The sequence below is a fragment of the Diaphorina citri genome, unplaced genomic scaffold (genome assembly GCF_000475195.1).
Source record: "Diaphorina citri unplaced genomic scaffold, Diaci psyllid genome assembly version 1.1 scaffold363, whole genome shotgun sequence".
NCBI lineage: Eukaryota > Metazoa > Arthropoda > Insecta > Hemiptera > Psyllidae > Diaphorina > Diaphorina citri.
In genome coordinates this window covers 53,198-114,223 of record NW_007377798.1, presented here as the reverse complement: position 1 = coordinate 114,223, position 61,026 = coordinate 53,198, and the positions used below count along the sequence as shown (strand labels likewise).

Here is a 61,026-nt window from a genome sequence, read left to right as displayed (position 1 = left end):
GTTTTGTTTTCTTCTGAATGAACCGGAAATTCATTCAAAATGCTCAAAGGTTTCTCAGGTACGTTACTGTGTGTGTTATTGGTAAAAAATAGACAAATATAACTCTCCTCATTCATGAAGCACTTGTATTCTGAAAGAAATGTAGTTTATTAAAATGCGTTTCCAGGGGCGAAGTCATAGGAGGTGGAGAAGTTATCAAGAGTGAAAAGTTTGAAAGGAAAGTGTTCATATTTTATAGGTCAGCCTAGTTAGCGTGGGAGGGCGTCTGCCTTGTAAGCGGGTTCGATTCGCGTCCGGGGCGAACTTTGTTCGTTTTCGGAAAGGCTGGCTTTCTTCTATTTTGTCCGCCTTTTTTCTTAGGATTTTGAACAATCTCAGTTTTCTTCAATCAGTAAATTCGTAAAAATAAAATGAAAATAAAAATATAAATCTAATAATGATAAACTGGTGGTAAAGTGTAAAAGGTAAAAGACCGGAATTCTATTAAGGGTCAGGACCTTGTTTTTCACGAGACGTATTCCCCGTCCCTAAAAACGTTCCTCATTATTTGTAAAATGGGCGGGACAACTATCTGTACTATTCAATCGACTCATTCATTCATAAAATCGAAATCCAATCGTTCGATCATGAGTATTTGAAATGGTCTTTTTACAAACAAATCTTGCATTGTATCCGAAAGATTCATAGAATTTTCATAATGTGAAAATTTCTACTATAGACTTCTTCGTCTTTTGTTTGACCATTGACTTTTTTCTATGGGTTGGGGTCTTCTATACAAGTACCTAGGACCAGAGTCAATGAAATACTCTTTTGACCAAATAATATTGGAATATGGAAAGGATGAAAAGGACTCTATTGAAAATCTTGAATGAACTTCTTTACTCTTCTGGTTTCTGGTCCATCACACTTGCAATAAAATTAAAGTACCTACTGGAATAATAATTTTCCTCAAGGTGTGTATTGTATTGATTGTCAATATTGAAAGCAGCAGAGAAATACATAGGTATACACATCTCGAGATTCTCGAGAAAATACCTAGGTACCTACTTGAACTTAGCCTGGCACACTGCCGTGCGCTCAGATTTAGATTGAAAATGAAAACAGATTTACATATGTCAACTTTGAAAATCAAACCAGTACCTACCTATGGTCCTGAAATCCAGAATAACAGGTAGATATAGACGAGCTTTTGAAATCAATCAAGGTAAGACTATGTCCAATTTAGTTGATATCTTTCTTCAACCGACCAAACCAATTCAATGGCCAAGTACGACTTTCATTGAAGGAAATGCCTTTCGTGCTCTTGAAGTACTGAACCAGTCACCAAAACTAAAGTAGACAGTATGTCTCTTCTTGACCGAGAAAAGAGCGGGAGAGAAGGTAGGTACCTATAATAAAGGCAAGAAAGTAACCTTTAGTTAGATAAATGAGAAATGCGTGAAGACTCATTGAAAAGCACAGTATGGGACACGATAGTCACTCAAAATGTCTTGGGAATATCCTTGAAACTAAGATGACCACCCATCGATACAGTTTGAATGAACAAAGGCAGACAGTGTGGAGCCCAAGCAAATGAAAAAGGCAGGTGTTAAGTAAGCTCCAAATTCGTCAAGCTATACAAGGCAAGAAAGTAACCTTTAGTTAGATAAATGAGAAATGCGTGAAGACTCATTGAAAAGCACAGTATGGGACACGATAGTCACTCAAACTTCTTGACCGAGAAAAGAGCGGGAGAGAAGGTACCTATAATAAAGGCAAGAAAGTAACCTTTAGTTAGATAAATGAGAAATGCGTGAAAACTCATTGAAAAGCACAGTATGGGACACGATAGTCACTCAAACATGTCTTGGGAATATCCTTGAAACTAAGATGACCACCCATCGATACAGTTTGAATGAACAAAGGCAGACAGTGTGGAGCCCAAGCAAATGAAAAAGGCAGGTGTTAAGTAAGCTCCAAATTCGTCAAGCTATACCTTTGACCAAAAAATAATATTGGAATATGGAAAGGATGAAAAGGACTCTATTGAAAATCTTGAATGAACTTCTTTTCTCTTCTGGTCCATCACACTTGCAATAAAATTAAAGTACCTATTGGAATAATAATTTTCCTCAAGGTGTGTATTGTATTGATTTTCAATATTGAAAGCAGCAGAGAAATACATAGGTATACACATCTCGAGAAAATACCTACTGGAACTTAGCCTGGCACACTGCCGTGCGCTCAGATTTAGATTGAAAATGAAAACAGATTTATGTCAACTTTGAAAATCGAACCAGTACCTATGTACCTATGGTCCTGAAACCCATAATAACAGGTCGGTAGATATAGACGAGCTTTTGAAATCAATCAAGATAAGAGTATGTCCAATTTAGTTGATATCTTTCTTCAACCGATCAAACCATTTCAATGGCCAAGTACGACTTTCATTGAAGGAAATGCCTTCCGTGCTCTTACAGTACTGAACCAGTCACCATAACTAAAGTAGACAGTATGTCTCTTCTTGACCGCGTTTTTTGTCCAATCCTTTCTCGGATTAAAAACACTCGAGAGCTGAAGAAAATCCTTTGCTCTGTCAGTTTTGGTAAACGAAAGAATGTAGGTACTTGTACTTAATAATGATTATTAGACTACCAAAAACTACTTATAACAGAGATAACGTACCTACCTATTAGTAGGTATGAATATCCGGGTCCCCCCCCCCAAGTTCTAAGGCAAGAAAGTAACCTTTAGTTAGATAAATGAGAAATGCGTGAAGACTCATTGAAAAGCACAGTATGGGACACGATAGTCACTCAAAAATGTCTTGGGAATATCCTTGAAACTAAAATGACCACCCATCGATACAGTTTGAATGAACAAAGGCAGACAGTGTGGAGCCCAAGCAAATGAAAAAGATGGAGCCTCAAGACAAGACAAAAATGAAATATGGACACAGTAGTCATTTTTAGAGATTTCTTTAAAATCAGTAGGTACCTACAATCACCAGCCAAGTCATCACTGAGAGGTTTGAGGAAGAAGTTGAGATTGATTGAGTGTGAAGACGGAGCAGGAATGGTTCATTTTGAATCACCTTTAAATAATTTCTCTAAAATTACAATTACCTTTGTTAAAAGCTATACCTACGTTTACCTGACGTGCAAAAAAGGATTTACTCTGAAAATTTCAAGCGATCATATTTTCCAACAGCAAGTGTGTCCTAGAGCGTCAGCAAGTCATAAAGAAATAGCAAAGGTTGAGTGCCAAGGGTTAAAATTTAAGCAATCACCCTAGATAGGGCTGCTTGAGAGGCTGACGAAAAACGCCGACCCTGCCTGAACAGGGGAAAAGGCGAAGAAGAAGAAAATAGGTAAATACCTATCCTATTAGTGGATGTGTCAAGAATACCGAACTTAATGTTCTACGTCTAGGCGTTAAGTATACGTAATATATACTTGCTAAAACTCGATAGGGCAGACCCCGCGGCGCGGGAACTTAGTGGCCCCACAAAACCATTTAAGGGGCCGTCAGTAGTGAAAAACAGGGGTCCCGCAGGCGAAATATTAAGAGGGCCTTCGAAAAAGTACAATATACGCTGCATCAAGCGTTTATTATACTGCTGGGAAACAATTTTCCACAAGCAAGAGAACAGGTGTAATATTAAGATTTCCTCGGTGGTTTGGAGGATTATGACCGGATCTACAAAGTCAGTTTAAACTCCGTTTAAATTCAATTTTTGGATTAAGGAATCTGATTTTAAAAATTTCAGATTGCTTAAAGGAGTTTCACCTAAACGGGGTTTAGAGTTTAAACTCACTTTGTGTATTAGACTCTCATCCGGTACTTTGAAGGACGCCAGTCTTCGCCCAAGTTTAATGACAAAAAAGCTCTTTGCTAGCCTAGTTAGCTTGGTTGGTAGCGCGTCTGCCTTGTAAGCGCTAGGTCGCGGGTTCGATTCCCGCCCGGGGCGGATTTTATCCAGAATGGATAATGTTCGTTCTCGGAACGGCTAGCTTTCTCCTATCCTGTCTTCCTTCTCTCTTCGATTTTGGGACGATAAAGTGTTCCCTTTATCAAACCTCTTGAAAAAAAGAGCTCTCTACCAATCTTTTACTTTGAATATGTAGTTGACCAAAGTTAAGAAGGGGAAGACCTCTAAATCTTCGGACCTTTCCCCTATTACAAAATAAATTGGGGAAGAGATGACATAAAACTTGGCACACGTCCTACCCGATGTTCAACGTACTTAGGATGTCTTTTGTATGTTCCTTTTGTATTCTTTTTTACCTGAAGAGGCTTTTAATAGGAGGATGAAGCTCTTACCTATTTTCTCTTGAAGAGATTCACTAGTTAGGTAGTTAATAATAAAAAAAAATAAAAGATAAAAATAAAAAAAATAACGCTCATAGATGAGTCATAATCATAAGTCATCTGTAACTCCCTGGAACATAGGTACTTCGAGAGAAGGCTATAAAAGGCCGTTCCGGATAATTTTTGGCTAATTTCAGTACCCAAAAAAAAAACAATTCGGAACAGAGTATAATTTTCTCTATTTCAGGTAACCCTGTTTGCAAATCGACTCCACAGCCGGAAAGTTCAGTTTACAGCTTGCGGATTTTTCCCGCTGGATTTTACGTTACTCTACAATGTGAGTTCTTCTTATCTATGTACCTTTAAATCTTTAATTATTATTAGTGTTATAATGTTATTGAAATTATTTAAAGTTATAATTTGGCACAAAGGTATCTATCATTGGAAATCATGCACATCCACTAAAGCTATTCTTTTCCACTCAACCTCCTCTAATCCTACTTCTACAATCAGAAAAACCATGTAAAAATTGGTGCATTTGGCACATTCACTAATTTTTCCAACTAAGATTTCTTTTTTAAGATAGGTATCTATCATTGGAAATCATGCACATCCACTAAAGCTATTCTTTTCCACTCAACCTCCTCTAATCCTACTTCTACAATCAGAAAATTGGTGCATTTACACATCCACTAATTTTTCCAACTAAGATTTCTTTTTGAAGACAAATTTGGCACATCCACTATTCCTCTTTGGAGTTCAAGAGATCAGTGCATTTGGTACATCCACTAATGATTTCCAACTGCAATTTCTCCTTGGCGCCATGTATAGGTAGGTATATGATTTCAGATCAAGAAGGAGATCAGTGCGTTTGACACATCCACTAATTTTTCCAACTGAGATTTCTTTTTGAAGAAATCAGTGCACTTGCCACATCCACTAATGATTTGTCTTTGCTATCGTTCCAGATAATCGGCGCCACTACTACCTATTGGATAATCCTCATTCAGTTTCAACTACAAACAACTTAATCAGGTGAAAATTCGGAACATATCGAATAAAATCATCTATATTTTAGTAGGCACCTGGGTAAAAGTTATCTTGGTAGCGCGGCTCTGCCTTGGTCGCGGGTTCAATTGCCGTCCGAGGCAAACTTTATTCTTTAACCAACATAATTATACACATAAGGTTCGTTATCCGTTATCCTTTTCTCCTTTACTCTTCAATTTCCAGACGAAAAGTAGGTGCTATACAAGTACGTTTTGCAAGTTTACCACGGAATCCAGGTCTTCTATTCCAATTTTATTAGATAAAAGATCTCTTTCTGCCTGGAGAGGCCTGTAGTAGTAGAAAAGATGATACTTTTACACCTTTACGTGTCTTGCACGAGATTAATGACAGTAATCCCTGGTTACATTTTTGGGAAGATCACTTGATTTCTAGGTATAGTTAAGTATCTTCTCGTTACCAACTCGTTTGCCCATCATCATGATTGAAATCCGTTTCTAGGTCATGTGACCGGGAATTGAATAGGTTATCTTTTGATCTAGCAGGCACCTTGAGGGTTGAGGTTTGAATATCAAATGCCTTGTTAAGGAACACCGAAACCTTTTAGACAATGGTTGACTGAATTATTGAACTATTATGTTGACGCTATCCGCCTGTCACGCGGGAGACCGGGGTTCGATTCCCCGCCGGGGAGATTTTTTTTGTTACTTATACTTACGACAAGAACTGTGTTTTTTTTAAGGAGTCCAAGGTGATGCAAAGGTTCCTGTACAAAAGTTGGTCTCTGGTAGAAATTAACATTCCTAGACCTAGATGTTAGGTACAAATCCGGGTGCAGTGTACAAATGCTCAAGAAAAGGAGAGCCCGAATCAACCAGAGCTTAGAAGAACTCAAACAACTTATCCTGGACGCTAACAAAGAGGTAAGTATCACAGTTGCAATACTGCCCGTTAATAAATATTTCAAAAAATGCTGTTCAACTTCGTAATCAAATTTAATCCTTGTTCCATTCAATAAGAGAGAGAGAAAAAAAAAAAAAAATACTTAATTCTTAAATATTTATTATAGTGTCTGTGGAAGGTTAGTAGTATTTCAATTTCATTACTAGGTAAACAAATCTTATGTAAATCCCTTTTTATCATATTGTACCTATTTTGCTTCCAGGACATAAATTCCATTCGGGCCAGTAAGCTGGAGAAGGCAGACATCCTGGAAATGACAGTCAGTCATCTACACAACCTGCACAATACCCTACGTCAACTGTCCCTCTCCCATGACATTGGTAATCTTCGTGTGCCAGTAAGCTGGAGAAGGCAGACATCCTGGAAATGACAGTCAGTCATCTACACAACCTGCACAATACCCTACGTCAACTGTCCCTCTCTCATGACATTGGTAATCTTCGTGTATTGGCCCAGATTTGAATTTCGCACTCACAAACCAAACACAAATTTGATTATTATAGGGGGAACTGTAACTGCTAAACTCTTATCGTCCAAAAATCGAAGAGAGAAGGAAAACAGGACGGGAGAAAGCCAGCCGTTCAGCGAATGAACCTTATCCGATAAGGATAAAATCCACCCCGGGCGGGAAGCGAACTCGCGGCCTAGCGCTTACAAGGCAGACGCGCTACCAACCAAACTAAAACTAGGCTGGCAATAAGTGAATTTCATCGAGCGCTTGCTCACTTATAACAAGTTATCAATAAATTTTACACTAATAATATTTTATCATCTAGTTTCTCACAATAGACAAAGATGACAGTATGGACAGTTTCCTCTCAGAGTCCGACAGTTCCATGTGCAAGAGTACCAGCATGTCCATACTGAATAGACAATAGACAAAGATGACAGTATGGACAGTTTCCTCTCAGAGTCCGACAGTTCCATGTGCAAGAGTACCAGCATGTCCATACTGAATAACACTTCCATATCTCATCAATCTCGCCAAAGCTCTTCCAGTAATAGTTTACACTTGTTCAAATCTACATTCCACGCCAACGTCCTCACACCAAGCAATCGACTGGAGACATCGGCCAAAGCGAGAACTTTGTTTAGAAATGACCACTTGTCATCAAACCTAAAGTTAAATGACAGTCATGACTATATGAGTGAGGCCAAGAGACAAGCCGTCACTTGTCTGGATTTGAGTGAGGTGAATGAATCCCTCTGTGAGAAACAACTACCGGACATGGACGTTGACTCCTATGCTTCACATAGACCTTGCTTAGACCAGAACAAATACCTGAGGCAAGTCAGAAATGATGCTCAGCTAGTAGAAGACAATGTTTCCAAGTGTAAGTGAGGTGAATGAATCCCTCTGTGAGAAACAACTACCGGACATGGACGTTGACTCCTATGCTTCACATAGACCTTGCTTAGACCAGAATAAATACCTCAGGCAAGTCAGAAATGATGCTCAGCTTGTAGAAGACAATGTATCCAAGTGTAGAGGTTTGAATATCAAATGCCTTGTTAAGGGACACCGAAACCTTTTAGACAATGGTTGACTGAATTATTGAACTATTATGTTGACGCTAATGAAGAGGATCAGAGGAGCATAGCGATTGCTAACAAAGCTTACACCGCACACTATGGTACCTGTGGTGTCTGCACATTTCTTTATCCAAGATACTGGTGTATTCAGTACCTACTGAGGAATTTTACCTACCATGTTTTAGGTGGATGATGGTGCATCTTTTTGGCTGTTCTCCTGAAAATCAAGTAATTTCCGCCTGTGAAATAGTTTTCTTTTCTTTTAAAGAAATTCGAAAGAGGGAGCTGTAACAATGGAGGTCTTATCGTCCCGCAATCAAAGAGAGGAGGACATGGTAGGAGAAAGTCAGCATTTGTTTAGGATAAAGTTTACACCGGGCGGGAATCGAACCCGGGACCTAGCACGTTGATTTTTACCTAACGTACCGGAGAAAGTCAGCATTTGTTTAGGATAAAGTTTACACCGGGCGGGAATCGAACCCGGGACCTAGCACGTTGATTTTTACCTAACGTACACTATTTAGAGAAAATCACGTAATTTGCGGGTGTGAAGGAGTGTTCAGTAGCTGATATTTTCAGCGAAAGGGGAGCTTTAATATCCTGCTGACAGTGAGTACCCAATGAAAGAGAGGAAGCATTTGTTATCCTTATTTTAGAACCAGGTTCAGGGATACCTACCCAATATCTATACCGGTAAACTTACAACACTTACGCCATATATTATCTACAGGGTGGGATCCATACATAACTATTTTCAGCAAATAGAATGCTTAAAATCATAATTCAGCACTCAAATCTTCACTCGAGATTGAGAATCATCTCGGATAACATTAAATTTTCGTTAGGAATTCTGACAGGTTCATAATGATTGCACCTTCATATCCACAGAGCACAATACTTTTGCTCCGGAGAGTTCATTTATTTCTCCAATTTTCTCCAACAAAAGATCCTCCAGGTTTTGTTTTCTTCTGAATGAACCGGAAATTCATTCAAAATGCTCAAAGGTTTCTCAGGTACGTTACTGTGTGTGTTATTGGTAAAAAATAGACAAATATAACTCTCCTCATTCATGAAGCACTTGTATTCTGAAAGAAATGTAGTTTATTAAAATGCGTTTCCAGGGGCGAAGTCATAGGAGGTGGAGAAGTTATCAAGAGTTAAAAGTTTGAAAGGAAAGTGTTTATATTTTATAGGTCAGCCTAGTTAGCGTGGAAGGGCGTCTGCCTTGTAAGCGCTAGGTCGCGGGTTCGATTCGCGTCCGGGGCGAACTTTGTTCGTTTTCGGAAAGGCTGGCTTTCTTCTATTTTATCCGCCTTTTTTCTTAGGATTTTGAACAATATCAGTTTTCTTCAATCAGTAAATTCGTAAAAATAAAATGAAAATTAAACATATAAATCTAATAATGATAAACTGGTGGTAAAGTGTAAAAGGTAAAAGACCGGAATTCTATTAAGGGTCAGGACCTTGTGCTCAAGTTGTTTGTGTTTTAAAAATAATAATAAATAAAAGTTCAAAGTTAATTACCTAAGTAATTGTTTTATTAATTAATAGAATAGAATCCCAACTATAGAAGAGGACACAAATATAACACCTTGTTTTTCACGAGACGTATTGCCCGTCCCTAAAAACGTTCCTCCGGACATGGACGTTGACTCCTATGCTTCACATAGACCTTGCTTAGACCAGAACAAATACCTGAGGCAAGTCAGAAATGATGCTCAGCTTGTAGAAGACAATGTTTCCAAGTGTAGTGATAAAAGTTTGTTTAAATCTCCTACCCCTAGGAAGATTTACACAAGGACGCGGATTCTACCCAATGGAGACCTGGTGTTTATTTTGCCACCAACATTAACCACTTCTGATCTCCATGGAGTATCTTGTGAGGATCTCAGTACGCAACCTAATATGTGGAGACCATGGTAACAGAATAGTTTCAGTCAATTCCCTCATCCTGTAGTCAAGGCAATGTAAATACGCCACCGACCATTATAAAAGATCAACATGTTGATCAACCAGTAGGACCTAACAGGTTTCCAAATAATATTCTAATTCTTGAAAAGGCAGGAGTAAAGTTGGTATTATCTAGGTTTTACAATAACGTACTTCGGGCGCCACCGACCATTATAAAAGATCAACATGTTGATCAACCAGTAGGACCTAACAGGTTTCCAAATAATATTCTAATTCTTGAAAAGGCTGGAGTAAAGTTGGTATTATCTAGGTTTTACAATAACGTACTTCGGTACCTATATTGATCAACGAACTTCAGAATTTATTTCTTTTTCTTTATGTTTTAATTTGTTTTTGTATGTACTTAATTATTTATTGTACATTTTGTATATCATAAACTGACACTGTTGTTGTTTTTTGTCTGGTTTGTCAAATAAAGAGTTTATTAATTTAATTTATTGAATAAAAAATACAAATAGGTAAGTTTTAATATTTTCTTTAGTCTTGTCGCATCGTCGCTTTGCAGAGCAATCGTTTCATGATTTGGAACAATAGAGTTTGAAAAATACATGTAGGTATGTAGGTATATCTTGTGGAGCAATCTTCAAATTAATTTATTGAATAAAAAATACAAATAGGTAAGTTTTAATATTTTCTTTAGTCTTGTCGCATCGTCGCTTTGCAGAGCAATCGTTTCGTGATTTGGAACAATAGAGTTTGAAAAATACATGTAGGTATGTAGGTATATCTTGTGGAGCAATCTTCAAGCCCAATCGCCCTAGATATACTTAACTTCATCAAAGCATTCATAATTAGGTTCACTGAAATAAAGGGCAGCAATCCTCCTGGCTTTCTCTTCTGGAATACTGAGGTCTGTCAGAGATATTATTTTCAAACATATTTCTACAGGAACAAATCTAAATCCACTGGTTAGAGTTCTGTGAGCTTGTGCTAGTATCCGAGCATTTTTTCTCAGTTCAGCATATTTGATTTGAGAGACAAGATCCTGACTTATCTTACATTTGAAGAACTTGGCATGGGTTGTGAACACAATGATTTGTAAGGTGCTAGGAAACATATGACAGAACAATGCGTACCTTTCATCAGCATACAAGCCAACAGCAAACTTACAGGACTTGTTCTTGACTAGACTATGTATCATATAGTTCTCTACATACTGGCCCATTCGGTCATGGCCAGGAGTTAGAGTGATCACTGTTGAGTTAGAGAAGGGAGATACAAAGTCTCCCTCTATCTTGTCAGGGATAGGAGTTTCAGAGACCACTTCAAGATGTCTAATACACAGTAATGTTTCTGCTTGTAGACCTGATTGCTCAGACATGATTATTATTTTAGTGCTATCAATGATTTCCATATCTACTGCTGGGTGAACGGTTTGAAATTCATAATGGTGCACTACAGAGCAGACTTGATCTGTAATACTCCACAAGTCCAGATATTGTTCATACAACAGAATAACCATATTGTCAACTCCTGGTAACTTTTTCATACATAAATATCCCCTGTCCATCATATTCACAGGCATACAATGTCCAGGCTTCTTCATTGAATACACACACAGATCAGATTGTTGAAGATCTAAGAAGTGGTCCAAGGATAATGGTATGACTTCTACAGTGAGATGATTTAAAATCAATTCATATATTGCTGCATGAACATCAATGCTATGTAGAGATATTTTACTCAGAGCACCATCTGCTTGACAAATGAGAAAATGAGTACCATTCTCCAGTGAAATCAGATTAGTGATTAACCAGGAACTTCCTGGCTTTATAACACATCTGACTAGTTGTACTGTATTCTCAGTGATTTCCCATTGCATTGCTGTTTCATGACAACAGGAGACTAGTGTGTTGTTCTTCAAGATGACCATTCTGAATGTTTGTTCTAACATTGAGGTCATGGCATCATTCTCATCACTGCATGGACATCTCAGGGGTTCAAACTTGTTTGCCAAGTTTGGTTCTTCAATAAGATTACCCAGATCATCCTCCATACTGAAAGTCAAAGAAATAGCATCAATAAATTATTAACATGTATTAACATTTTATTAGGATGTATTATTAACATGTATTAACCTTACCTACTATAATTTCAACTGTGACATCTCAGGGGTTCAAACTTGTTTGCCAAGTTTGGTTCTTCAATAAGATTACCCAGATCATCCTCCATACTGAAAGTCAAAGAAATGGCATCAATAAATTATTAACATGTATTAACATTTTATTAGGATGTATTATTAACATGTATTAACCTTACCTACCATAATCAACTGCAAGGTATTGTACTGCCACATAGGGCACCCACCTAATCTTCCTTTATTAGTAAGGTACCTACATAATATTATGTCACAAACTTGCACAAAAATCATACAAGGTATCAATGTACATATTCAATTTTCGTTTCAAGTTACCTTCTATTTTTATTTTTTATCAATCCTTACCTTTTGCTGTTGATGTATAGTTCTGGCAAACAATATGTGAGATCAAGTTACCTTCTATTTTTATTTTTTATCAATCCTTACCTTTTGCTGTTGATGTATAGTTCTGGCAAACAATATGTGAGATTTTTTTTACTAACACAAACTTTTATTCAGTAATTCTCGAAAAAAATCTGTTTAAAATTTCACTTAGAAGAAAACAGAAACCATTTTCACCAAAAATTCTTCCCACAGTCCCCACTAACCTTGGTTTGTTTTCATTTTGAAAATTTAAATTCTTCGCGCGCACTGTGTATCTGATAAGAACATGGGTCCGTTGCAAAGCAAAATTTTTCCTTTCTTAAAAAATGTTTTGTATCATGATTATGACATGGATATGTGTGTTTTGTGTACACTTGATGGTTAGACAAAGGTAACGAATCTCTTTATTAAAAGATTTTCTACAATGAACCAAGAAAATAAAAAATTAAAAAGAGGGTCTTATCACAAAATTTAGAAATATAATATTATTTGTTTATTATTAAATATATTTTATAGAATGAATTATTATTTATGTTACTAAAATGTCCAAAAAATAATTAAATAAAATCTAAAATATATAGACGAATAGATATAATTGAAATTAAATTATTTGAAATATATTATTCACAAAATGTATAATATTGAACTTGAAATAAAACCACAATGTAAGAGACCTACAATACAAAACTTCTTATAGTTAAACCAAAGACAGCTGCACAGAAGCAGTTCAACACACACAAACACAAGGAGAAAGAAGGTGACGAGACAGGATTGACAACTTGCGTCTTTCCACGAGATGTTTGCCACCTCTGAATCTGAATAATCCTAACGAGAAAATACCAATTGAGATATTGTACACAAGACTCTACCCAAGACCTATACACAATATTATAATTAACTTACATCATACAATCCTAACGAGAAAATACCAATTGAGATATTGTACACAAGACTCTACCCAAGACCTATACACAATATTATAATTAACTTACATCATAATCATTTAACACAACAAAATAAAATGAGTAAAAAAAGTTTCAATTATTATTTCATCATTTGCTTGTACGTTGTACAACTTACATATATTTTAGGCGTCCAGAAAAAACGTACCCCAAACTTTAAAACTAGGAAGTAGGTAAAAGTACCTATAAGCAGTCACATCTTTATATCTAACACGAACCACCGATAAGTCTGTGAAATGAATTAATATTTTTCTTATCGTATAATAAAATCTTCTCACTTTATTCCAATAAAATGAGAATCAAAACATTTGAGGCCATCAAATTATTATTTGATCCAGATCTGGGAGTGGCACTTTTTGAGCAAGAAGAGCAGATCATACTTCACAGAGGTAGCAGATAATATTTCAATGAAACTGTAACAAGCTTTATATATTATGGCCAGCAAGATTGATAACTCTACAATAAATTAATATTTAGATACCTACCTAAATCTTACATTTAAAATCGCCCACAGTTCTTTTGGCATATTTTTGCCATCTTTCTTATCTTTTGGCATATTTTTACATTGGGCTTCTGTCAAAAATATGCCAAAAGCCGAAATATTTTATTTAGCAAACATGTTCAACGTCTACTGTAGTTTGAAATTTCATCAATGTGATTAAAAAAATTCTTTCATTAATTTAAAGAAAAGGGACTGAAAAAGAGAATTCCAGAATGGTGGGTAGAGGACAGAATTTTAGAACAAATAGAAATTTATGAATAGAAATTTTCGAAAATTCGAAATCGATCGGAGCTACACGGTAGAATTAATTATAAATGTCTAGTAGCTATTGCCAATATGCCAATATTTAATAATAATATGCTGAGTACGTATACTTTCAATGATAAAAATGTCATATCTTATCCTAAATTTACTCAATAAACTGAATAATAATGTACCCATTCAAATCGATTTCTCTTATCAGAGGGAGAGGTCGATAACTGATCAGACAAGACAGATGGGAAAGAAGAAAGAGAAAGACAGAAAGAAAAGGAGATAAAAATGTTAATAGTCACAGTACTCATGGTGTTTCCGTTTCGGTTGTACAACGGTATTCAGTCAACTTGATGATTGCAAAGGTTACTAGAGGGGGTGAATTTCTTCAAAATCATAATGCTGGAAGCACACAGAAATTGTGATGGTTAGAATTATTTGAACTCATAATACCTATAAGGAGATAAAAATGTTAATAGTCACAGTACTCATGGTGTTTCCGTTTCGGTTGTACAACGGTATTCAGTCAACTTGATGATTGCAAACGTTACTAGAGGGGATGAATTTCTTCAAAATCATAATGCTGGAAGCACACAGAAATTGTGATGGTTAGAATTATTTGTACTCATAATACCTATAGAAAAATCAAACCTATGCCAAACTGTTCAGTACCCTCCCCCTATTATTCCATAAAAAGTCCCAAAAAATCCCGCGTGTGGGCCGCAATTGCGGAAAAACGGCGGAAATTGGTGAAAAAAATCTCGTTTTCCGAACGAATTTCGCATTTATTGGCTAAACGAGTGCCTAAAATGAAAAAAAGTCATAAAAATATGATTTTTAGGAAACACAATTTCCTACAAATTGACACCAATAACCAAATGGCATATTAAGAGAAGGGGGGTATATATAGACCAATTTGGCACAGGTTTGAACTTTTTTTTTGATGCCCACTTTTCCCGTGGGAAAAAGGAGCGCCATCCGAGAACATTAGGTGTATGATAATAGGAGAAATATGGGGTTTCCCCAAAAATCAATTTTTTCAAGCAACAAAAAACAATTATTAGAAAAATGTAATGAACGTTTCTGATGTAAAATTAAATTTCCTTCAATATTTTCCAGGTCAAAAGTTCCTAACTTCAACGGTTTTATGAGAAAAAAGCAGTTGAAATAATTTTTTCTCCAATTTTTTAATTTTGGCGGAAAAATTACCGTTTTACGCGAAAGCGCGTAACTTGGCAACGGTGCATCGTAGCAAAAAGTTATTGGTGTCAAATTGTAGGAAATTATGTTTCCTAAAAATCATATTTTATGACTTTTTTCATTTTAGACACTCGTTTAGCCAATAATGCGAAATTCGTTCGGAAAACGAGATTTTTCCGCCAATTTCCGCAATTACGGCCAAATGTAACGCGGGATTTTTTGGGACTTTTTATGGAATAATACGGGGAGGGTACTGAACAGTTTGGCATAGGTTTAATTATTTTTTTTTTTCTTGATGCCCGGGTAAAATGCTAATTTTACTCTACTACTACCTTAGGGCTCATTTCTGAAGGTAATACTGCTGTCTGTATATGTAAGTGTGTGCAGCACATTTCCATGATTTTCCTATGATATATGATTTTTCCAAAGTTAACTTGTAAAAATTTCAACATCCTTTCGGGAATGGCACTCGGCGCCATTACCTGCACTGATATGATCTTTCAGCATTTCCCACCTCATTAATTTGATACTCTGACCACGCAATAGTTGAGCTCTAAGGATTAGGTGCTAGATAATGTCTTGGACAGATTTTGCCCAATGGTTTAGTGGTTACTACTACCTTCCAAGGCACGGTAGGTGTTCTACTTAACTAAAGGAAGTAATGATGTGCTTTACCAGTGTACATTCAAACAACCAGACATTCAAAGACCTGTTGGAGTTATCGTACTTTTCAGTCCTAAAAACTTGCTCAAGAGACATTGCAGTCTTAAATAGGTATTTGCTGGAGTAAAAAGCCTAAGGTGTGTCCAAACATAGTCGACCGGCCATCGATCCATGTCGACTGAACCGTCCATACTGCTTCGACAACATAGATTCACCTCGTCGATTGACTATTGATTATGTTTGGACACATCTCTGAACAATACTTATAAGAGTAAAACGACTTTTCAGTCCTAGCTGGAGTAAACTTTCCTCAGCAGAGGGACTTGGAATACTCACGCGAAGAGGCAAGGTGAGGTGACTTGTTCGTGTTGAGATGGGGGCCCCAAATTCGTACAGTGCAGTCGTCAGACACGGACGCTATCATCTGATGATAGACAGGGTTCCAGGCGACACAACTGACAGTCCTAGTGTGACCTGACAGGGTGGCTATGGGCAGCTCACGCTTCACGTGCCAAATGTATACCTTGCCGTCTGAACATAGGGGACAGTCGTTTTCATATAGGTAATTAGTATTAACACTATAGTTTGTATTTTGCAACTTGGAATGGAGTAAATTGGAATGGACACGGACGCTATCATCTGATGATAGACAGGGTTCCAGGCGACACAACTGACAGTCCTAGTGTGACCTGACAGGGTGGCTATGGGCAACTCACGCTTCACGTGCCAAATGTACACCTTGCCGTCTGAACACAGGGGACAGTCGTTTTCATATAGGTAATTAGTATTAACTATAGTTTGTATTTTGCAACTTGGAATGGAGTAAATTGGAATGATATTTAAAGGATACTACGAGATTTATTTTGGAGAGGCATACTACGGGATGGGTATGCTACCATACAGACGACAGGAGTCTAATGTGCAAACACATTTTTTTTTTTTTTAAGGAAAAAAGTCAGAGTGGCAGTGAGAAAAATTTGCTATCTGGATAGGTGATTGTCTGAGACAACACATTTTCTGGATTGGGGTGCAATCTTTCGGACCCCCATGAGCTCACGTGACTTGATAGCAGAGTGTTTCTACCTTGAGACTATTGCATACCGTTGATATGACTTTAGCAGTGGCAGTGAGAAAAATTTGCTATCTGGATAGGTGATTGTCTGAGACAACACATTTTCTGGATTGGGGTGCAATCTTTCGGACCCCCCATGAGCTCACGTGACTTGATAGCAGAGTGTTTCTACCTTGAGACTATTGCATACCGTTGCTATGACTTTAAGAACTAAAGGACCGTGTATGATAAATAATAATCTCTTACCTTCACTTCCACTGGCCACAAAGTCTTGATTGGCACCGCCGAAGCAGCTGTGTATGGTAAATTGCCCCTGTGTGACACCTTGGAACTTTCTTAACAGGATTCTGTCCCTCAGGTCCCACAAGTGAACCCCCTGGGTGGACACATTGAGTAGAGCTAGCCTATCTGTAGCGTCGATTGTGAAAGACATCACCGGATGGTCCTCTTGGAGACTGAAAACAATGTGGAATGATTTGGTCCGACAACCCTCACAATTAAGGTGGTTTTCTTCTCCAAAAAAAAAAATGGTTTTTTTTTTTTTAAAAAAAAAAAAAAAAAAAAAAAAAAAAAAAAAAAAAAAAAAAAAAAAAAAAACACGACTAAAAATCAAAAGTGCCAGCCTAGTTAGCTTGGAGTGTAGTGCATCCGCCTTGTAAGCGCTAGGTCGCGGATTCGATTCCCGCCCGGGGAGGATCTTATCCTGAACGGATAAGGTTCGTTCTCGGAACGGCTGGCTTTCTCCTATCTTGTCTTCCTTCTCTCTTCGGTTTCGGAACGATAAGACCTTAGCAGTTACAGTTCCCTCTATCAAACGTAAAAAAAGTGATTCAAACTTAATAATACTTTGAAGTACTTATATGTGCACCTTTATTTAATTTCTATAGGAAATTGAATGAAGGTGAAAAACGGTCTTTCAAAGCCACCTACATCTATACGTTATCGGAAATAAGTGCTCAAAAAATATTCAGCCCCGCCGCTAATCGAACACGGGACTTTTAGGTGGAAAGTCAATGTTTTCACTCGGCTTGAGAAATGTCATAGGCCATGGATAACTATTTATTTATTTAGACTTAGACTCTTTATACAAGAAATTGCAAACAAAGGGCGAAATTATTGCTTGGAGCAATCTCTACCACTCAACCCTGACCATATTACAGCATCTATAGCAAAATTAAATTGTACAATTCAAGATGATCAAGTAGGAATAGTAGGAGAGACTTACAGATTGCTGTCAGTCAGATGTTCAAAGTTGTAAGTCCTAATTCTGTGGTGAGTATCGGCGGCAAGTACTGATTTGCCATCAGAGCGACACCACAGGCAATTCACACGAACCCCTTCCCAGGAGTCCAGAACTTGACCTTCAATATCCTGAAACATAAAACAATTAATTTATTTTACCTTCTTAATTGAGGAGAGTTCAATATAGGTGTACCTACAGAATAAAACCCAATACAGGGTGATATTATTGTCCAGGGAAGAGGGCTGTCTGGGAGAGACTGACAAGAAACGCCAACCCTATTTAAATAGGAAAAGGCGAGGAAGAAGAATTTTACTGTCCAGGAAAATTTCTACTTTTCAAAAACCATTCCAAATTAGGTACATACATATTTAGAAAATCAATTAAGTAAGAACAATAAGTTGTGACCTACCTACTCAAGGTACCGACCCAATGTATTACATACATATTGAGAACTGGACTAGTGTCCCCAACATACAAACTTGATCTCTATCCCATGAACACGAGGTGACAAACCACACTGGACGTTACTTAACATGAGTGTTACTTACACATTGATAGAACTGGCCACGTATGCCTCCACATACAAACTTGGTGCCGTCTCTATTCCATGAACACGAGGTGAGCGAATCTTCAGGCGAGTGGTTCAACTTAACCCGTAGCAGTTCTGTCTCGATATTCCACACCCAGAGTTCATGACAATCCTCAGGTCCGACAACCAGAAGGTGCGAGCTATCTGGAGACCAGGCGAGATAGGCAACCCCTAAGGTGTGACCTGGCATACAAATAAAACAAGTAAAAATCTTTTTTTTTTTTTAGGTTTGATAGAGGGAACTGTAACTGCCAGGATCTTATCGTCCCGAAATCGAAGAGTGTAGGAAGACAGGATAGGAGAAAGCAAGTCGCTCCGAGAACGAACATTATCCGTTCAGGATAAAATCCGCCCCGGGCGGAAATCGAACCCGCGGCCTAGCGCTTACAAGGCAGCCGCGCAACCAACTAAGCTAACTAGGCTGGCAAGATGTATTTTTATACCTATCATTCCTATGCGAACGGCTGGCTTTCTCCTATCTTGTCTTCCTTCTCTCTTCGGTTTCGGAACGATAAGACCTTAGCAGTTACAGTTCCCTCTATCAAAAGTAAAAAAAGTGATTCAAACTAATACTTTGAAGTACTTATATGAGCACCTTTATTCAATTTCTATAGGAAATTGAATTATTTATTTAGACTCTATAAACAAGAAATTGCAAACAAAGGGCGAAATTATTGCTTGGAGCAATCTGTACCACTCAACCCTGACCATATTACAGCATTTATAGCAAAATTAAATTGTACAATTCAAGATGATCAAGTAGGAATAGTAGGAGAGACTTACAGATTGCTGTCAGTCAGATGTTCAAAGTTGTAAGTCCTAATTCTGTGGTGAGTATCGGCGGCAAGTACTGATTTGCCATCAGAGCGACACCACAGGCAATTCACACGAACCCCTTCCCAGGAGTCCAGAACTTGACCTTCAATATCCTGAAACATAAAACAATTAATTTATTTTACCTTCTTAATTGACGAGAGTTCAATAAAGGTGTACCTACAGAATACAACAGATAACCCAATAAAGGGTGATATTATTGTCCAGGGAAGAGGGCTGTCTGGGAGAGACTGACAAGAAACGCCAACCCTATTTAAAAAGGAAAAGGCAAGGAGGAAGAATTTCACTGTCCAGGAAATTTCTACTTTTCAAAAACCATTCCAAATTAGGTACATACATATATCAAGACGCTCACCTGGTAAAAAGGAGGGCGTGGGTTTGATCCCAGCCGAGGCATGGAATTTTATCCTCATTTATTTGAGATTTTGACCACATAATAATGGAGCTCTAAGGGTTAGGTGATAGAAAACGCCTCCGGCGTTAACCTCGCCTAGTGGTTACCTTCCACTCAAGAGTCTATTATTATTATTACACATTTAGAAAATCAATTAAGTAAGAACAATAAGTTGTGACCATTTTTAAAAACCCCCCCCCCCCCCTGTAATAAGGAATCATATGAAGTAAGACAACAAACCGTTCTTGAGATATTTCGTATACAACTTTTTACTTTTTCCCATTTAAGCCTGTAAATAGTACGTACGTACGTACAGACCATGGGCTAAAAACCACTCTTTTGACATCAGGGGATCCCAAAACGTATATTTCCAACCATTTCCCGATTCTGAAAATTTGGACCGATTGCAATCATTACTAGTATAGCTCGCTATATGTACTGTAGTAATAGAAATTAAAAATGGGTTTAGGAGGGGGTACTCACTCTGACAATTTCGTTGTTGATATTTTGTAATATTAACATGACAATCACAAATAATTGGGTCGTACGTACGTACGTTACGTACGTACGTACGTTACGTACAGACCATGGGCTAAAAATCACTTTTTTGACATCAGGGGATCCCAAAACGTATATTTCCAACCATTTCCCGATTTTGAAAATTTGGACCGATTGCAATACTTTCATTACTAGTATAGCTCGCTATATTTATGTACTGTAGTAATAGAAATTAAAAATGGGTTTAGGAGGGGGTACTCACTCTGACAATTTCGTTGTTGATATTTTGTAATATTGACATGACAATCACAAATAATTGGGTACATGCACAATCATATTGAATCCATTTCATTGGACTACTGAAGTTAAGAAACATTGCGTGTGGTTAGTGTATGCATAGGTAACCATCTGAGCAGTTGTATGGGCAGATATGACTTTTCCCAACCCCACAACAGCAGGCTTGGACTACTGAAGTTAAGAAACATTGCGTGTGGTTAGTGTATGCATAGGTAACCATCTGAGCAGTTGTATGGGCAGATATGACTTTTACAACAGCAGGTCTCTGATACTCCTTACCTTCTAGTGTTTTTCTATGCTGGCAGGTAAAAGTGACAGGGTCTACATCCCAAATGATGACCGTGGTGTCTTTAGACCCTGTGGCTAGTTTGAGACCATCGGGAGAGAACTTGCAGAACCAAACTTCATCACAGTGGTCATTCAGGACTTGGGTTGTTTCACAGGGGAATTCCTCTCTGTAAAGTTAGGAGTGGGAGAGTTAAGTTTAGGGGCTCTCTCTCTTTCTCTTTAAATCTTCAATCTAGGTGTGCAGGTTGCAATTGTTTAGGGTGACACCTATGCATAGAACTTGCAGAACCAAACTTCATCACAGTGGTCATTCAGGACTTGGGTTGTTTCACAGGGGAATTCCTCTCTGTAAAGTTAGGAGTGCGAGAGTTAAGTTTAGGGGCTCTCTCTCTCTCTTTAAATCTTCAATCTAGGTGTGCAGGTTGCAATTGTTTGGGGTGACACCTATGCAGGTGTCAGGTGACACCTATGCAGGTGTCAGGTGACACCTATGCAATTGAATATCTATGCATATCTTGTAGGTCCAAGAATAATTTTAAAGATTTTTTACTTTCTTTCAGAAGTACCTACTGATGTATCCAGAAATGTATGAAATAAGAACTTGGTGTTTGGAATGTAAATGATGTTAAAAATATTGAGCATCTACTATTCTTCTTCACATTGCACTCATGAATAAAGTGAGACCAAAGAATACAACAGGGCATACTGCTATATGGGTCAAATACTCATATGATAGAGAGTAAATTCCATGCCTTGGCTGGGATTAGAACAGGTTATAGGTAACTTACTTAGTACAGAGATGATCCACTAGAAGTGACACATTCTCTAGACTTTCATCTACCTTGGTGTTGTGATAAGGACAGTGGTATTTTTGAAGATCAACAGCTTGAGAAAGAAGAGTTTGCAATCTGGAAAACAAGATGATGAATTCTAAGGACAGTGGTATTTTTGAAGATCAACAGCTTGAGAAAGAAGAGTTTGCAATCTGGAAAACAAGATGATGAATTCATATGTATTTATGTATGAACTTGTTCCATTACCTGCACTGATATGATCTTTCAGCATTTCCCACCTCATTAATTTGATACTCTGACCACGCAATAGTTGAGCTCTAAGGATTACGTGCTAGATAATGTCTTGGACAGATTTTGCCCAATGGTTTAGTGGTTACTACTACCTTCCAAGGCACGGTAGGTGTTGTACTTAACTAAAGGAAGTAATGATGTGCTTTACCAGTGTACATTCAAACCACCAGACATTCAAAGACCTGTTGGAGTTATCGGACTTTTCAGTCCTAAAAACTTGCTCAAGGGACATTGCAGTCTTAAATAGGTACTTGCTGGAGTAAAAAGCCTAAGGTGTGTCCAAACATAGTCGACCGGCCATCGATCGATGTCGACTGAACCGTCCATACTGCTTCGACAACATAGATTCACCTCGTCGATTGACTATGTTTGGACACACCTCTGGACAATACTTATAAGAGTAAAACGACTTTTCAGTCCTAGCTGGAGTAAACTTTCCTCAGTACCTCTTTACATTTTTTTTTTTTTTTTTAATATTCTGGGTTTTTTTATTTCATTTTCATTTTACGGACTAGTTTCGCCGGTGAAGGCATCTTCAGTGTTACCCAGAAATAAAAAACCCAGAATATTTTAAAAATAGTGAAGAAGTATACGTTTGTCATTTCAACCTACCTGTATGAACTTGCACTGCATTTTCGGGAGGGGGGGCCTTGCTCCCCTCCACCCCCCTGATGGCTTTGCGTGTTTATTGTGGTTCTAGAGATAGAGCGATCAGTGTGTGAAATGTGAAATGTGAATGAGTGAATGGATCTCGTTCTTATAATATAAGATGTATGAACTTGCACTGCATTTTCGGGAGGGGGGCCTTGCTCTCCTCCGACCCCCTGATGGCTTTGCGTGTTTGCTACATGGGGTTGCTTATATGGTCACACTGCATGCTCCCGGATATCATGCCTGAGTTATGTTTCAAAGAAATGAAAACTCAAAGTGAGAGCAAAATAATAAACGGAGGAAAAGTTTTACTGGCCTACAATTATGTTGACCGTGTATTTCTTATGGGGAACTAAAAAATGGATTCTCAGGAGTTTCCGATTTTACCCAGTATGCAAAAAAAAAGGGAATCCAATGGTGAAAACAGCATCTCCCTAGCTAATCTAGAAGTGGGTTAGAATGTGTATATGTGATTTTAGATACCTGCGAGGTGGAAGCATGACTGTGGGCGGAAGAAATGACTGAAGTTTGTCCATCAATTTGGTTCTGGATTGGGAGCCTTTGCCATCCCATTTTGCTCTCTCTAATAGCTGCTCTACTCCACTACACATCATGAAACTGTCAAATACACAGGCAGGAAAACAAATACATAATTATGTTACTGATCAAATGCTAAGGAGAAGAAATAAGGTTGAGGAGAGATGGAGAAGAGAGGAAGTGAGGTTAGGAGAGACAGGATGAAAGAAGATAAAAAATAAAATTACGGACTTTATAAAAACTATCAAGATGAAAATAAATAGGTATCCCCTACCTATTCTGGATTGGGAGCCTTTGCCATCCCATTTTGCTCTCTCTAATAGCTGCTCTACTCCACTACACATCATGAAACTGTCAAATACACAAGCAGGAAAACAAATACATAATAATTATGTTACTGATCAAATGCTAAGGAGAAGAGATAAGGTTGAGGAGAGATGGAGAAGAGAGGAAGTGAGGTTAGGAGAGACAGGATGAAAGAAGATAACAAATAAAATTACTGACTTTTTAAAAACTTTCAAGATGAAAATAAATAGGTGTCCCCTACCTGCTAAGCTCATGTACTTTGGCTGTGTTATGATTGAGAGGTGTCAGTTCGTTCCGGAGAACATGTAGTGCATCCAAGACTCTGCCATCTTCCAGATATTCGAGATACTTCTGTTCTAATATGAGGAACTTCATCTCAACAAGATCTCCACGAGAGTCTAAGAGGTACTCCAGGTCATTGAGGTCATGGTCAGCTTTGCTCCAATCTCCATCCATAATGTGTTGTCGGAATTTGGCAGCTGATGGGTGATCTAGCTTGCAGCCAGACTCTTGCATAAGAAGGTCTGCAGTGCGGCTGAAAAAGGAATATAGCAATCAAACTTCAGAATGCAGGACTTGGAAAAACTTGTGATAATTATTCAGAAGACATGATCATGAAAAAGAAAAGCTCCTTTCTGCATTTGGCCTAACCCTAAAATAACACTGGTCACTGCTCATTTGAGACAGCTCCATTTTGTAACAATTTTTATTGATTGTGGTTTCTGAACCAGTACCAAATTTGTTTTATGATATTCAACCATTGTTGGCTTATGGAATGGCAGTACTTTTTCAATAGTTAAGTACTTACTGAGATAAATATTGCACCATGTCCTGTAAAAATAATAGGGAGTGTTTCTTCTACTATTCCCTATCTTATGTCTTTATGTAGACTCAAGAGACTTTCTCCAAGGTAGAACAGAGCAAGGAAAGAAGTTTGAGCTACCCAAAGCCAACCTTGTCAGGTACATAATTTTATTTTTGTCTTGAATTTTCAGGATAACATCTATACCTATTGTCCCACCCCTTTTTTCTCTATGCTTTTAAGAAGGGTCTACTTGAAGAAGAGAACAAAGAAAGCACTCACTCAAGTCCAATTGTTCTGAGGTATTGTCCGATGAGGCGTACAATATCTTCATCAGTTCTGGTCATGGTCTTGACGGCAGGGGCAGGCACTTCTCCGTTGATCTCTGGCACCCCATTGTGAGTGTTTCCATTGAGATGGTTGCTAGGGCCACTTCCATTGGCTTGCATGTCTTCCTGACCACTGGCTTGCACAGAAGCGCGAGACTTTTTCAACGGTGGCGGAGCACCGTCGTCCGAATCTCCACTGGAGGCCAGGCTGGCTATAATTGCTCCGTGATCAAACCTTGCCTCTCCACACACAAAGCAAATTCACCCTTTCTTTTCTTTTAGACAAAAAACCAAAAAAATCTCAAGACTTCCCCAAAAGTGACAATCGAGAAACAAAAAACAGCACCGTCGTCCGAATCTCCACTGGAGGCCAGGCTGGCTATAATTGCTCCGTGATCAAACCTTGCCTCTCCACACACAAAGCAAATTGTTCACCCTTTCTTTTCTTTCTTTTGACAAAAAATCACTGCTCATTTGAGACAGCTCCATTTTGTAACAATTTTTATTGATTGTGGTTTCTGAACCAGTACCAAATTTGTTTTATGATATTCATCCATTGTTGGTTTATTGAAAGGCAGTACTTTTTCAATAGTTAAGTACTGAGATAAATATTGCACCATGTCCTGTAAAAATAATAGGGAGTGTTTCTTCTACTATTCCCTATGTCTTTATGTAGACTCAAGAGACTTTCTCCAAGGTAGAACAGAGCAAGGAAAGAAGTTTGAGCTACCCAAAGCCAACCTTGTCAGGTACATAATTTTATTTTTGTCTTGAATTTTCAGGATAACATCTATACCTATTGTCCTACCCCTTTTTTCTCTATGCTCTTAAGAAGGGTCTACTTGAAGAAGAGAACAAAGAAAGCACTCACTCAAGTCCAATTGTTCTGAGGTATTGTCCGATGAGGCGTACAATATCTTCATCAGTTCTGGTCATGGTCTTGACGGCAGGGGCAGGCACTTCTCCGTTGATCTCTGGCACCCCATTGTGAGTGTTTCCATTGAGATGGTTGCTAGGGCCACTTCCATTGGCTTGCATGTCTTCCTGACCACTGGCTTGCACAGAAGCGCGAGACTTTTTCAACGGTGGCGGAGCACCGTCGTCAGAGAGAGAGAGAGAGATAGATAGATAGATAGATAGATAGATAGAGAGAGAGAGAGAGAGAGAGAGAGAGAGAGAAGGTGCTGGAATTCCGAGGCGTTGCATACCAGAGGCGGCGTTTGTTCTCTTACTTCTCTCTCTCTCTCTGTCTGTCTCCTTGGATAATTTTCTTTCCCTCTTTCCTGTATACAGAATTCCTCCTCTGTATATGGAATTCCTCCCTCCTTCCTGTAAGCTAATGGTAACCAACAGAGCTCAGTTCCTAACCAACTTGCAGTTTTTTTGCCAACACAGTCGTCCCAGTCAAAGGCTCAGAAATCCACATGGAAAAGGGTAGGACGAGTTACTGTCAATGTGGGGGATGGGGGCACCTAGCATGCTACGAAGGCTATTCGGCAAATCCCCCAATCCTTTCAACACGATTAGACACGGAAAAGAGGAAGACTAGGAAGAAAAGAAGAAGTTAAAGCCACATTGCTGGAATTCATATCAGCTTGTGATTTGCCTGAGATGACAGTAAGTTTTAAAAGTCCAATACTGACTCTAATCGCAGTGGATAGGGTGCTTGTCAGTCTAAAAGTCGCTAGGTAGGTACTAGTCTTTTATGTTTATTTATGTACCAACCTACCTAGGTAATAGGTACTATCTATTTTCTCTTTTTCTTGTATTTTGTATTATCCTACTTTATTTTATGTTGTATTTTTTTCCTTTGTTTTAAAAAATTTAAGCAAGGTTTTATTGTATATAACATTTTCACCTATGTTGTACCAAATACATAAGACCTTGTTTGGACTGCGGGAGTAAAGGGACTTTTCAGTCTCATTCTGGCAGTGGCAGGACTTTTCAGTCTCATTCAACCCCGTCTGTACACGGGAAAAGGCGAAGAAAAAGAAAAGGAGTGGGTACTTATTCTCAGTATTTTATAGGTAGGTAAGTACCTAGTTTTATAGGTAAGTACGTATAGTAGGTACTCTCCATAGTACCGAACAAGGTACTCCGAGAAACAAAAAACAACTGTTTAGAACTATGGACGATCAGCTGTTCTTGTTTTGTCGTATTGGTGACGTCATAAATAATCGTGACGTCTGCAAGTCAATCCAAAATGGCTGCGATGTTCATTCTTTCAATGCATTTTGCATACTTGCGAGTTATATTTCAGGCGTAATTTGAGAGCTGGGTAGTTTCATTTCTTCTTGTTTCGTCCAAATCCAAAACATTCTGTACTCGTCCATCAGCTGATATTTCAGGCGTAATTTGAGAGCTGGGTAGTTTCATTTCTTCTTGTTTCGTCCAAATCCAAAACATTCTGTACTCGTCCATCAGCTGCTGTCTATCTGCAGCAAAAGATGAACCTCATTTTCTCCATTTTTAGGTAAGCTAAAGGCTCGTTCCCACTTGTGAGTTTTATCCGAATTTTTCCGAATGTCCAGTAGGCAATTGATTTAAATGAGTGTTCTCTCTACGCACGACATGATTTTTTTTCCGAACGACAAGTGGGAACGTTCCGATAGAGAAAAAATTACCTTTGGTTCTGGCACTGAAACTTTTCACCTGAAAGAGCTTACCAAAAGGTAAGCTGGTGGTTTTCAGGCGTAATTTGAGAGCTGGGTAGTTTCATTTCTTCTTGTTTCGTCCAAATCCAAAACATTCTGTACTCGTCCATCAGCTGTCTATCTAGAAAGGACAACAAAAAGATGAACCTCATTTTCTCCATTTTTAGGTAAGCTAAAGGCTCGTTCCCACTTGTGAGTTTTATCCGAATTTTTCCGAATGTCCAGTAGGCAATGTGATTTAAATGAGTGTTCTCTCTACGCACGACATGATTTTTTTCCGAACGACAAGTGGGAACGTTCCAATAGAGAAAAAATTACCTTTGGTTCTGGCACTGAAACTTTTCAACTGAAAGAGCTTACCAAAAGGTAAGCTGGTGGTCTCTTAGGCAATCATTCTGATGAAAGACCTAGGTAGGTAGGTACCTCTACACATTATTTAGGACCTTCCATACAAGGACCCCGGCCCTGCACCCTGGTTGGCATGTTAGGTACTCTTGGAATGTAATGTTTATGTTGAATGGGAATATCTTCTTCAGTGCCTAAAGTTAGAGATCCCCTGCACCCCAATTAAAAAGTAAATACCAAAACCTAACCAGTTGAGGTTTAAAAAAGTAGGTACCTACCTTATAGGTACTTTCTTCAGTGCCTAAAGTTAGAGATCCCCTGCACCCCAATTAAAAAGTAAATACCAAAACCTAACCAGTTGAGGTTTATAAAAGTAGGTGCTTACCTTATAGGTACTTCTTCTTCATTTACTTCTTCATTTTGAGGCATGGGGTCGAATTTAAAATTTACTGAAATTTCAGGTCTTTGCCTTGGCTTGAGGCTGCTAGACCGATAAGAAGAGAAACATTCGGTTCAATTGACATCTCCACCAATGTTTAATATCTCATTGGTGGAGATGCCAAAACTACAACCCCATCACCACTTCCAATCACATTGCCTTCAATTGAGAATTTGTTTATTTATGTACCAACCTACCTAGGTAATAGGTACTATCTATTTTCTCTTTTTCTTGTATTTTGTATTATCCTACTTTATTTTATATTGTATTTTTTCCCCTTTGTTTTTAAAAATTTAAGCAAGGTTTTATTGTATAACATTTTCACCTATGTTGTACCAAATACATAAGACCTTGTTTGGACTGCGGGAGTAAAGGGACTTTTCAGTCTCATTCTGGCAGTATAAACAGGGTATACCTATTCTATTCTATTCTATCTAGTTTTATAGGTAGGTACATAGTTACTTATAATGGGTACCTAGTCAGCCCATAGCAATCACCCTAGTTAGTACCTACTGATTGAGAGGCTGACGAAAAAACCCCAACCCCGTCTGTACACGGGAAAAGGCGAACAAAAAGAAAAGGAGTGGGTACTTACTCTCAGTATTTTATAGGTAGCTAGGTACCTAGTTTTGTAGGTAAGTACGTATAGTAGGTACTCTCCATGCGACTATTGTGGACACAGCTTTACGTTGGTATATTTTTTGACGTCTTTCATATATGTTATCCCTTTGCCATCCTTTCCCTGTCCCTGTCATATTTTGACAGTCCCAGAAACCCAAACTGATACATCATTGTCCCGTCTCGGGATTGTTTTGGTTTCCAATGTGGGGGATGGGGGCACCTAGCATGCTACGAAGGCTATTCGGCAAATCCCCCAATCCTTTCAACACGATTAGACACGGAAAAGAAGAAGACTAGGGCTTTTGATGAAATTCATAACAGCTTGTCAATTATAATATTGTAAGGTACTTCGGAATCGCCATCTGTAACGTGATTTGCCTGAAATGGCAGTAAGTTTTAAAAGTCCAATACTGACTCTAATGGCAGTGGATAGGGTGCTTGTCAGTCTAAAAGTCGCTAGGTACTAGTCTTTTGACCTATGCATTTGAATATCTATGCATATCTTGTAGGTCCAAGAATAATTTTAAAGATTTTTTACTTTCTTTCAGAAGTACCTACTGATGTATCCAGAAATGTATGAAATAAGAACTTGGTGTTTGGAATGTAAATGATGTTAAAAATATTGAGCATCTACTATTCTTCTTCACATTGCTCTCATGAATAAAGTGAGACCAAAGAATAATAGTCTTTTGAAACACATGTACAAAAGTTTGACTCTAATATAGGTAGATAATAGGTACTTATGTATTTAATATGTAGTAAATACATATGAATGGCATCTGTACATATTCGTAGTATATCAAGCAGAGAGGAATGTTAATGATACGGATATATATAATGTACATAGGTACTATGGTAGAGATGGCACCTCATGTCCTAGGCCGCCTCTAGAGCCAGTATAGAGTATAGCCTTCATGTTGGAATGTAGTCTACTGGGGGCGGCTCATAGGTCCAAGTTCCATAAGTCTAGGTGTCATCAGGGACCACAATTAGGCTGAGTGGAACAGGAAAACTCAGGCTCCCTTTGGGTTCTATCCTGGATTTTTCTTGTTTTCAATAATTTAAACAAAGTCTCAATTGAAAGCAATGTGATTGGAAGTGGTGATGTGGTAGTTTTGACATCTCCACCAATGAAATATAAAATATTGGTGGAGATGTCAATTGAACCAGATATTTCTCTTCTCTTGATGTCCGTGTTTGTAAGCTTCATTTTGTAAACCAAAAAGAAGTCATCTAAGCTTAGAGGAGATATTTTGAAATGAGAAACAGAAACAAAATGAAGGTGGATAATGACATCTCCACCAATGAAATATAAAATATTGGTGGAGATGTCAATTGAACCAGATATTTCTCTTCTCTTGATGTCCGTGTTTGTAAGATTCATTTTGTAAACCAAAAAGAAGTCATCTAAGCTTACAGGAGATATTTTGAAATGAGAAACAGAAACAACATGAAGGTGGATAGTGTGGACATTAAAGCCAGTGAACAGAATAACCTCTTGTCTCTGGTAGAACCAGACCTACTACACCACTATAGTACCAGATACCAGATCTAGAACCTAGAGCCACACAGCTAAGGAATGTGGTTTTCCCCACCACACCATGACTGGTCCGCGCAACACAGTAGCTGCCTCTCTACCTCTCTGCTTTGCCCAGGCAATGCCTTAGCCCGGCAACAAGAATCTATTTCTTCATTTATTATTCTTCTTCTTCCAAATCAAGGAATTCTTACTGGTGAAGGGGAAACGCTGTAGAGTTCCGTGGAGTGTGCTGCGAAAAGTTTCCCTCCATTGCATTCTGAACAAGATCCGAATATCACGTGCTTTTGCGGAGATTTTTTTGTTGTTGTTGATCCGTCGGTCATTGTCATTTATGTGTGCAATAATTCTTCTGGTTTGTGTACATTTTCTTTAATTTTTATTGTTGTTTTTTTCCCGATAGTATTTTTTCAGTTCATTTTCAAACACGTTGTGGATTTTCGTTTACTAACGCGTATTTCGTTTTCTTTTTTATTTGGGATACATTGGGGAGAAAGTGATTGGATACCGTCCTATTGGAAACCATGTGCATTGGATTATCATGTGATTGTTATAATATGCCATGATAAAATAACAAAGTTTGTCTTTCTTATCACATATTTTTTTTTTTCCTAACCAAAATTTTCTTGTCACAAATTAGCAGTGAATTTAAATTTATTTTTTAAACAGTACTTTTAGACATACTCGTACAATCTGCACTTACCTACTGTACTACTATACATTTTTTTCCCATTCAAAGAAATGGTTTTGATACATGCTTTTACCTTTTTATTCCTAACCAAAATTTTCTTGTCACAAATTAGCAGTGAATTTAAATTTATTTTTTAAACAGTACTTTTAGACATACTCGTACAATCTGTACTTACCTACTGTACTACTATACATTTTTTTCCCATTTAAAGAAATGGTTTTGATACATGCTTTTACCTTTTTTAATTAACTTAACCTACACTTAAGCCTTACCCAAATACCTATTTTGTTATTTAACTAAATTTCTTGTACCCATGTAGGTAGATACCTAATGATTCCATACCTGGCTGACTTGAGATATATTTTCTCCTCAAATATTTAGGTGTCTAAAGCTATTAAAATTAGTAATCAAAGACATCACTAATGATTTTATGATTATGTATCACCACTTACTTTAATGGTTTCATGATTAGTTCAATAACAAATTAATTTTGTATTGAATGCTAAGTACAAACCTAACTATTTGTATAGGCACAGTAGGTACCAATGGTTTCATGATTAGTTCAATAACAAATTAATTTTGTATTGAATGCTAAGTACAAACCTAACTATTTGTATAGGCACAGTAGGTACAGTGTTAATTTTTAATGACTCCAATTTGCGTTCAAATTAGAGTTGACTACCTCATCAAAACAAAAATACACATGTTGGTACATAAAGATTACGTTCGACACTACCTTTTTACACTTTAAATATTAATTAAATTTCATCTTCTCCTCACAGAGAATATGTCAAATAAATAAGAAATATATTAAAGAAAATAATGCTTTCATAAAGTGAATTTATTATACTTGAGTGATAATCTGGTGGATTTTAAAGTGAGTGCATCTTACCTTTACTGATCGGATTACCACATTGGATACCTTATCATTTGGATTATCTACACTTACCTGGATTACTTACCTCACTCATTCAGCAATGCACTTTCAGCGGGTTCGGACATATTTTGGAATGATTTCTTAAAATTGCCCAGCGAAGGTAAGCATAAAAAAATATGTACGATGTACGAGTAAAGCTGTGTCCACACATAGTCGACGGCCGTCGATCAACCGTATACGGTTTTAGTCGATACCTCACTCATTCAGCAATGCACTTTCAGCGGGTTCGGACATATTTTGGAATGATTTCTTAAAATTGCCCAGCGAAGGTAAGCATAAAGGAATATGTACGATGTAGGAGTAAAGCTGTGTCCACACATAGTCGACGGCCGTCGATCAACCGTATACGGTTTTAGTCGACATCGATCGATGGCCATGGAGTACGTGTGGACACAGCTTAAGATGAAAGGGGCTGTCTTTTGTCTCTCAGAGGAAATGAACCTAAGGGTTTCTCAATGTATAATTAGGACAGTATAAGATAGAAGGTAATGAATGAAATAGACTGATGGAAACAAAGGTTAGGGTATTAAACAGACACTTCTACAACGTGCTTATAGCTTTGTTTTTGTACTTTTCGTGTACATTTTCAGGTTAGGGTATTAAACAGACACTTCTACAACGTGCTTATAGCTTTGTTTTTGTACTTTTCGTGTACATTTTCGAAGAAGAAGAATAACAGATATTTGAACACTCAGTTTTAAAATCTTTTCACCCATACTAAGAGCTACAGGTCAAAGGTTAGGGTATTAAACAGACACTTCTACAACGTGCTTATAGCTTTGTTTTTGTACTTTTCGTGTACATTTTCGAAGAAGAAGAAGAATAATAGATGTTTGAACACTCATTTAAATCTTTTCATCTATACTAGAGCTACAGGGATCTACCTACAATAACAAATCACAAAAGAACTACGGAAGAAATAATTACAGTCCCTGTTGAATCCTGATTGTTAACAGAGGTTTACAAAAGTGGGATGTTTGACGTCTCCACTACCGCTTACCTTTTCTAAACTACGGAAGAAATAATTACAGTCCCTGTTGAATCCTGATTGTTAACAGAGGTTTACAAAAGTGGGATGTTTGACGTCTCCACTACCTACCTTTTCTGGGTACCCAAAAGAAATTCTATTAATAATTAATTTAGTGGAGATGCTCTTTTGACCAATCTACCATCTGCAAACCACAATCTACCATCTGCAAACTCAGGTACGCCTGATCAGGTCCGCCAGTAAGGTCTACCTGATGAGCTCACACTAAGTATCAGGTAGACCTGAGAGGTACGCCTGAACAGCTTCGCCTGTCAGGTCTACCTGATACCTGATGAGCACACACACTATGAGGTAAACCTGACGTCCCTGAAAATTGATCTACTGATCTGAACGCACGGAAGTACGCCATCTCCAGGCCAAATTCCAGTAAGCACGCCTGATGTGTATCCTTACACGAACCGATTCGGCAGGTTTTCCTCATCTTTAACGATCGGGTTCCTCTGAAGATAAACTTTTAAAATTCAGAGTTTCAGACAACCGTCTGACGGTCTGATGTGATGGCAAAGTCCGAACGTGTGTGGAAGCCAGGCCAGGCTATCTTATCAACGATTAAAATTTACTGAAATTTCAGGTCTTTGCCTTGGCTTGAGGCTGCTAGACCGATAAGAAGAGAAACATTCGGTTCAATTGACATCTCCACCAATGTTTAATATCTCATTGGTGGAGATGCCAAAACTACAACCACAACACCACTTCCAATCACATTGCCTTCAATTGAGAATTTGTTTATTTAAAGCACGCCTGATGTGTATCCTTACACGAACCGATTCGGCAGGTTTTCCTCATCTTTAACGATCGGGTTCCTCTGAAGATAAACTTTTGAAATTCAGAGTTTCAGACAACCGTCTGACGGTCTGATGTGATGGCAAAGTCCGAACGTGTGTGGAAGCCAGGCTATTCAGACAGTTTGAAGTGATGGAAAAGTCTGAACGTGTGTGAAAGCCAAGCGTTTTAGACGGTCTGATGCGATGGCAAAATCGGGACGTGTGTGTGGCTCGTATTATCCGTAGGTAGCCAGATCTATGTACACATAGATACCTAAGGTAACTAGATAGCTGCCTGACTAGTGCTCCACTTGAAGATAGTTATTATCTCACACTGTAGGGAGAAAGTGATCTGAGTGATCCGATATCTAAGCTAGTCCTGAGTCAGAATGCTAAGCAAGCCTCATAGGTACCTACGAGTACTCAGGTCTACGTGAGTATACGGGAAAATAATATCGTAGGTATTTCAATATGTATTGTTTTAAGTTCAATATGGAAAATATAGGGAGAAAGTGATCTGAGTGATCCGATATCTAAGCTAGTCCTGAGTCAGAATGCTAAGCAAGCCTCATAGGTACCTACGAGTACTCAAGTCTACGTGAGTATACGGAAAAAATAATATCGTAGGTATTTCAATATGTATTGTTTTAAGTTCAATATGGAAAATACTTTGCTTCCAAAATTGGTTTCATCCAGAGATATATGTCGGGAATTTTATTGCTAAAAAATCATTCCTAAAGAAAATTCATGCAGAAGGGAAACACTTTTGATACAATGCAATCTTGAATGCGTTGAAAGTTAAAATTAGCTCATTTGTTTAGCTCAATTTTGTACAGAGCCAGCATCCTAATCTTTCTTCAGTTGAGGGACATTTTTGTCTCATCATCACAGCAGTATTATGTAAAATAATATCTTCGGACCCCTGTTTAGAAGAACTAGAGGTCTATCAAAATCATTCCTAAAGAAAATTCATGCAGAAGGGAAACACTTTTGATACAATGCAATCTTGAATGCGTTGAAAGTTAAAATTAGCTCAATTTTGTACAGAGCCAGCATCCTAATCTTTCTTCAGTTGAGGGACATTTTTGTCTCATCATCCCAGCAGTATTATGTAAAATAATATCTTCGGACCCCTGTTTAGAAGAACTAGAGGTCTATACTAAAGATCTACCGATTCAGTGTCATCAATTTTGGCACTTGGCTTATTTAGATTACCCTAACTGGGGGACTTTAAACTGGGAGTACTCGTATACCAGCCTGAATTCCCCTTGCTAAAGAAATAGCAAAGGTTGAGTGCGAAGGGCATCCACTCGTAAAATTTGTAGCCAAAACCAAATGTCAGCCCAAAGCAATCACCCTAGTTAGGGCTGATTGAGAGGCTGAAGAAAAACGCTCACCCCGTCTGTACACGGGAAAAGGCGAAGAAAAAGAGCTTATTTAGATTCAGTTCATATGTAGGTATATTATCAACAAAACTGGCAACTCTGAATGAACACACTTTACTTGCGTGAAGTATAGGCTCGTCACCTTTCAAGTAAGGATCTATATTATCAACAAAACTGGCAACTCTGAATGAACACACTTTACTTGCGTGAAGTATAGGCTCGTCACCTTTCAAGTAAGGATCTATATAGGTATACATGACATGAGATTATATATAGAGAATACCTGAACCAACTCGACAAACCACTCCATGGCGAGTTCGATAAGATTAAATTTAAGTCATAGTAAAGAGTATGTTGCTTGATACCATGTTCCCTCCAGTCACATGCTTAGGCTATTTCAGTGGTTCTGCTAAACTGCATGGTGTGTGTGTCCCCGGCTGATTCGACATAGTCACAACAGACCAAGAGCTCAGTCTCAGTTGTTAGCTCAGTGAACTTCGGATCTGGAAGTTGGTAGCTCGTGTGAGGTCGAGACAACAGACCAAGAGCTCAGTCTCAGTTGTTAGCTCAGTGAACTTCGGATCTGGAAGTTGGTAGCTCGTGTGAGGTCGAGACTTCATAATTACTTCATACACAAAAAGTGCTTAGGTGTAGGGGCAAACAGCCCTAAAGGATGGTTTAAGCTTCTACCAATCTACGAGGGTCGAGTCGTAAATTTTGAGTATTCAGGAATAGGTAATTTTAATAATTTTGATGATGAGCATTTATTTTTCATCAGATTGTTATTTGGCAGATTCTTTGATTAGCTTAACCATCGGAATTGGACTATGAAACCAAGCTTTTTTCCTTAGTTTTAGGCTTTTAGGTTTTTCTAGGTTCCTCTTATAGTTTTGTGCAAACCGAACCAGTTTGTGCAAATGGCCTGAGCTGATTAGCTTAACCATCGGAATCGGACTATGAAACCAAGCTTTTTTCCTTAGTTTTAGGCTTTTAGGTTTTTCTAGGTTACTCTTATAGTTTTGTGCAAACCGAACCAGTTTGTGCAAAAGGCCTGAGCTGTGGTATTAAGTTCATAATGCTGTTTTTATGGAAAAAGTTCCTTAAGGGTGTCGGCCATTGGGGGTTTTACTTAGTTATAGACCGGGGCCCGGGGGTTTGGATACCACTGGGACTGGTGCAAGCTACTCGATATTCAATCTGGTTTGCTCAATGCTCAACTTACTGGTCAACTTGTCTTCCACGTTAGTGCAAGTTTGAGATTCTTAGTTATAGACCGGGGCCCGGGGGTTTGGATACCACTGGGACTGGTGCAAGCTACTCGATATTCAATCTGGTTTGCTCAATGCTCAATATACTGGTCAACTTGTCTTCCACGTTAGTGCAAGTTTGAGATTACCTAAAGCTGGGTACACACGATGAGTCCATTCGGCTCCAGTCCATTGTCAACAGTCGAAATGGATTAAAGTCGGATCATGTGCAAGAGACAAACGGCTAGTGCACGAGACCATCAAAAAAAGCAAGCGCTTGTTTCCAAACTGCACTAAGTTTTGACAATTGGAAAACCTTGGACGTGGATTTCTTTACTAATATGGGTGGAAACTTTGAATTCTTGTATTGATTGCTAATGCTAGTTTATACATATTTGAACACACTGGCATTTTTTATTTACTAATTCCCGAGTTTACAGTCTCAAGGTATGTCCAAGCATAGTCGATCGCATCGACAAGATAGATTCACCTCTTCACCTCGTTGATCGACGAGGTCGACTATTGTGGACACAGCTTTACGTTGGTATATTTTTTGACGTCTTTCATATATGTTATCCCTTTGCCATCCTTTCCCTGTCCCTGTTCCTGTCATATTTTGACAGTCCCAGAAACCCAAACTGATACATCATTGTCCCGTATCGGGATTGTTTTGGTTTCAGACGTTACCGGTACGGGATGTAAAGCATGCGCAATTGCTCTGTCAGTGCGCCAGTACAGTGCTGTAACGCTGCTGAGTTATCCGCACCGGGTCTAAGATTCGTCGCCGTTCATCTTCTCACCAAACAAGTCTTGTACTTCATTGTCGAGGTAAGTGATTCCAATGGTATTGTTATCTATTAGCCTACCTATTACTTTTGTTTCAGCATCAGGATTAGCAAATAAAAAAGTACCTACTCTCAATTAATAGGTCCCACACAAACTCAATATTTTTACATTAGGTAGAAACACTCTACTATCACGTCACGTGAAGTCATGGGGACTTGGAGAGTCAGAAAGATGCTGTTCAAAGTTTTCTCATAATCTTGTAGGTAATTATTTCGTTCAGGACAGCCACACTACCATCACGGTACGGACAGCCAAACTACCATCACGTTACGTAACGTGACGGAACGTGAGGGTGTTGTGGTTGTCGTGAACGAAATTACCTACAATATTATTGAAAAACTTTGAACTACATACGTATTTACTTTACATATAATTATACATAGGTGTGTGTTTGATTTATTCGGAATTCAACTTCTAGAAATCTCTCTATGAAAAGTTTAATCCATAGAACCATTATCAAACCATTATTTCAACACGTATTATAGGTACCTGTGTATATCCTCGTATAAGATAAAATCATATCCAATATACTACTTTAAATATCCTGCAGTGATCCCCCCTCCATATTCACTTCCACCTAAGGATGAACAGGAAGTACCTCCCCTGGTTCTGAAAATCCTAAGCTCTGAACTATTGTCTGTATTCAGGGGTCATTCTGATGAGTACAGAGAGAATAGAATAGAATATACCGTGTTTATAAATACTGTCAGAACGAGACTACAATATCCCTTTACCCTTGCAGTCTGCAGTCTAATCTAGCCTGGGCTAATTTTATACTAGAATCATTAGAGCAACTTTTACGTTGTTGAAAAATCTGGTGTGACCATCACATGGCTTTCCAAATTGTTCATCTTATCCGAGGGTTTCAAGTACTGTTTTGGGGTAGGTGTTCTTTTCCCATACCTTTTTCGATATCTCTAACCGTTTATGGTCTATTTTGAGTTTTGAGGGATTCCTTATTTCAGGCTGTATATTGCAGTTTGGGTTTGGTCCGTAAGGCCCCTAATTCTGTCCCTGATCTGTTATGACGTCACATAGTAACATGCTGAGGGTTTAATTGTGATTTCCTGAGCCTGTAGGTTAATTGTTTCCAAATCCCAAACTCTAATACGTCATTGATTTACTGCAGGCAGGTATGTACAGACCTATAGTTATTTAAGTAAATCCTTCGAAGATAGGCTAAGGAAGCGTGCCACACCTTTAGTACCTAAGCATTGGTAGGTATCTATTAATTAGGTATTGCCATGTGTGTCTAAATTTCGTAACTTTGTACGTATATTTTTCATTCAAATACATACCTAGTTCTGCATACAAAAACACCAAACTTGACCCATTCAATACGTATGTAATGTTCCGGGACAGATTATAGACTTTTGGGCCAATTTCAGGGTCGAAAAGTATTCACTACAAAGTCCGTATGTAGCTGATGCCTCTCATTAAAGTTTTAAATATACATATCTATAAAGATATCAGCCTAACCATGTTGTTGCACTTATTTGGGTATGGATGGATGGTCTTATGTGAATTCCATGCTGGTCAAATTTTAGATGCCGAAAAAGTATATTTTCCATACTCAGTGCCTTAACCTTTTGTCGGAATTCAGGTCTCCTACTGAGCTTCAAGTAGATTCTGAGATATCCAAACACTATAGTAGGTACTATAGTGTAAATCGAACAGTTCAAGATTACATGTGCTTAAGAAGAAGATATGCACAGACTTTGGACCATTTGTTTCAAAGTTCAATATTCTTCTAAACCAAAATCCTCGCATTCCATTCCAGTGAACATTCCATAATATACCGATACCAGCTCTAGATCTTCTTTTGAACCAACAAAGAGTGACCCAAGTGAGGTAGACACCTATCCTGGGTATTAATGATAATTTGATAACTTTACCGTTTGTGTTGGTCGTAACATTACGGGCTCGGGGGTCGGTCTTATGTGTTATGTGATAATTTGTCGAGAGCTGTACAAAAAGTGAGACCTAGCATTCTTCTCACTCAGGGATGTTGCATATCGTACCACACAATTTAGTGTACAGTTCTCTAGTCTTCACGTTAATAATAAAAGCGGCACTCTTGTGATCACCGCCTTGACAAATAATAAGCCACGCCAGACATTCGTAAACACACTGTATATGTTACCTGTTATGTTTAAAGGTGACCCTGAACATTGTGTTTATCTTGCGTCCATAAGGTGAGAGCGATGTGGTTTGAGGTTTTCAAAACATAGTTGAAATTCCTCGATGCCAGCAAACGGGAACCTTCAAACGGGCAGTTCCAAGTTGTTATCTTGGCTGTGATGTATTTGTGTAGGCGACTAACCATACTTCCATGTGTAGAGCATTGCCCGCTCTGTCACCACTGAGGAAAGTTATATGAGTTTTATTTTGTTATGGAAAAAATGTACCAGACCAGTTTGCGTTCAAAGACAAACATAGCGAGAGATCGGAAAACCTTGGACGTGGATTTCTTTACTAATATGGGTGGAAACTTTGAATTCTTGTATTGATTGCTAATGCTAGTTTATACATATTTCGAACAGGTTAATTTTTGAATTTTACAACATTTTTACACCATTTTTGGTTGAATTAGACGAGGAGACATGTCCTGCGTTAACTAATGTGATCTCTTTATGAAGCCACTGAAACAAAATCCCTTCTTCCATATTACACCGAATTATTGACCTAATCAATTTGATTTTGATCCTGATTTCAGCCGAAAGCCCGCACAAAGGAGTTGCTACAGAGAACATGCCAGCACCTCTCGTCACAAGGAATGCTTGGAGCAGACCTGTTCGGTTTAGCCACAGATTTAGGTAAGTTGGTTCAACCCTCTTCTTTTTCTTCGCCTTTTCCCGTGTACAGACGGTGTCGGAGTTTTCCGTCAGCCTCTCAATCAGCCCTAACTAGGGTGATTGCTTTGGGCTGACATTTGGCTACAAATTTTATGGATGCCCTTCGCACTCAACATTTGCTATTTCTTTAGGCTGGTATACTCCCTGTTAATAGTCCCCCAGCCAGACTAAGCTGGTCTACTCGATGCTCGATGTTTAACGTCCACCAGTCAGACGGGTTGAAGTTGGTTCAACCCTACACTGGAAAAATTCCACCTTGAACTTCTAGGACCTATAGGGCATTTAACAAACCAGGTCAATATTAGGCGTGAATCATTGGATTCCAAAGTGCAAATGGCATATGTATGTACGTATGCTGCTAATTTGATTAAAAATAAAATACTTAATTAATACTCGTATATTCGAACATTTAACTACTCAGACTAACTGAGCGAATAGAAAAATCATCAATTCTGAAGAACTAAACTAGGTAGGTACATACGGACATAGGTACATACATTGTTTAACGTCCACCAGCCAGACGGGTTGAAGTTGGTTCAACCCTACAATGGAAAAATTCCACCTTGAACTTCTAGGACCTATTAGGGTATTTAACAAACCAGCTCAATATTAGGCGTGAATCATTGGATTCTAAAGTGCAAATGGCATATGTATGTACGTATGCTGCTAATTTGATTAAAAATAAAATACTTAATTAATACTCGTATATTCGAACATTTAACTACTCAGACTAACTGAGCGAATAGAAAAATCATCAATTCTGAAGAACTAAACTAGGTAGGTACATACGGACATAGGTACATACACACTACTCAGACTAACTGAGCGAATAGAAAAATCATCAATTCTGAAGAACTAAACTAGGTAGGTACATACGGACATAGGTACATACATATACTACTGCAGAGTACATTCATACGAGTACCTAAAGTACTGACAAGACTTCTTCATACCAGCAATAGGCTATAGGAACCTATAATGAACGCCAACCAGAATACCAGAGTATCAGTGACTCGCTGAGGTCTAGTAACTTTAGGGTCTAGGATTCCGAGGTATTTCATGGTCATCCACTGCCGAAATTATACAGGGTGTCCACCAAACTAGCTGAACCATATGAAATTGATTCCCAAGTTCAACTTATTGTTCCATTACAAATTTTCGTCAGTAAATGGTTTCTTCAAATTGAATTGATCCCGAGGCCAAGGAAAACCTAGACCCTTGACAAATGGAGTGCGCTTGAAGGCATGTGATGTGTTCCAATCCACTCGCCCCACCTACCTACATATAATATCACGGGGCCCACTCAGCCTCGTGAGGAAAATGAGTAGCTATGACATGTAAATGCGCATAGCGACCGGTGCCAGCATGGTAGGTAAACATTCTTTGTTTAGGATTGAGATATGTATTGGGAAAAATCCTACAATGCTGCAGTGAGCACCAAAGTTGTGACATAATAACACAAAGAAATTGCATTTACATTTACATTTTTTTTTTCATTGTTTTGGTTTCAGACGTTACCGGTACGGGATGTAAAGCATGCGCAATTGCTCTGTCAGTGCGCCAGTACAGTGCTGTAACGCTGCTGAGTTATCCGCACCGGGTCTAAGATTCGTCGCCGTTCATCTTCTCACCAAACAAGTCTTGTACTTCATTGTCGAGGTAAGTGATTCCAATGGTATTGTTATCTATTACTCTATTAGCCTACCTATTACTTTTGTTTCAGCATCAGGATTAGGAAATAAAAAAGTTCTACTCTCAATAGGTCCCACACAAACTCAATATGTTTACATTAGGTAGAAACACTCTACTATCACGTCACGTGAAGTCATGGGGACTTGGAGAGTCAGAAAGATGCTGTTCAAAATTTTCCCATAATTTTGTAGGTAATTTTTTCGTTCAGGGCAGCCACACTACCATCACGTTACGTCACTTTACGGACAGCCAAACTACTATCACGTCACGTAACGTGAGGGTGTTGTGGTTGTCGTGAACGAAATTACCTACAATATTATGGAAAAACTTTGAACTACATACGTATTTACTTTTACCAGACATACCTAGTAGACATACCTAGGTGTGTGTTTGATTTATTCGGAATTCAACTTCTAGAAATCTTTCTATGAAAAGTTTAATCCATAGAACCATTATCAAACCATTATTTCGACACGTATTATAGGTACCTGTGTATATCCTCGTATAAGATAAAATCATATCCAATATACTACTTTAAATATCCTGCAGTGATCCCCCCTCCATATTCACTTCCACCTAAGGATGAACAGGAAGTACCTCCCCTGGTTCTGAAAATCCTAAGCTCTGAACTATTGTCTGTATTCAGGGGTCATTCTGATGAGGATTAGCACTATAACACATGTACAGATGTGTTTATAAAGGTACTGATTTTCTCTAATCACGATCGAATAAACTACGGGCTGAAAAATTCCCGGAGGGACGGGCACAGCTTGTTATTCGATATCTCTAACCGTTTAAGCCAGTTTGAAGTGATGGAAAAGTCTGAACGTGTGTGAAAGCCAAGCGTTTTAGACGGTCTGATGCGATGGCAAAATCGGGACGTGTGTGTGGCTCGTATTATCCGTAGGTAGCCAGATCTCTGTACACATAGATACCTAAGGTACCTAGATAGCTGCCTGACTAGTGCTCCACTTGAAGATAGTTATATAGAGGGTTTAATTGTGATTTCCTGAGCCTGTAGGTTAATTGTTTCCAAATCCCAAACTCTAATACGTCATTGATTTACTGCAGGCAGGTGTAGGTACAGACCTATAGTTATTTAAATCCTTTGAAGATAGGCTAAGGAAGCGTGCCACACCTTTTGTACCTAAGCATTGGTAGGTATCTATTAATTAGGTATTGCGATGTGTGTCTAAATTTCGTAACTTTGTACGTATGTTTTTCATTCAAATACATACCTAGTTCTGCATACAAAAACACCAAACTTGACCCATTCAATACGTATGTAATGTTCCGGGACAGATTATAGGCTTTTGGGCCAATTTCAGGGTCGAAAAGTATTCAATACAAAGTCCGTATGTAGCTGATGTCTCTCATTAAAGTTTTATATATATAAAGATATCAGCCTAACCATGTTGTTACACTTATTTGGGTATGGATGGATGGTCTTATGTGAATTCCATGCTGGTCAAATTTTAGATGCCGAAAAAGTATATTTTCCATACTCAGTGCCTTAACCTTTTGTCGGAATTCAGGTCTCCTACTGAGCTTCAAGTAGATTCTGAGATATCCAAACACTATAGTAGGTACTATAGTGTAAATCGAACAGTTCAAGATTACATGTGCTTAAGAAGAAGATATGCACAGACTTTGGACCATTTGTTTCAAAGTTCAATATTCTTCTAAACCAAAATCCTCGCATTCCATTCCAGTGAACATTCCATAATATACCGATACCAGCTCTAGATCTTCTTTTGAACCAACAAAGAGTGACCCAAGTGAGGTAGACACCTATCCTGGGTATTAATGATAATTTGATAACTTTACCGTTTGTGTTGGTCGTAACATTACGGGCTCGGGGGTCGGTCTTATGTGTTATGTGATAATTTGTCGAGAGCTGTACAAAAAGTGAGACCTAGCATTCTTCTCACTCAGGGATGTTGCATATCGTACCACACAATTTAGTGTACAGTTCTCTAGTCTTCACGTTAATAATAAAAGCGGCACTCTTGTGATCACCGCCTTGACAAATAATAAGCCACGCCAGACATTCGTAAACACACTGTATATGTTACCTGTTATGTTTAAAGGTGACCCTGAACATTGTGTTTATCTTGCGTCCATAAGGTGAGAGCGATGTGGTTTGAGGTTTTCAAAACATAGTTGAAATTCCTCGATGCCAGCAAACGGGAACCTTCAAACGGGCAGTTCCAAGTTGTTATCTTGGCTGTGATGTATTTGTGTAGGCGACTAACCATACTTCCATGTGTAGAGCATTGCCCGCTCTGTCACCACTGAGGAAAGTTATATGAGTTTTATTTTGTTATGGAAAAAATGTACCAGACCAGTTTGCGTTCAAAGACAAACATAGCGAGAGATCGGAAAACCTTGGACGTGGATTTCTTTACTAATATGGGTGGAAACTTTGAATTCTTGTATTGATTGCTAATGCTAGTTTATACATATTTCGAACAGGTTAATTTTTGAATTTTACAACATTTTTACACCATTTTTGGTTGAATTAGACGAGGAGACATGTCCTGCGTTAACTAATGTGATCTCTTTATGAAGCATGCTAGTTTATACATATTTCGAACAGGTTAATTTTTGAATTTTACAACATTTTTACACCATTTTTGGTTGAATTAGACGAGGAGACAATACATGTCCTGCGTTAACTAATGTGATCTCTTTATGAAGTCACTGAAACAAAATCCCTTCTTCCATATTACACCGAATTATTGACCTAATCAATTTGATTTTGATCCTGATTTCAGCCGAAAGCCCGCACAAAGGAGTTGCTACAGAGAACATGCCAGCACCTCTCGTCACAAGGAATGCTTGGAGCAGACCTGTTCGGTTTAGCCACAGATTTAGGTAAGTTGGTTCAATCCTCTTCTTTTTCTTCGCCTTTTCCCGTGTACAGACGGTGTCGGAGTTTTCCGTCAGCCTCTCAATCAGCCCTAACTAGGGTAATTGCTTTGGGCTGACATTTGGCTACAAATTTTATGGATGCCCTTCGCACTCAACCTTTGCTATTTCTTTAGCAAGGGGAATTCAGGCTGGTATACTCCCTGTTAATAGTCCCCCAGCCAGACTAAGCTGGTCTACTCGATGCTCGATGTTTAACGTACGGCTGAGTAAAAATGACGACTCAAAAGGTAGAGATACAAAATTTGACCCATACATTAATACAAACCGATCTCAAGACTTGATGTCCTAGAAGTTGGTATTTATCCTTTTGGCGTATGTATGTTTACAACGAGTCTCAGAGGAATTAGATACCACTGGAGACAGAGGACATTTAGATGATTTTGAAAAAGTTTTCAATCAACTGTCATTTCCCATCATCTCGAATTATAGGTGCCTATATTTAAATTTCGTAGATCGTAGACATAGATAAAGAGGATTCTAGAAGATAGAAATTGCCGAAATTATACAGGGTGTCCACCAAACTAGCTGAACCATATGAAATTGATTCCCAAGTTCAACTTATTGTTCCATTACAAATTTTCATCAGTAAATGGTTTCTTCAAATTAAATTGATCCCAAGGGCAAGGAAAACCTAGACCCTTGACAAATGGAGTGTGCTTGAAGGCATGTGATGTGTTCCAATCCATCCAAGGGCAAGGAAAACCTAGACCCTTGACAAATGGAGTGCGCTTGAAGGCATGTGATGTGTTCCAATCCACTCGCCCCACCTACCTATAATATTGAATAATTTTACTATACAAAGTACCTACTCTTTGAAGAAATGTTTGGGTATCAAGCAAAATGGTCGTTTAAACGTTTAATGGATATTTGAACAACACCAAAAATAATTAAACCAGCCAGCTAGAGAATGATATCTGATTATGTACCTGCCTACGACAAATATATTCCGAAATGTTTGGGTATCAAGCAAAATGGTCGTTTAAACGTTTAATGGATATTTGAACAACACCAAAAATAATTAAACCAGCCAGCTAGATAATGATATCTGATTCTTTGAAGAAATGTTTGGGTATCAAGCAAAATGGTCGTTTAAACGTTTAATGGATATTTGAACAACACCAAAAATAATTAAACCAGCTAGCTAGAGAATGATATCTGATTATGTATATGTACCTGCCTACGACAAATATATTCTGGCAATTTGGGCAAAAAGAAGAATAAAATTAATATAAATAATTTTATGCTGTTTAATGCCACCCACTCTTTAAAGAAATGTCTTGATAAATATTAAATATCCAATATGTATGTCCTCTGTCATTTATGATATTATTACGGTAGATGTACAAGTAGAACGTAGGTTGATACCTAAGTAGGCACCTTACCTGTCCCAAATTAATATAAATAATTTTATGCTGTTTAATGCCACCCACTCTTTAAAGAAATGTCTTGATAAATATTAAATATCCAATATGTATGTCGTGTGTCATTTATAATATTATTATGGTAGATGTACAAGTAGAACGTAGGTTGATACCTAAGTAGGCACCTTACATGTCCCGTGCGTTTATGCATTTTCAACCTGGCGATAAAATGGATGGGTGGCCGTCCGTCTGGCCAAACATGTCTAATTTGTCTGATGTGGACCATCATGTTGGCACCAAGTCACCAATATAAACAATTCCTTTCCAAGTAGTACTATAATAGTAGACCATAGTGCACGTATACACAGCTCACTTCTTTACGGACTATAGAATCTACCTATTATATTTTGAGATGGAAATCCTATCTGCCTTCTGACTTCTGGTACTCATAAAAACCCAAATTGCTCACTGAAGTTTCAGTTACAAATTCAAGTTGTGACATTCGAGACGATTTTCTGACCCGTAGTCAACATGGTAGGGTGGCCAAATATTCTTGTGGACAAGGGATAGGGGGGGCACCTTGTCTGATTTTGGAGGCCCATCAGGGGTGAACCATAGGTCAGTCACTCTCAGTCTCGTGAGGTGTTTGGAAACCTGTAGAGTGGGTACTGGGAAGTTGTGACATTCGAGACGATTTTCTGACCCGTAGTCAACATGGTAGGGTGGCCAAATATTCTTGTGGACAAGGGATAGGGGGGGCAGGGGCACCTTGTCTGATTTTGGAGGCCCATCAGGGGTGAACCATCGGTCAGTCACTCTCAGTCTCGTGAGGTGTTTGGAAACCTGTAGAGTGGGTACTGGGACTGGTTTCCACATTGATAGTTGCCCAAATATTTATGTAGGTGGTCATTGGTCATCGTTTGATGCCCATTTCAGTCACAGAAATTTTGGCCCTTGTCTTTGGCGACGCGACTAGATCTTTTGTGACTTCCATATGGGATGTTTGATATTTACAATAACATCTAGTCCTTTCCGACATTATTTAATACAACAATTCTAATTCCACAAAAAATTAAGTGATTTAACAGTGACATTAAGTCCTGTGATATAGTAACAGTGGGTTTCCACATTGATAGTTGCCCAAATATTTATGTAGGTGGTCATTGGTCATCGTTTGATGCCCATTTCAGTCACAGAAATTTTGGCCCTTGTCTTTGGCGACGCGACTAGATCTTTTGTGACTTCCATATGGGATGTTTGATATTTACAATAACATCTAGTCCTTTCCGACATTATTTAATACAACAATTCTAATTCCACAAAAAATTAAATGATCTAACAGTGACAATAAGTCCTGTGATATAGTAACAGTGGGTCCTCATCTTAAACCCCAAAGAACTCCTCAGTTAAAGGCCCTGGGTACTGGGACTGGTTTCCACATTGATAGTTGCCCAAATATTTATGTAGGTGGTCATTGGTCATCGTTTGATGCCCATTTCAGTCACCGACTTTGAAATTTTATCTTTGGCGGCGCGACTAGATCTTTTGTGACTTCCATATGGGATGTTTGATATTTACAATAACATCTAGTCCTTTCCGATATTATTTAATACAACAATTCTAATTCCACAAAAAATTAAATGATTTAACAGTGACAATAAGTCCTGTGATATAGTAACAGTGGGCCCTCATCTTAAACCCCAAAGAACTCCTCAGTTAAAGGCCCTGGGTGAGCAATAAAACCCGGGCTCCGAAATCTACCATCACGCCAAGATGTAAGGGCTTCAGGTCCATACGTAGTTGATGTGAGCGTCTACCCTAAGACCTGAGACCAAGATCCCAAGGTCATCATCGAGCCAGGACCAAATGAAAGCGCGCTTGATGATGACTCTAAACATTACTTCTCAATAGAACCAACCTCAGTGGTGCAGTGGTTAACGCGTTGGACTTTGGATCTGGAGGTTGGTGATTCGAGTCCAAGTCAAATCATTAAATTTATCTAGGTGTAATAATTGGGGAACGATATTTGTGACAGTTATTTAAGTACATTTTATGCTTAACTCAATCAAAAATTCGTTACTTCTCAATAGTCAATACGGACCCATGAAGAACGTTAGAGAACGATACCGCTATGTACGGTAAAAATTCCGTCTATTTTATTTCTATGTATAGGAAATCAAGTGTTACATAACAGCGCATTCTGGTGACACATCCCGAAAACCGAAGAAAAAATGTAGGTTACAAAATAAAGATACGTATTAACCACAATATTAAGGAGCGCGGTAGCGCTCCGCCTCGCCAAGTCAAGAAAGTTTGACCGCGCTACTAGAGATTATGCTTTATGGGAATATCTGCTATCATGCCCAAGATATGCATAAGTAAATAAATTATTATTGCTGACGTCACATCGTTCTAAGTGCATCTATCGGACAAGACACACAAAACTTACAGGACAGTGAATTATTGTCATTCATCAGACGGGCCCTCCACACACCTGACTATCTTCTCAATTCTGTTGTCAATAGAGAAGAAATATTTTGCATTCCTCTACTCAAGGGTTTCAAATACGTCAGGACCTATGACGACCATTGGGTAGAAATACGACCAAGGGCTTTCGTTCGTAGAGCAGGTTGGAGTTAGATACGTTTTTCGGATCTGGCCTTGGAATCCGGGTTGTACCTATTAGACATCATCTCAGATTTGTGAGGACTAATGTGGAGCTACTTTGAAAGCGTAGCGATTACTGGCATTACTAGGGTAAAAATATTTATTTAAAAATAATATTAATTTAAAACTAAGGAACACTTCTAAGGGAGGAACTCAATAATGCTCGTTTTTCTGATATCCAAACAAGAATGACCGATTCATAAACTAGGTAATTTAGCTAAAAATTTGTGAAGAGGTTCTTCAGCTTCACCACAAATAATGAATGCTTTACCTACCTAGATGTTTATAAAATTTTGTTGTGTTGTCCTGGTCCAGGACCAAACCTGTCTTCAGTCACTCAGGTGTAGCTTAACATCATGTGAGTTCCCTTCACTCCAGCACTCCTACCTGACCTCAACATTCCTTCACATATTTCTCTCGTCCAACTGTCCATGTAGAGAAGTGTGGTAGTTTTCCCGAGCATAGCGATCTGGTTAGTCATTCAGCTCACATAACTTTGACGTAATTCGGAATTAATATTGGAATTTCAACCATTGGGTGGTTCAGACATGATTTCAGCCCGAGGACATTACTGTCAGTGTCAAAGAAGGACTCTAACCAGAGGACTTGGTCGAAATATCTTGGAAATATTCGTACTTGGTTATTGCGGAGGAAAAAAGAACGTCATTCCAAATTGACGTCGATTCAAAGAGAAATGTATTTTCTGTTTTGTCGATATCATTTATTTTTGAAGTATCTATCCGCAAGTTCCACAGCATGAGAATCTTGACTTGGAATCGTCAACTGGAACTAGATGAAGACAAATTTCAACAGGACATAGGACATTATTCATAGTAAATACCTAATACAACTTTTTCACAGTCCTCGATCCTCATGAACTATTTCAATTTTCAATTTAAACCAGAACCGGTATCATCAATTATTATTATTGTTGCAATTTGCGATGTAAACAAATTTCAACAGGACATAGGACATTATTCATAGTAAATACCTAATACAACTTTTTCACAGTCCTCGATCCTCATGAACTATTTCAAATTTCAATTTAAACCAGAACCGGTATCATCAATTATTATTATTATTGTTGCAATTTGCGATGTAGGTTTAATGTACAAAAAGATAGTCAAGTTGGTTGAGTACCAAATACTAACAGAGAGTACTCAACATACCAACGGCGGGAAACAAATGTAAACAACATTCAAAGAAAAAGTTGTTAGGGCAGACAAAAAATTCCTTGTTATGTGAACAGCATTTTTATAGTCATCTCATTGTGGTTATTTGTAACAGATGTGATTGTAGCTTGTACATATGTCCATGTAATTTGGAGAGTTGATGAAAAATAAGAAGAAAACGAACTTTGTGTATGCGGCAAATAATTAACCCTTGAGTATGTGAAGATGTGATTGTAGCTTGTACATATGTCCATGTAATTTGGAGAGTTGATGAAAAATAAGAAGAAAACGAACTTTGTGTATGCGGCAAAGAATTAACCCTTGAGTATGTGGTCATCAAAATGCTACTTCAAATCATGAATCTTTGTGGTAAAGCAGAGAGCTTTTTCACAACTTTGTGGGTATCATAGTATTACAAGTCTTTCATTTACTACTTCAAATCATGAATCTTTGTGGTAAAGCAGAGAGCTTTTTCACAACTTTGTGGGTATCACAGTATTACAAGTCTTTCATTTACTGCTTCAAATCATGAATCTTTGTGGTAAAGCAGAGAGCTTTTTCACAACTTTGTGGGTATCACAGTATTACAAGTCTTTCATTTACTCAAACATCATATTTATTATCGCTCCTCTCTTCGACTTGTAATGCCGCCACTGGTCGTACTCGATTAAAGGTAGCTACTCAATTGTCTCACGAGGGCTGAGTGCACCCCGAACCCAAGCACAGAGCCGAAAAAAACCTCGGCCCCGCCGGGAATCGAACCCGGACCTCCTGCGTGCAAGCCTAGTGTGATATCCACTCGGGCACGGAGGTTGCTACTTATGTAAACCTTTGTGATAAAGAAAAATACATCTATGAAACTTTGTAGGTAACAATATGCTGATGATGCTCACTGATTTTCCACTTAAACTAACAATACCTACGTACAAATTATAAAATTAAGAACTAGGTACTGATTAAAGTAGCTACTCAATTGTCCTCACGAGGTTGAGTGCACCCCGAACTCCAAGCACAGAGCCGAAAAAAACCTCGGCCCCGCCGGAAATCGAACCCGGACCTCCTGTGTGCAAGACTAGTGTGATACCCACTCGGGCACGGAGGTTGCTACTTATGTAAACCTTTGTGATAACGAAAAATACATTTATGAACCTTATGTAGGTAACAATATGCTGATGATGCTCACTGATTTTCCACTTAAACTAACAATACCTACGTACAAATTATAAAATTAAGAACTAGGTACTTACGTATAAATTCCAGGATGCCTAAAAGGAAAGTATAAGGCCGTCTACAGCTACACACAGAGCTAATGAATCTCAACTGGCGACAGGGTTGAAGGTGATGCGACAAGCGACGAGACGGGTTGATATGAAATGGCAACTTTGCCAACCTTCATTGAACAAGACTACAAGACCAAGAAGAAAACACTGCTTGTTAACGTTTTCAATGAAAGAATTCCCAAGAAAAAAACTCGTAAAACTAAGAACCAAGAGAGTATGGAAGCATTTTTCAGAATGAAAAGAACTTGAATGGAGTAATGGTAATAATGATGATCATGATAAAGAACTGTTTGATAATCTCGGAGATATGACGACTATATTCCATATAAGAAGTTGATTAGGAATAATATCCAGTAATGAAGGATTGGAGATCTGGATAAAAGTCCTGAAAAAAGAAAGAAAAGATAATAATAACGGCTCAGTAAAAAGATAACAATACGGCTGAGTAAAAATGACGACCCAAAAGGTAGAGATACAAAATTTGACCCATACATTAATACAAACCGATCTCAAGACTTGATCCAATGTCCAAGAAGTTCGTATCTATCCTTTTGGCGTATGTATGTTTACAACGAGTCTCAGAGGAATTAGATACCTGGAGGCAGAGGACATTTAGATGATTTTGAAAAAGTTTCCAATCAACTGTCATTTCCCATCATCTCGAATTATAGGTGCCTATATTTAAATTTCGTAGATAGTAGACATAGATAAAGAGGATTCTAGAAGATAGAAATTAGTGATGATATTATGCCTACCGACTACTCATGTACCTACGAGTAGGAATATTGATAATTTAATCAATCTCTACTCTAACCGAGAGTTTAACCTTCCAATTAGCTTTACCAGTAACTTCTAGAAATCTAGCTCTCCAATTTTTTAGGCACCAAATCTAGGAACAAATTTTGGGTGACCAATGCTTATCATTATAGGTCGTTTCAAATTAATTTATTATTAATATCATATTGTGAGCTACACATCATCCTAGCATATACTTATGTAGATAGGTATCTACATGCTTACATATTGCTAGGAGAATTTCATAAATATAAATGAGAATACTAGTCATCACTTCTACAACATATTGAATACCTATATTATACATTATTACATATACCTATAGGTTCATAGATAGATACCTATCTAAATGTGACTATACTATCTTTGGAATTCCAACACATACGTTATGTATACACATCTACATTAATATACTTATATACTTATCTATATTGTAACTCAGAGCACTGGAATATCTACCACATAAACTATAAGAGAAAGATAGCGCGATGGTATTTGTACATCTGTACACTAGTGGCGAACTTCGGGAGATAATTGGTCTAGGAATAATGGACCACTCTTAGAAGAGGAGCACAAAAGGAAGGCAAGAGCACTTAGGAATAAAATCATCAGAAACCGGAAACTTTGGAGAGGACTGAGAATAATATTACAGACGGAGAAAATAACTAAATAAATTACAAATTTCAACATCCCCTTTGAAATTCATCTTCTTCAAAGATGTACAACGGACGGAGCCTCAACTTTCCGCAGCGCTGTTATCTGAATCAACTGCTCCGATCAAGGATATTTCCATCATACCTCGCCAGAGCTGTGAGGAGCAGAATGGTGGAGTCCATCATCTTCAACACTTCCACTCCTCCACTGCGTACAAGCAACCTGCCACAACAGGAAATCCCGGTCCCCCAAGTCCCCGGCCATGATTTATAAAGTCCACTTTGGCTTCTTATTTATTAGTCAGCAATTTGTGAAGTCCCCGATAGCGAAACAGTTGGTATCTGCCTACATATTGCAGAGAGGCAGCATCACCCTACAGAAGCGATCCTCAAACGATGACCTCCTCCCTATCTCCAGAGACACTTGGTCCTCAAGGTGAGGGCATAAGGGACCTCGAAAAATAAACTCTCAAAACCACTTCAGCGTGAGCTGCTTGGCCATTATGGGTTCGCAGGGTGTTCCATAAACGATTCAAAGTAAATTTCTCATTTGAAAGGTGATTTTTACGAGGGAGAACTTTAGATTAGCAAATTGAAACTTTAGGTGTTCCTAGAACTCTTTTGTCCCTTGAACCAAGCGCTTGTTTTGGTCTCGTTCACAGGAACTAACTTTTTTGTGTTTTGATTTAGGTGGTTTCTGATCTTATCCTTAGAATGTTCCCATTCCTGACCTCCTTGTCTACTCGGAAATGTAAAGTTATTCACCTCTAAAGTTCTGCGTCATTCAAGATATTTGGTTCAACTCTTTTGTCCGCAAGTAATTAAAGGCGCCTACACACACCATATGTAGGGACCCCGCCCCTACTGACATGGGAGAGAGAGGGAGAGCGAGAGAGAGAAAGAGAGAGAGAGAGCCAGTAGTGGAATTAATGATAGACCTCTCAGCTCAGAAGGATATATAAATTCTAATAAAATAAAAACCAGTAGCCAAAGTCTTAATTATATGTTGTACATTTAAATCAGGACCTTCGATATCGGGGGAAGAGATTTCCGACATTCTCTCTTTCTTTGATAGATATTGCAATCTCGTCGATATAATGCTTAAAGAGTACTCAGATACCAAAATGGGATCCTTTCATCAATGACTTGGACGATATTAATATTTTCATAATAATAACATAGGGAATATGGAGATGGGTTCATAATTTAATCCATGTCACGTCTAAAGTTCCATCTCTCATTCCAAAAGACACACCATTTCACCACATGAAAAGAACTTGAATGGAGTAATGGTAATAATGATGATCATGATAAAGAACTGTTTGATAATCTCGGAGATATGACGACTATATTCCTAGCCATATAAGAAGTTGATTAGGAATAATATCCAGTAATGAAGGATTGGAGATCTGGACAAAAGTCCTGAAAAAAGAAAGAAAAGATAATAATAATGGCTCAGTAAAAAGATAATAATACGGCTGAGTAAAAATGACGACTCAAAAGGTAGAGATACAAAATTTGACCCATACATTAATACAAACCGATCTCAAGACTTGATGTCCAAGAAGTTCGTATTTATCCTTTTGGACGAGTCTCAGAGGAATTAGATACCACTGGAGACAGAGGACATTTAGATGATTTTGAAAAAGTTTCCATTCAACTGTCATTTCCCATCATTTCGAATTATAGGTGCCTATAGTAGAATAATAATGGCTCAGTAAAAAGATAATAATACGGCTGAGTAAAAATGACGACTCAAAAGGTAGAGATACAAAATTTGACCCATACATCTCAAGACTTGATCCAATGTCCAAGAAGTTCGTATCTATCCTTTTGGCGTATGTATGTTTACAACGAGTCTCAGTGGAATTAGATACCTGGAGGCAGAGGACATTTAGATGATTTTGAAAAAGTTTCCAATCAACTGTCATTTCCCATCATCTCGAATTATAGGTGCCTATATTTAAATTTCGTAGATAGTAGACATAGATAAAGAGGATTCTAGAAGATAGAAATTAGTGATGATATTATGCCTACCGACTACTCATGTACCTACGAGTAGGAATATTGATAATTTAATCAATCTCTACTCTAACCGAGAGTTTAATTTTCCAATTAGCTTTACCAGTAACTTCTAGAAATCTAGCTCTCCAATTTTTTAGGCACCAAATCTAGGAACAAATTTTGGGTGACCAGTGCTTATCATTATAGGTCGTTTCAAATTAATTTATTATTAATATCATATTGTGAGCTACACATCATCCTAGCATATACTTATGTAGATATAGGTATCTACATCTACATGCTCACATATTGCTAGGAGAATTTCATAAATATAAATGAGAATACTAGTCATCACTTCTACAACATATTGAATATACATTATTATTATTATTACATATACCTATAGGTTCATAGATAGATACCTATCTAAATGTGACTATACCTACTATCTTTGGAATTCCAACACATACGTTATGTATACACATCTACATTAGCTTATCATTATAGGTCGTTTCAAATTAATTTATTATTAATATCATATTGTGAGCTACACATCATCCTAGCATATACTTATGTAGATAGGTATCTACATGCTTACATATTGCTAGGAGAATTTCATAAATATAAATGAGAATACTAGTCATCACTTCTACAACATATTGAATACCTACCTATATTATACATTATTACATATACCTATAGGTTCATAGATAGATACCTATCTAAATGTGACTATACTATCTTTGGAATTCCAACACATAGGTACGTTATGTATACACATCTACATTAATATATACTTATATACTTATCTATATTATAACTCAGAGCACTGGAATATCTACCACATAAACTATAAGAGAAAGATAGCGCGATGGTATTTGTACATCTGTACACTAGTGGCGAACTTCGGGAGATAATTGGTCTAGGAATAATGGACCACTCTTAGAAGAGGAGCACAAAAGGAAGGCAAGAGCACTTAGGAATAAAATCATCAGAAACCGGAAACTTTGGAGAGGACTGAGAATAATATTACAGACGGAGAAAATAACTAAATAAATTACAAATTTCAACATCCCCTTTGAAATTCATCTTCTTCAAAGATGTACAACGGACGGAGCCTCAACTTTCCGCAGCGCTGTTATCTGAATCAACTGCTCCGATCAAGGATATTTCCATCATACCTCGCCAGAGCTGTGAGGAGCAGAATGGTGGAGTCCATCATCTTCAACACTTCCACTCCTCCACTGCGTACAAGCAACCTGCCACAACAGGAAATCCCGGTCCCCCAAGTCCCCGGCCATGATTTATAAAGTCCACTTTGGCTCCTTATTTATTAGTTATATTATACATTATTACATATACCTATAGGTTCATAGATAGATACCTATCTAAATGTGACTATACTATCTTTGGAATTCCAACACATACGTTATGTATACACATCTACATTAATATACTTATATACTTATCTATATTGAAATCTACCATCACGCCAAGATGTAAGGGCTTCAGGTCCATACGTAGTTGATGTGAGCGTCTACCCTAAGACCTGAGACCAAGATCCCAAGGTCATCATCGAGCCAGGACCAAATGAAAGCGCGCTTGATGATGACTCTAAACATTACTTCTCAATAGAACCAACCTCAGTGGTGCAGTGGTTAACGCGTTGGACTTTGGATCTGGAGGTTGGTGATTCGAGTCCAAGTCAAATCATTAAATTTATCTAGGTGTAATAATTGGGGAACGATATTTGTGACAGTTATTTAAGTACATTTTATGCTTAACACAATCAAAAGTTCGTTACTTCTCAATAGTCGATACGGACCCATGAAGAACTTTAGAGAACGATACCGTTATGTACGGTAAAAATTCCGTCTATTTTATTCCTATGTATAGGAAATCAAGTGTTACATAACAGCGCATTCTGGTGACACATCCCGACAACCGAAGAAAAAATGTAGGTTACAAAATAAAGATACTTATTAACCATCACAGTATGCTTTATGGGAATATCTGCTATCATGCCCAAGATATGCTGCAATCTCGTCGATATAATGCTTAAAGAGTACTCAGATACCAAAATGGGATCCTTTCATCAATGACTTGGACGATATTAATATTTTCCTAATAATAACATAGGGAATATGGAGATGGGTTCATAATTTAATCCATGTCACGTCTATAGTTCCATCTCTCATTCCAAAAGACACACCATATCACCATGTAACCCACAATCCCAGGCCTCTCAGAGAACGATTGACTTGGACGATATTAATATTTTCCTAATAATAACATAGGGAATATGGAGATGGGTTCATAATTTAATCCATGTCACGTCTATAGTTTCATCTCTCATTCCAAAAGACACACCATATCACCATGTAACCCACAATCCCAGGCCTCTCAGAGAACGAAATCCCCTGAAAACATGCCTGTAAGTGAGTTCTTTATATTCTTGGACATTCTGGTACTCGGAGCTCGGAGAGTCTTGGAGCCCGTGAACACACCAGACTACCAGTTACTTTGATACTGTCTTCAGCATTTCCTCGGGTTTTCGAGTTTTGACGTTTGGATTTTTGACCTTGAGGATTCATAATTTTTCAAGACTCTCAAAAACAAAGCTCAAAACTTGAGACCTTGCAGACCAAGTTCGATGAACGAGCCAGGGTCTTTGCTTGTGCTTCAAGTTTCAAGACTCTCAAAAACAAAGCTCAAAACTTGAGACCTTGCAGACCAAGTTCGATGAACGAGCCAGGGTCTTTGCTTGTGCTTCAAATGTAGACTCTGTAGACACATTTGAGTTGAATACAAGAGAGAAAATTGAAAATATTTTGATGTGTATTTTGCATCCTTATGTGATTGACTTAGTAGCCTTCATTAGATATTTCACTGATATTAGTGCTTTATTTAGACTGCCGATTAAGGACACGTAGTCCATTTATCGCAACAGTTTGACTAGATGGAGAATACCTATAAATAGACTGGTGTTGTTGTCGAGATGGCAGTCCAAAGCCGAATCTCATTGGTTCAGCCATGTTTTGTTTCACATAATAAAATACAACTCAGGTATTCATCTTACTTGGTGTTCTGGTACCAGTTTTCTTTTTAAGCGAATGTAGCACAGTACCTATTGGCTCCATGTATAGTTTACAATTTTCCTAATAATTCTACATAGTGGATAAAAAGTTTGATGAGTTCTAGTAATAGCTCACCCACCTACATTTCTTGCTGGTCACTTTTGCAGCTTGCTAGTCTCAAAAGGCAAACCTTTTACTAATTTACTAACGGCAAACATGGTTATTTCCAGATGATATCGGCCGATGCAGAACCAAAGATCACCAAGTCCGCCGCCAACTTGCATCGTGCCAATCGAAGTCTCTCGCGAACCAAGGCCGAAACCCAATTTATCCGTGAAGCATCGTGCAATGACTTCTCACCACTTTCACACAACTCTCACCTGTATCATCTGAAGCAGAGGAAGCATGAAACATTGCCTGGCTCTGTGTGGCTGACCATATGCCATCGGGGCATTGAAATCTACGACAGGAACAAACATCATGACGGAGCTACCACTGATAAGTTCCAGTGGAATGACATCGGTCGTCTTACCTTTGATGTAAGTGTAAAGTCATCAAGTTTTCAAAGGCCGAACAAAGGAGTCAGCAATAATTTTGGGAGAAGATTTAAGTCTTCTCAGGTCTAATATGGAGCAATTCTTAAAAGGACGAAACATCTATCAAAATACCTCTCATTAACATTTCTATTTTCACTTTTACAGAGGAAGAAATTCGAAGTGCGTGCAATCAGTGGGTCTGGCAGCTCCAATGAGAAGCTCACCTACTTCTGCAGTAGCGACGAGAAAAGTAAACATTTGCTTCTTCTGTGTCGTGCCACCCACCAGTTTTCTTTCATACTGCAACCCAAATTGAACCAATTGCTCCGGAGTACCAACACTAGAGGTAAGACCAGTCGATTATTAAATCAGAAGATCGACACATTTTAACAGAAATCGATTCCCTTCAACATGCCTAAGAACAATAAGAAAGACAAAAGGAACCTAAGCTGAAAAGACAGTTTGTAGTAAAAAATAATTCATTGTAACATACCTTTTTGTGCAACCTATCCTTAATACATTCCACAAGTCCAATAACTATTTTATTATTACCATTTCTATGTTGTTCTCAGACGAGATGGCATTTCATTTAGCTTTGTTTTCTAATGGATGTTTATTTGCTCTTGTTTGCTTTCAGACGGAGAATTCATCTTTGTTGACCCAGAATACAAGATTAACAAATATGCTCCCAAGAACTGGCGTGCCTCTTCCACACATGTAAGTAGAGAGGCGAGGGCGAGGTATCGGGATAAGGGATTAATTTGGTACCTATTAAACCATCGACATCAGGGTTGCACAAACTCAAAGTGACCGCGGGCCGCAGTTTGTGCACACCTGATCGACATCGACAAAAGCCTACATACTTCCATGCAGATTTTATCAAAGACCATTTATAACATCCTATTGTTAGGGATTTTGACACCTTGAAAATCTTAAATCTAGTGAAACATCTTGTGGGGAAAATTGGGTCCTAATCATAACCAATGCAACGTTTGGTTCTCTTTAACCATGGTTCATAGTATTTGCTTATTTGTACATAGGTAAAACTACTTATTACAGATTTCTTAAACTAGTCTAAAATCTGAGCTACCTAACACTGTGGAATGTTACATTCCAATGTAGAATATTACATTTCACTCTATGACCTTTCTGTTCTCATGTCCCATTTTGTGTTGCAGGGTTTGGACAGCGCCGGAAAACCTCTCCTCACTTTTCATTTTCGTGTTCATTTTTATGTAGAAACTCCTTTCATTCTCCGGTAAGAACCTTTTCTTTCTTGTGGTAATTGATGATCTACAGTAGGTACTAGGTCTAGCCGATTTCAAAGGTAGGTAGATTAAGTCCCCAGTTGTTTTCTGACCTGCGAATGCCAGATATAGGGACATACCTCGAGATTTACTCATGCAATTTCCTTTAGCGACACCATAAACAAACAGGTACGACAAATAAGGACTATTTTAATATTAGCTTAGCATGAAACACATGCTCACGCTGAGCTAATGTTCAACTGTAGATTTGTCGTATTTTGTTTATGGTATCGCTAAAGAAAATTTGTAGCTTGCAGTGCAGTGAACGAGTGAACTTGGAAAAGAGCCTGCACGGGATTCCTGAAGGTCCAAAGGAGTCTAAAAACTTAACGTATTAGCAAACTTAATTCAGTACCTACCTACCTACCTATGTGTTGAAGAAAAGAGCCTGCACGGGATTCCTGAAGGTCCAAAGGAGTCTAAAAACTTAACGTATTAGCAAACTTAATTCAGTACCTACCTACCTATGTGTTGATCAAATTTAATCAAAATTGGACCATCCTTCGAGAGAGATATGTAGATATGTGTGTAATTAATCGGATGGAGTTATTTACCAATATTCTGTGTTCCTCTCCCTCTGCAGAGATGAAATCTCCCTCCACCACTACTACCTCCAGCTCAGACAGAACCTCATATCCAGGGGATGTCTGTTCGATTTCTCATTCAAGGAGGAACTCCTGTATCTGCTCGTGGGGCTTGCCCTGCAGGCAGATTTGGGAGACTTCTCTGAGACCCAACACACCGGGAATTACTTCCCGCTCCACGAATATTTCCCGCCTCAGGTAAGAATCATAATATTGCGAATAGCCGAGGTGTATTTTACTACGCGAAACAAAGCTGGATCAAACATGGCTGAACCAATGATATTGTGAGATTTCGCTGTGTTTACGTCCAAAGCAATAGGTGCCTATATTTAAATTTCGTAGATCGTAGACATAGATAAAGAGGATTCTAGAAGATAGAAATTAGTGATAATACTATAACCTTCATGATCCGTCTAGGTAGGTATGATAATATTATAATTATCACAATAATTCCACTGCTAAGTAGGTAAAGGAGTGAACCACCAACGTTATCATCTTTATCCACCAACGTTACCATCATTATGGAATGAATTCTCCTGAGACGTATCACGTAAAAGTTACTCATGAAATTTGCAACAGTGTAGTACCTAGTCATACTCAGTGGAATAACTTGGCTTCCCTAAGAATATTGCTTAGCTACAATTATTTTCAAGTCCAAGAGAATATTGGAGCAAAAGCCCCTTTAGGGATGATTCATTGCTAATATTATTATCCTGCCCATCTCAGCGAGCTTAGTACGAGTAAATTATTTCTGACTATAAACCTTCTGACTATAAACCTATCTTTAATATGATTCTAAAACTTGGTGTATGTTTCGTTCCAGACCATTCTGATGAAGGAAAGTCAACAGTTAGCTGCTGACCTC

General features: G+C 38.2%; 6 protein-coding genes across 10 annotated transcripts in view; 4 read left to right on the top strand and 2 right to left on the bottom strand.

Moving 5' to 3' along the window:
• Nucleotides 1–6,143: 6,143 nt before the first annotated feature.
• On the top strand, nt 6,144–7,139 carry LOC108252242 (transcription factor HES-1-A-like). Its single transcript, XM_017443585.1, has 3 exons — nt 6,144–6,221; nt 6,464–6,598; nt 7,038–7,139. Exons 1-3 carry the CDS (start codon nt 6,144–6,146, stop codon nt 7,137–7,139), a joined length of 315 nt encoding a protein of 104 aa, XP_017299074.1.
• On the top strand, nt 7,131–9,717 carry LOC113466936. The gene is made up of 3 exons (XM_026822766.1): nt 7,131–7,453; nt 7,605–7,752; nt 9,401–9,717. Exons 1-3 carry the CDS (start codon nt 7,154–7,156, stop codon nt 9,715–9,717), a joined length of 765 nt encoding a protein of 254 aa, XP_026678567.1. The 5' UTR covers nt 7,131–7,153.
• A 692-nt stretch (nt 9,718–10,409) lies between these two features.
• LOC108252247 lies at nt 10,410–12,245 on the bottom strand. Its single transcript, XM_026822772.1, has 2 exons — nt 12,209–12,245; nt 10,410–11,762 (listed from the first exon to the last, which is right to left on the bottom strand). The coding sequence occupies exon 2, from the start codon at nt 11,759–11,761 to the stop codon at nt 10,523–10,525; it is 1,239 nt and encodes a 412-aa protein (XP_026678573.1). The 5' UTR covers nt 11,762; nt 12,209–12,245; the 3' UTR covers nt 10,410–10,522.
• Nucleotides 12,246–13,243: 998 nt separating this feature from the next.
• LOC103508049 (WD repeat-containing protein 26) lies at nt 13,244–25,831 on the bottom strand. Of its 5 annotated transcripts, none has more exons than XM_026822769.1 (11): nt 24,684–25,071; nt 23,841–24,134; nt 23,240–23,374; nt 21,809–21,928; nt 21,012–21,187; nt 18,669–18,892; nt 18,103–18,248; nt 17,124–17,332; nt 16,445–16,551; nt 16,142–16,229; nt 13,244–14,344 (listed from the first exon to the last, which is right to left on the bottom strand). In XM_026822769.1, exons 1-11 carry the CDS (start codon nt 24,848–24,850, stop codon nt 14,337–14,339), a joined length of 1,674 nt encoding a protein of 557 aa, XP_026678570.1. In that variant the 5' UTR covers nt 24,851–25,071; the 3' UTR covers nt 13,244–14,336. The 5 variants fall into 5 exon arrangements, with proteins under 5 accessions (XP_026678570.1, XP_026678571.1, XP_026678569.1 ...); XM_026822768.1 differs by lacking the exon at nt 13,244–14,344 and adding an exon at nt 14,434–14,525 and having other exon boundaries at nt 24,684–25,070; XM_026822770.1 differs by lacking the exon at nt 16,445–16,551 and having other exon boundaries at nt 16,142–16,336; nt 24,684–25,070.
• Nucleotides 25,832–31,567: 5,736 nt separating this feature from the next.
• On the top strand, nt 31,568–40,525 carry LOC113466935 (protein expanded-like). Its single transcript, XM_026822765.1, has 4 exons — nt 31,568–32,054; nt 37,079–37,226; nt 39,961–40,060; nt 40,521–40,525. Exons 2-4 carry the CDS (start codon nt 37,104–37,106, stop codon nt 40,523–40,525), a joined length of 228 nt encoding a protein of 75 aa, XP_026678566.1. The 5' UTR covers nt 31,568–32,054; nt 37,079–37,103.
• Nucleotides 40,526–41,614: 1,089 nt separating this feature from the next.
• Nucleotides 41,615–61,026, top strand: part of LOC103508057 (protein expanded) — a 33,493-nt gene continuing 14,081 nt past the window's right edge. Inside the window, exons 1-6 of the mRNA XM_026822764.1 lie at nt 41,615–41,758; nt 44,569–44,668; nt 58,908–58,987; nt 59,449–59,528; nt 60,161–60,359; nt 60,985–61,026. The exon at nt 60,985–61,026 is cut by the window's right edge and continues 469 nt beyond it. Coding sequence (XP_026678565.1) covers nt 41,636–41,758; nt 44,569–44,668; nt 58,908–58,987; nt 59,449–59,528; nt 60,161–60,359; nt 60,985–61,026 — 624 coding nt within the window. The 5' untranslated portion in view covers nt 41,615–41,635. The remainder of the gene's footprint in view (nt 41,759–44,568; nt 44,669–58,907; nt 58,988–59,448; nt 59,529–60,160; nt 60,360–60,984) is intronic.

What these genes read in the sequence shown, in the direction of transcription:
- LOC108252242 (XM_017443585.1), top strand. Translation starts at nt 6,144, where the DNA reads ATGCTCAAGAAAAGGAGAGCCCGAATCAACCAGAGCTTAGAAGAACTC. An exon ending in TCCTGGACGCTAACAAAGAG is followed by an intron (nt 6,222 to 6,463) that starts GTAAGTATCACA and finishes TTTTGCTTCCAG; the next exon opens with GACATAAATTCCATTCGGGC. An exon ending in TTGGTAATCTTCGTGTGCCA is followed by an intron (nt 6,599 to 7,037) that starts GTAAGCTGGAGA and finishes TTTATCATCTAG; the next exon opens with TTTCTCACAATAGACAAAGA.
- LOC113466936 (XM_026822766.1), top strand. Translation starts at nt 7,154, where the DNA reads ATGGACAGTTTCCTCTCAGAGTCCGACAGTTCCATGTGCAAGAGTACC. An exon ending in CTTGTCTGGATTTGAGTGAG is followed by an intron (nt 7,454 to 7,604) that starts GTGAATGAATCC and finishes AGTGTAAGTGAG; the next exon opens with GTGAATGAATCCCTCTGTGA. An exon ending in CAATGTATCCAAGTGTAGAG is followed by an intron (nt 7,753 to 9,400) that starts GTTTGAATATCA and finishes GTTTTTCACGAG; the next exon opens with ACGTATTGCCCGTCCCTAAA.
- LOC108252247 (XM_026822772.1), bottom strand. Translation starts at nt 11,761, where the DNA reads ATGGAGGATGATCTGGGTAATCTTATTGAAGAACCAAACTTGGCAAAC.
- LOC103508049 (XM_026822771.1), bottom strand. Translation starts at nt 25,768, where the DNA reads ATGCAAGCCAATGGAAGTGGCCCTAGCAACCATCTCAATGGAAACACT. An exon ending in AAAGTACATGAGCTTAGCAG is followed by an intron (nt 23,375 to 23,840) that starts GTAGGGGACACC and finishes TGTATTTGACAG; the next exon opens with TTTCATGATGTGTAGTGGAG. An exon ending in GTGGATCATCTCTGTACTAA is followed by an intron (nt 21,188 to 21,808) that starts GTAAGTTACCTA and finishes CTAACTTTACAG; the next exon opens with AGAGGAATTCCCCTGTGAAA.
- LOC113466935 (XM_026822765.1), top strand. Translation starts at nt 37,104, where the DNA reads ATGCGCAATTGCTCTGTCAGTGCGCCAGTACAGTGCTGTAACGCTGCT. An exon ending in TCTTGTACTTCATTGTCGAG is followed by an intron (nt 37,227 to 39,960) that starts GTAAGTGATTCC and finishes TCCTGATTTCAG; the next exon opens with CCGAAAGCCCGCACAAAGGA.